Here is a 60,948-nt window from a genome sequence, read left to right on the forward strand (position 1 = left end):
CAGCAACTTTCAAACCACATGGGACTCTTTTGTTCTTGAAAAGTTATGTATAATGGCACCGATCAGGGATAGACATATGAGGGTTACATATTCCGAATGTCCACCGAGAGATCTATAACTCACTGAAATCGCTAGGATCTAAACCCAATGAAATGCAACAAACTGATTTCTCCATAAGCCTGGTCATATATCTGCGCCATGTTTATACTTAAAAGAACCCCCATGACGTGGTGAGCATCATGATCATTGTGTCGTTCTTCTACGAGTTTCATACAGCGAGTTATGTATAGAAATGGCTTGTCATAACTCTAAGAAAGGAGAGTATTCAGCCTCTGAGTGAGGTCACCACAGGAGGAGTGCCTTGGTTTTGGGCATGGAGATAAGTGAGACATCAGCCTTCACTAGTCTTTTGTCCTGGGTCTAGCTGCGAGACAGATCTGTAATGCATCTGGATGTAAATGTTATAAAATTACATAACGAACTGTGTTTTTCAACTTTAATCCCATTTTATTTGTAATTGTATTGTACATATGATATTTGTCTTCTTTAAAATATTTTTGTATACTTCTGTAAACACTGCCTACCTTTTTGGAGTAAAATATAAAATTACTAGCTTTGTTTCTCCTTGCTCTATAATGTACTGTCATGTCCTCTGATGTGAATTAATTACGCTACTAATCTGGGTTGCCTCCGGACCTGTTATTAATTAAGAAATCGGAGCTGGTGGCAGCGAATTTGTCCTATACATTTGGGAGACTTTGTAGCGATGGACGGCATTGATAATTATTTTTCCTGCCTGAGTGGGAGTAGTTATATCACCCTTGCTGCAGCATGCCCAATAGCCAGTACAAAGTAAGGCAGCCTTTCTGGCGACTAATTATCCTAGGTGCAGTACCCTGTCTGACCTGAGGGGGGGGGGGGGCGCCAGAGAGCTGCAGGTTCCAAACTGGGACAGGGAAGTGGGCTATAGATAAATCCTCTTCAGAAAGAACCAGGGGCAACCAAACAACCCGGGTCATGACATATTGGTGAGAGTGGTGGGGAAGATAAGGGTATCCTCCCCGTGAACCGTGACATATTGGTGGCAGCGCGGTGGGGTACACAGGTATCACACAGGGTGGGATTAGATACAGCAGGCAGTGGGGTATACAGTTATCACACAGGGTGGGATTAGATACAGCAGGCAGTGGGGTACACAGGTATCACACATGGTAGGATTAGATACAGCAGGCAGAGGGGTACACAGGTATCACACAGGGTGGGATTAGATACAGCAGGCAGAGGGGTACACAGGTATCACACAGGGTAGGATTATATAGAGCAGGCAGAGGGGTACACAGGTATCACACAGGGTAGGATTAGATACAGCAGGCAGTGGGGTACACAGGTATCACACAGGGTAGGATTAGATACAGCAGGCAGAGGGGTACACAGGTATCACACAGGGTGGGATTAGATACAGCAGGCAGAGGGGTACACAGGTATCACACAGGGTAGGATTATATAGAGCAGGCAGAGGGGTACACAGGTATCACACAGGGTAGGATTAGATACAGCAGGCAGTGGGGTACACAGGTATCACACAGGGTAGGATTAGATACAGCAGGCAGAGGGGTACACAGGTATCACACAGATAAGATTAGATACAGCAGGCAGAGGGGTACACAGGTATCACACATGGTGGGATTAGATACAGCAGGCAGTGGGGTACACAGGTATCACACAGGGTAGGATTAGATACAGCAGGCAGAGGGGTACACAGGTATCACACAGGGTAGGATTAGATACAGCAGGCAGTGCGGTACACAGGTATCACACAGGGTAGGATTAGATACAGCAGGCAGAGGGGTACACAGGTATCACACAGGGTAGGATTAGATACAGCAGGCAGTGGGGTACACAGCTATCACACAGGGTGGGATTAGATACAGCAGGCAGTGGGGTACACAGGTATCACACAGATAGGATTAGATACAGCAGGCAGAGGGGTACACAGGTATCACACATGGTGGGATTAGATACAGCAGGCAGTGGGGTACACAGGTATCACACATGGTGGGATTAGATACAGCAGGCAGTGGGGTACACAGGTATCACACATGGTGGGATTAGATACAGCAGGCAGTGGGGTACACAGGTATCACACAGATAGGATTAGATACAGCAGGCAGTGGGGTACACAGGTATCACACGGTGGGATTAGATACAGCAGGCAGAGGGGTACACAGGTATCACACAGATAGGATTAGATACAGCAGGCAGTGGGGTACACAGGTATCACACATGGTGGGATTAGATACAGCAGGCAGAGGGGTACACAGGTATCACACAGATAGGATTAGATACAGCAGGCAGTGGGGTACACAGGTATCACACATGGTGGGATTAGATACAGCAGGCAGTGGGGTACATAGGTATCACACAGGATGGGATTAGATACAGCAGGCAGAGGGGTACACAGGTATCACACAGGGTGGGATTAGATAGAGCAGGCAGTGGGGTACACAGGTATCACACAGGGTAGGATTAGATACAGCAGGCAGAGGGGTACACAGGTATCACACAGGGTGGGATTAGATAGAGCAGGCAGTGGGGTACACAGGTATCACACATGGTGGGATTAGATACAGCAGGCAGAGGGGTACACAGGTATCACACAGGGTAGGATTAGATACAGCAGGCAGAGGGGTACACAGGTATCACACAGGGTAGGATTAGATAGAGCAGGCAGTGGGGTACACAGCTATCACACAGGGTAGGATTAGATACAGCAGGCAGAGGGGTACACAGCTATCACACAGGGTAGGATTAGATAGAGCAGGCAGTGGGGTACACAGCTATCACACAGGGTAGGATTAGATACAGCAGGCAGTGGGGTACACAGGTATCACACAGATAGGATTAGATACAGCAGGCAGTGGGGTACACAGCTATCACACAGGGTGGGATTATATACAGCAGGCAGTGGGGTACACAGGTATCACACAGATAGGATTAGATACAGCAGGCAGAGGGGTACACAGGTATCACACAGGGTAGGATTAGATAGAGCAGGCAGTGGGGTACACAGGTATCACACAGATAGGATTAGATACAGCAGGCAGAGGGGTACACAGGTATCACACAGGGTAGGATTAGATACAGCAGGCAGAGGGGTACACAGGTATCACACAGATAGGATTAGATACAGCAGGCAGAGGGGTACACAGGTATCACACAGGGTAGGATTAGATACAGCAGGCAGAGGGGTACACAGCTATCACACAGGGTGGGATTAGATACAGCAGGCAGTGGGGTACACAGGTATCACACAGATAGGATTAGATACAGCAGGCAGAGGGGTACACAGGTATCACACAGGGTAGGATTAGATACAGCAGGCAGAGGGGTACACAGGTATCACACAGGGTGGGATTAGATACAGCAGGCAGTGGGGTACACAGGTATCACAGGGTAGGATTAGATACAGCAGGCAGTGGGGTACACAGGTATCACACAGGGTAGGATTAGATACAGCAGGCAGAGGGGTACACAGCTATCACACAAGGTGGGATTAGATACAGCAGGCAGTGGGGTACACAGGTATCACACAGATAGGATTAGATACAGCAGGCAGTGGGGTACACAGGTATCACACAGGGTGGGATTAGATACAGCAGGCAGTGGGGTACACAGGTATCACAGGGTAGGATTAGATACAGCAGGCAGAGGGGTACACAGCTATCACACAGGGTGGGATTAGATACAGCAGGCAGTGCGGTACACAGGTATCACACAGGGTAGGATTAGATACAGCAGGCAGTGGGGTACACAGGTATCACACAGGGTAGGATTAGATACAGCAGGCAGAGGGGTACACAGGTATCACACAGGGTAGGATTAGATACAGCAGGCAGTGCGGTACACAGGTATCACACAGGGTAGGATTAGATACAGCAGGCAGAGGGGTACACAGGTATCACACAGGGTAGGATTAGATACAGCAGGCAGTGGGGTACACAGCTATCACACAGGGTGGGATTAGATACAGCAGGCAGTGGGGTACACAGGTATCACACAGATAGGATTAGATACAGCAGGCAGTGGGGTACACAGGTATCACACAGGGTGGGATTAGATACAGCAGGCAGAGGGGTACACAGGTATCACACAGATAGGATTAGATACAGCAGGCAGTGGGGTACACAGGTATCACACATGGTGGGATTAGATACAGCAGGCAGAGGGGTACACAGGTATCACACAGATAGGATTAGATACAGCAGGCAGTGGGGTACACAGGTATCACACATGGTGGGATTAGATACAGCAGGCAGTGGGGTACATAGGTATCACACAGGATGGGATTAGATACAGCAGGCAGAGGGGTACACAGGTATCACACAGGGTGGGATTAGATAGAGCAGGCAGTGGGGTACACAGGTATCACACAGGGTAGGATTAGATACAGCAGGCAGAGGGGTACACAGGTATCACACAGGGTGGGATTAGATAGAGCAGGCAGTGGGGTACACAGGTATCACACAGGGTAGGATTAGATACAGCAGGCAGAGGGGTACACAGGTATCACAGGGTAGGATTAGATAGAGCAGGCAGTGGGGTACACAGGTATCACACAGATAGGATTAGATACAGCAGGCAGAGGGGTACACAGGTATCACACAGGGTAGGATTAGATAGAGCAGGCAGTGGGGTACACAGGTATCACACAGATAGGATTAGATACAGCAGGCAGAGGGGTACACAGGTATCACACAGGGTAGGATTAGATACAGCAGGCAGAGGGGTACACAGGTATCACACAGATAGGATTAGATACAGCAGGCAGAGGGGTACACAGGTATCACACAGGGTAGGATTAGATAGAGCAGGCAGTGGGGTACACAGCTATCACACAGGGTAGGATTAGATACAGCAGGCAGTGGGGTACACAGGTATCACACAGATAGGATTAGATACAGCAGGCAGTGGGGTACACAGCTATCACACAGGGTGGGATTATATACAGCAGGCAGTGGGGTACACAGGTATCACACAGATAGGATTAGATACAGCAGGCAGAGGGGTACACAGGTATCACACAGGGTAGGATTAGATAGAGCAGGCAGTGGGGTACACAGGTATCACACAGATAGGATTAGATACAGCAGGCAGAGGGGTACACAGGTATCACACAGGGTAGGATTAGATACAGCAGGCAGAGGGGTACACAGGTATCACACAGATAGGATTAGATACAGCAGGCAGAGGGGTACACAGGTATCACACAGGGTAGGATTAGATACAGCAGGCAGAGGGGTACACAGCTATCACACAGGGTGGGATTAGATACAGCAGGCAGTGGGGTACACAGGTATCACACAGATAGGATTAGATACAGCAGGCAGAGGGGTACACAGGTATCACACAGGGTAGGATTAGATACAGCAGGCAGAGGGGTACACAGCTATCACACAGGGTAGGATTAGATACAGCAGGCAGTGGGGTACACAGGTATCACACAGGGTGGGATTAGATACAGCAGGCAGTGGGGTACACAGGTATCACACAGGGTGGGATTAGATACAGCAGGCAGAGGGGTACACAGCTATCACACAGGGTAGGATTAGATACAGCAGGCAGTGGGGTACACAGGTATCACACAGGGTGGGATTAGATACAGCAGGCAGTGGGGTACACAGGTATCACAGGGTAGGATTAGATACAGCAGGCAGTGGGGTACACAGGTATCACACAGGGTAGGATTAGATACAGCAGGCAGAGGGGTACACAGCTATCACACAAGGTGGGATTAGATACAGCAGGCAGTGGGGTACACAGGTATCACACAGATAGGATTAGATACAGCAGGCAGTGGGGTACACAGGTATCACACAGGGTGGGATTAGATACAGCAGGCAGTGGGGTACACAGGTATCACAGGGTAGGATTAGATACAGCAGGCAGAGGGGTACACAGCTATCACACAGGGTGGGATTAGATACAGCAGGCAGTGGGGTACACAGGTATCACACAGGGTAGGATTAGATACAGCAGGCAGTGGGGTACACAGGTATCACACAGGGTAGGATTAGATACAGCAGGCAGAGGGGTACACAGGTATCACACAGGGTAGGATTAGATACAGCAGGCAGTGCGGTACACAGGTATCACACAGGGTAGGATTAGATACAGCAGGCAGAGGGGTACACAGGTATCACACAGGGTAGGATTAGATACAGCAGGCAGTGGGGTACACAGGTATCACACAGGGTGGGATTAGATACAGCAGGCAGTGGGGTACACAGGTATCACACAGATAGGATTAGATACAGCAGGCAGAGGGGTACACAGGTATCACACATGGTGGGATTAGATACAGCAGGCAGTGGGGTACACAGGTATCACACATGGTGGGATTAGATACAGCAGGCAGTGGGGTACACAGGTATCACACATGGTGGGATTAGATACAGCAGGCAGTGGGGTACACAGGTATCACACAGATAGGATTAGATACAGCAGGCAGTGGGGTACACAGGTATCACACAGGGTGGGATTAGATACAGCAGGCAGAGGGGTACACAGGTATCACACAGATAGGATTAGATACAGCAGGCAGTGGGGTACACAGGTATCACACATGGTGGGATTAGATACAGCAGGCAGAGGGGTACACAGGTATCACACAGATAGGATTAGATACAGCAGGCAGTGGGGTACACAGGTATCACACATGGTGGGATTAGATACAGCAGGCAGTGGGGTACATAGGTATCACACAGGATGGGATTAGATACAGCAGGCAGAGGGGTACACAGGTATCACACAGGGTGGGATTAGATAGAGCAGGCAGTGGGGTACACAGGTATCACACAGGGTAGGATTAGATACAGCAGGCAGAGGGGTACACAGGTATCACACAGGGTGGGATTAGATAGAGCAGGCAGTGGGGTACACAGGTATCACACAGGGTAGGATTAGATACAGCAGGCAGAGGGGTACACAGGTATCACAGGGTAGGATTAGATAGAGCAGGCAGTGGGGTACACAGGTATCACACAGATAGGATTAGATACAGCAGGCAGAGGGGTACACAGGTATCACACAGGGTAGGATTAGATAGAGCAGGCAGTGGGGTACACAGGTATCACACAGATAGGATTAGATACAGCAGGCAGAGGGGTACACAGGTATCACACAGGGTAGGATTAGATACAGCAGGCAGAGGGGTACACAGGTATCACACAGATAGGATTAGATACAGCAGGCAGAGGGGTACACAGGTATCACACAGGGTAGGATTAGATAGAGCAGGCAGTGGGGTACACAGGTATCACACAGGGTAGGATTAGATACAGCAGGCAGAGGGGTACACAGCTATCACACAGGGTAGGATTAGATAGAGCAGGCAGTGGGGTACACAGCTATCACACAGGGTAGGATTAGATACAGCAGGCAGTGGGGTACACAGGTATCACACAGATAGGATTAGATACAGCAGGCAGTGGGGTACACAGCTATCACACAGGGTGGGATTATATACAGCAGGCAGTGGGGTACACAGGTATCACACAGATAGGATTAGATACAGCAGGCAGAGGGGTACACAGGTATCACACAGGGTAGGATTAGATAGAGCAGGCAGTGGGGTACACAGGTATCACACAGATAGGATTAGATACAGCAGGCAGAGGGGTACACAGGTATCACACAGGGTAGGATTAGATACAGCAGGCAGAGGGGTACACAGGTATCACACAGATAGGATTAGATACAGCAGGCAGAGGGGTACACAGGTATCACACAGGGTAGGATTAGATACAGCAGGCAGAGGGGTACACAGCTATCACACAGGGTGGGATTAGATACAGCAGGCAGTGGGGTACACAGGTATCACACAGATAGGATTAGATACAGCAGGCAGAGGGGTACACAGGTATCACACAGGGTAGGATTAGATACAGCAGGCAGAGGGGTACACAGCTATCACACAGGGTAGGATTAGATACAGCAGGCAGTGGGGTACACAGGTATCACACAGGGTGGGATTAGATACAGCAGGCAGTGGGGTACACAGGTATCACACAGGGTGGGATTAGATACAGCAGGCAGAGGGGTACACAGCTATCACACAGGGTAGGATTAGATACAGCAGGCAGTGGGGTACACAGGTATCACACAGGGTGGGATTAGATACAGCAGGCAGTGGGGTACACAGGTATCACACAGGGTGGGATTAGATACAGCAGGCAGAGGGGTACACAGCTATCACACAGGGTAGGATTAGATACAGCAGGCAGAGGGGTACACAGGTATCACACAGGGTGGGATTAGATACAGCAGGCAGTGGGGTACACAGGTATCACACAGGGTAGGATTAGATACAGCAGGCAGAGGGGTACACAGGTATCACACAGATAGGATTAGATACAGCAGGCAGTGGGGTACACAGGTATCACACAGGGTAGGATTAGATACAGCAGGCAGAGGGGTACACAGGTATCACACAGGGTGGGATTAGATACAGCAGGCAGAGGGGTACACAGGTATCACACAGATAGGATTAGATACAGCAGGCAGAGGGGTACACAGGTATCACACAGGGTGGGATTAGATACAGCAGGTTGCAGCTCAGCTTTTGGGGAGTGGTATAATAAATGCATAGCAGAGAAGAAAGTCACGTGAGCAGTCACATGACTCCCAGGTGGGCGGGGCGCTGACCACGTGACCTGTCACACGACTGTAGCAGCAGCCGCAGGAGGCAGCGGGGAGATAGAGAGAAGCGCTCACCGGCACCTGTGTATGTATGTGTGCGGGGGACTACAACTCCCAGCACCGCCTGGCAGCCGCAGGCGGAGCACAAAGCTACTGCCCTGCTGGGGGTCTCGTCCTCCCCTATGTCGGCCCTGAGGGTCTCTTCCTTATGTATTTCTGCGGTCGGGGTCTCATACATGTACTGGTCTCTGTTCTCCCTGTAGGGGGCGCTGTCACTGATCGCCCCTATGTATGGGGTGCGGGGGTCTCATACATGTACTGGTCTCTGTTCTCCCTGTAGGGGGCGCTGTCACTGATCGCTCCTATGTATGGGGGGCGGGGGTCTCATACATGTACTGGTCTCTGTTCTCCCTGTAGGGGGCGCTGTCACTGATCGCCCCTATGTATGGGGGCGGGGGTCTCATACATGTACTGGTCTCTGTTCTCCCTGTAGGGCGCTGTCACTGATCGCTCCTATGTATGGGGGGCGGGGGTCTCATACATGTACTGGTCTCTCTTCTCCCTGTAGGGGGCGCGGTCACTGATCGCTCCTATGTATGGGGGGCGGGGGTCTCATACATGTTCTGGTCTCTGTTCTTCCTGTAGGGGGCGCTGTCACTGATCGCCCCTATGTATGGGGTGCGGGGGTCTCATACATGTACTGGTCTCTGTTCTCCCTGTAGGGGGCGCTGTCACTGATCGCTCCTATGTATGGGGGGCGGGGGTCTCATACATGTACTGGTCTCTGTTCTCCCTGTAGGGGGCGCTGTCACTGATCGCCCCTATGTATGGGGGGCGGGGGTCTCATACATGTTCTGGTCTCTGTTCTCCCTGTAGGGGGCGCTGTCACTGATCGCTCCTATGTATGGGGGGCGGGGGTCTCATACATGTACTGGTCTCTCTTCTCCCTGTAGGGGGCGCTGTCACTGATCGCTCCTATGTATGGGGGGCGGGGGTCTCATACATGTACTGGTCTCTGTTCTCCCTGTAGGGGGCGCTGTCACTGATCGCCTCTATGTATGGGGGGCGGGGGTCTCATACACGTTCTGGTCTCTGTTCTCCCTGTAGGGGGCGCTGTCACTGATCGCCCCCATGTATGGGGGGCGGGGGTCTCATACATGTACTGGTCTCTGTTCTCCCTGTAGGGGGGCTGTCACTGATCGCCCCTATGTATGGAGGGCGGGGGTCTCATACACGTTCTGGTCTCTGTTCTCCCTGTAGGGGGCGCTGTCACTGATCGCCCCTATGTATGGGGGGCGGGGGTCTCATACATGTACTGGTCTCTGTTCTCCCTGTAGGGGGCGCTGTCACTGATCGCCCCTATGTATGGGGGGCGGGGGTCTCATACATGTACTGGTCTCTGTTCTCCCTGTAGGGGGCGCTGTCACGATGCCTCAGAGGATGTCCCTGGAGCGTCAGGCGTATTCGGTGCCGCTCATCCAGCCCGATCTCCGCAGGGAAGAGACCATCCAGCAGATCACCGTCACCCTGCAGCACCTGCAGTGTGTGTCCGACGACATCTTCAGCAGGTAACGCGTGCAGGGGTGCTGTGTACCGAAAACGGGCACATTGTAATCACGTAGTCTGTGAGCCGAGGAATCTCCAGTTTCCATTTGGACAATCTAATAGCGACTTTTGGATGTACCTGGAGTATCTCATGTAGTGTCACTCGGGGTTAACCCTTGCTTTTCTGCTCTGGTCAGGATCCTGCAGCGAGTGGAGACCAACAGGTCACAGCTGAAGAACATCAATGAGCGGGTCCGGCTGGCGCAGGCGAAGATCGAGAAGGTGAAGGGCAGCAAGAAGGCCATAAAGGTGAGCGCTTGTTAAATGTTTCCCCTCCCTGCGCTGCTTTCCGCCGCCGTTTCACCCTCCTTCGGTCCCTCCATCGGTTCCCGCCGCCGATCTCCCTCTCTGCGCTGCTTCCCGCCGCCGGTCCCCCCTCCCTCTGTTGCTTCCTGCCGCCGGTCTCTCCTCCCTGCGCTGCTTGCCGCCGCCAGTCTCCCACCCAGCGCTGCTTTCCGCCACCGGTCTCCCCTCCCTGCGCTGCTTTCCGCCGCCCGTCTCCCCTCCCTGCGCTGCTTTCCGCCGCCCGTCTCCCCTCCCTGCGCTGCTTTCCGCCGCCCGTCTCCCCTCCCTGCGCTGCTTTCCGCCACCGGTCTCCCCTCCCTGCGCTGCTTTCCGCCACCAGTCTCCCCTCCCTGCGCTGCTTTCCGCCGCCAGTATCCCCTCCCTGCGCTGCTTTCCGCCGCCGGTCTCCTACCCAGCGCTGCTTTCTGCTGCCGGTCTCCCCTCCCTGCGCTGCTTTCCGCCGCCCGTCTCCCCTCCCTGCGCTGCTTTCCGCCGCCCGTCTCCCCTCCCTGCGCTGCTTTCCGCCACCGGTCTCCCCTCCCTGCGCTGCTTTCCGCCGCCGGTCTCCCCTCCCTGCGCTGCTTTCCGCCGCCGGTCTCCCCCTCCTTGTGTGTCACCCACAGGTCGTCTCCTTTTTCTGCAGGTTTTCTCCAGCGCCAAGTACCCGGCTCCGGACCGTCTGCAGGAATACACGTCCGTCTTCTCCGGGGCGGATGATACGTGGTCTGAGAAGCGAGCGAGACACAAGGTCCAAAGCAAGCACCGTCCGCTGGACGAGCAGGCGCTGCAGGTATTCCCACCGCTGCCATTTCTAGGCCGTTCTTGCTTTGGGATGTAGCAGAGCTGATCGCATCATTTATTTTTGTGCATTGTCCGTTCATGTCGATGACTCGTCCAGGTGATGCGCAGCTCGGCTTTATTGGTTTTTGCCAAGATTGTGATAATTGTCATCGATCTATTCTGTACAGGAGAAACTCAAGTACTACCCCGTATACGTGGGCCCGAAAGGGCAAGAAGAAGAGGCGGCGGAGGAGGGGCTGGGCAGTCTCCCCCGAAACATCAACTCCGTCAGTTCTCTGCTTCTCTTCAATACAACGGAGAACCTGTGAGTGAGCGAAGCAGCAGGAACCGCGCAGAATGTCGCACGCAGCTCCGGCAGTGACTGCAGTATAAGGCTGCACTTGTGCTTGCAGGTACAAGAAGTACGTGTTCCTGGATCCTCTGGCCGGAGTGGTGTCCCGCACTAACCAAGCTCTAGAGGGCGACGATGAGGACCGGCTGTTCGATGCCCCTCTGTCCATCTCTAAGAGGGAGCAGCTGGAGCGGCAGGTGAGCAGAGCGCCACCCCGTGTGATTACGCCTCTCCGTCCGAGTACGCCTCTCCGTCCGAGTACGCCTCTCCGTCCGATTACGCCACCCCGTCCGAGTACGCCTTATTATCTCACTTCTTGCTAGACGGCGGAGAATTACTTCTATGTTCCGGATCTTGGCGAAGTCCCGGAGATCGATGTTCCTTATTATCTGCCCGACCTTCCCGGGGTGGCGGACGACCTCATGTACAGCGCTGACCTGGGTCCTGGCATTGCCCCTTCTGCTCCTGGGGGGCCGATCCCGGAGCTGCCCACCTTCAGCACGGAGGAGGTCCCCGAGCCCTTGAGGACAGGTACAGAATCTTCTAGGAGGAATGTCGGTATAATCAAGTCTTTTTATTTTTAATGCATTTATTAAACCCTTTAATATTTCAGATATGCAAGATGGCCGCCTTATGCCACCACCACCACCGCCGCCTCCTCCCCCACCTCCGCCCCCTGCAATGCCAGCCATTGTTCCACCAGCTCCACCACAGCTGCCTCCTCCACAGCCCACCCTAACTGTGCCCAGCGGAGGGGACGATAATGGGGACCCTGGTAAGGAGAGACCCTCTCCCCTGAGGGCATCTGGTCGGGTACTGGTCCCCTGTAGCCTCATCTATTTACTTCTATTCCAGCCGCCGTCCAAGGAGCCCCCAAAGAGGTGGTGAAGCCTTCCGACGGCCGCGCGTCCCTCCTGGAATCCATCCGCCAAGCGGGCGGCATCGGAAAAGCCAATCTGCGGAATGTGAAGGAGAAAAAGCTGGAGAAGAAGAAGATGAAGGAGCAGGAGCAAGGTGACCCCCGGGGGCCGCACCGGCCGAGAGGTTTAGTTATTGACAGGAGATTAGCGGTGCCAGCGCCAAGGTGCTGCCAGGCAGGAGCCACCTGGTGCGCAGCGGATGGGACTTGGCAGCGGTCCTGGCTCTGACGTCTGCCAGCCGCCGATAACGAGCCGAGTGCACATGCTGTGTCCCGACACTCAGCAATGGGGGGCTCCGCTGCGCCCCGATACCGAGCACGGTGGGGGGGGTTGTGCTCCGCTGCGCCCCGACACATAGCACGGGGGGGAATCTCCGCTGCGTCTCTACCATGGCGCTTCATTAACTCTTTGGAGTCTATTTGAATGCTTCTGTTGTCACTTACAGTGGCATGTAAAGGTTTGTGCATCCCCGGTCAATATTACTGCTACTGTGAACAATTAAGCAAGTTGAAGATGAAATGATCTAAAAGGCACATTGATGATGACACATTCCCTTTGTATTTTAGGTAAAAAAAATAAAAATTTTCTTTTACATTTCAAAAAGGAAAATGGGCAGATGCAAAAGTTTGGGCACCCTGCATGGTTAGTACCCAGTAGTGCCCCCTTTTTCTAGTATCACGGCTTGTAAACACATTTTGTATCCAGACAAGAGTCTTTCAATTCTTGTTTGAAGGATTTTCCTCCATTCTTCCTTGGAGAATTCCTCCAGTTCTGTGAGATTCCTGGTCCGTCTTGCTTCCTCTGCTTTTTTGAGGTTTAGTCAATGATGCTCAGATCAGGGGACTGTGAGGGCCATTTTAAAACCTTCATCTTGCACCTTTTGAGGTCGTCTATTGTGGATTGTGACATGTGGTTAGGATCATTCTCCATTTGTAGAAGCCATCTTCTTCCTCTTCCCATCTTCAGCCTTTCACATATGTTTTATGTTTGCATCAAGAATTTGTCGAATTCTCTTTGAATTCATTCTTCCCTCTACCCGTGAAATGTTCCCCGTACCATTGGCTGCAACACAACCCCAAAGCATGATTTATCCCCACCATGCTTAAAGGGACTCGGTCACCTGAATTTGGCGGGACTGGTTTTGGGTCATATGGGCGGAGTTTTCGGGTGTTTGATTCACTCTTTCCTTACCCGCTGGCTGCAATATTGGATTGAAGTTCATTCTCTGTCCTCCGTAGTACATGCCTGCACAAGGTGCAATCTTGCCTTGTGCAGGCGTGTACTATGGAGGACAGAGAATGAACTTCAATCCAATATTGCACCCAGCATGCAGCCAGCGGGTAAGGAAAGGGTGAATCAAACACCCCAAAACTCCGCCCATATGACCCAAAACCAGTCCCGCCAAATTCAGGTGACAGGTTCCCTTTAATGGTGGGCGAGATGTTCTTTTCCTGAAATTGTGCCCTTTTTTTCCTCCACACATACTTTTTGATAATTGTGGCCAAAGAGTTTTATTTTATGCTCATCAACAGGGCTGGAGTCACCGCCTGGGGCCCTGAGCATGGGGCGGGGGCACTCGCCATCGGGAACACTGGCATGCTATGGGGCCCGTAAGTCGGGGGCGCTGCCATGGCCCCCTCCGTCGTGCTGTAAACTATTTGAAATACCTCTCCTGGTTTCCGCATCTCCTGACGTCTCAGGGCAGAGGGTACAATGACCTCACTATTGCCCTCTGCGATGAGCAGTGCAGAGGGTCCGAAGACGCTGAGGAGACTGGAGCCTCGGGAGATTATTTATTTTAACGTACAGAGCATTATATGGGGCCCGTTATTCCGTGTGGAGCATTATATGGGGCCCGTTATTCCGTGTGGAGCATTTTATGGGGCCCGTTATTCCGTGTGGAGCTTTATCTGGGGCCCATTATTCCGTGGGGAGCATGATTTGAGGTCCCTTATTCTGTGTGGGGCCTGTTCTACTGTATGGAGGACTATACTGTCCGGTCTAAAATGAAAGGTTTGCAGTCACTGACTGCAGACTTTTGAGTCCCCCCAGGACACGCATTGTGCGCTGCGAGAATTTGCCGGTTTATGACCTATGGTAGAATTTACAATAGATTTTGCTTCTTACATTACATGAGTGATATATTTGGCATTGTACTATACCTTTATTTCTCTGCTGTATCAGTGCATTATGAATCGTGGCATGTGTTAAAGGGGCCCACTGAGACTCTTTTGCCCCGGGCCCAACAAAAACCTACAGCTGGCCCTGCATATTCCCAAAATGCATCAGGCTTGCTTAGATGTTCTTTTGCAGACTTCTGACACTAAATTTTATGAGGACACAGGAGAGGTTTTCATCTCATGACTCTTCCATGAAAATCATACAGTGCCTACAAGTAGTATTCAACCCCCTGCAGATTTAGCAGGTTTGATAAGATGCAAATAAGTTAGAGCCTTCAAACTTCAAACAAGAGCAGGATTTATTAACAGATGCATAAATCTTACAAACCAAAAAGTTTTGTTGCTCAGTTAAATTTTTATAAATTTTAAACATAAAAGTGTGGGTCAATTATTATTCAACCCCTAGGTTTAATATTTTGTGGAATAACCTTTGTTTGCAATTACAGCTAATAATCGTCTTTTATAAGACCTGATCAGGCCGGCACAGGTCTCTGGAGTTATCTTGGCCCTCTCCTCCATGCAAATCTTCTCCAAGTTATCTAGGTTCTTTGGGTGTCTCATGTGGACTTTAATCTTGAGCTCCTTCCACAAGTTTTCAATTGGGTTAAGTTCAGGAGACTGACTAGGCCACTCCAACACCTTGATTTTTTGCCTCTTGAACCAGGCCTTGGTTTTCTTGGCTGTGTGCTTTGGGTCGTTGTCTTGTTGGAAGATGAAATGACGACCCATCTTAAGATCCTTGATGGAGGAGCGGAGGTTCTTGGCCAAAATCTCCAGGTAGGCCGTGCTATCCATCTTCCCATGGATGCGGACCAGATGGCCAGGCCCCTTGGCTGAGAAACAGCCCCACAGCATGATGCTGCCACCACCATGCTTGACTGTAGGGATGGTATTCTTGGGGTCGTATGCAGTGCCATCCAGTCTCCAAACGTCACGTGTGTGGTTGGCACCAAAGATCTCGATCTTGGTCTCATCAGACCAGAGAACCTTGAACCAGTCAGTCTCAGAGTTCTCCAAGTGATCATGAGCAAACTGTAGATGAGCCTTGACATGACGCTTTGAAAGTAAAGGTACCTTACGGGCTCGTCTGGAACGGAGATCATTGCGGTGGAGTACGTTACTTATGGTATTGACTGAAACCAATGTCCCCACTGCCATGAGATCTTCCCGGAGCTCCTTCCTTGTTGTCCTTGGGTTAGCCTTGACTCTTCGGACAAGCCTGGCCTCGGCACGGGAGGAAACTTTCAAAGGCTGTCCAGGCCGTGGAAGGCCAACAGTAGTTCCATAAGCCTTACACTTCTGGATGATGCTCCCAACAGTGGAGACAGGTAGGCCCAAGTCCTTGGAAAGGGTTTTGTACCCCTTGCCAGCCTTGTGACCCTCCACGATCTTGACTCTGATGGCCTTGGAATGCTCCTTTGTCTTTCCCATGTTCACCATGTATGAGTGCTGTTCACAAGTTTGGGGAGGGTCTTAAATAGTCAGAAAAGGCTGGAAAAAGAGATAATTAATCCAAACACGTGAAGCTCATTGTTCTTTGTGCCTGAACTACTTCTTAATACTTTACGGGAACCAAACAGAATTCTGGTGGGTTGAGGGGTTGAATAATAAATGATCCTCTGAAAAGACTTTTCACAATTTAAAAAAAACATAAACAAAGAAATAACATTCTTTTTTGCTGCAGTGCATTTCACACTTCCAGGCTGATCTACAGTCCAAATGTCACAATGCCAAGTTAATTCCAAATGTGTAAACCTGCTAAATCTGCAGGGGGTTGAATACTACTTGTAGGCACTGTATTTGTGCAGATGTCTTTGAACAGTAGAACAATGTACAACACCAGAGTCTGCTAAATCTTTCTGAAAGGCTTTTGCATTCAAGTGAGGGTTCTAATTTGCCTCTCCAGCAATGCTACGATCAGCTCAGTGAAATGTTGCTTGGTCTTCCAGACCTTATATTGACCTCCACTGTTCCTGTTAACTGCCATTTCTTAATTACATTTAGAACTGAGGAAAGGACAACTTGAAAACGCTTTGCTATCTTCTTATAGACTTCTCCTGCGTTGTGGGCCTCCACCATTTTCAGAGTGTTAGGCAGCTGCTTAGAAGACCTCCATGGCTGCTGATTTTGGATAAAGGTTAGAGAAGGCTGGGTTCTTATAAAGCTGGGAAATTTGCATCACCGGGCCTTTCCTAACGATGATAGTGAACAAGTCATAACCCAACAGGCAAATTAAGGGCTGAAGCCTTGGTCACAGTTATCTGACCACATAAATCTCCCCATTGGCCCATTTTCCTTTTTTTGTAATTTTTAAATCTTAAATGACAATTTTATTTTTTTTTGGCTTAAAATACAAAGGAAATGTCGTCCTTAACTTGAGACCTTTTAGAGATCGTCTCATCTTCATATTGCTTTAACTGTTCACAATAGCAGTAATTTTGAGCAGGGGCGTCCAAACTTTTACATGCCACCGTATCTCCAGAGGATAGGATGATGGGAATGTTAGTTTTTGTTGATGTCCTATGTCTGACCTTGCAGTGAGAGCCACTAGTGGTGGAGGAGACCTGATGTCCGATCTGTTTAACAAGCTGGCGATGAGACGGAAAGGTAAGAGACCGGGTAATTGGGGGGGTATGGTGGCAGTAAGATCACTGATCGGCCCGCGATGGCACCTGCCGATAGTGATTATTATCCCATGTTTTATGGGGGGTGGTCGGGAGCCTCTTTTAGGGCATATTCACACCTGCCTGTTATTGACTTATTTCCTAGGTATCTCCGGCAAGGGCCCGGCTGCCGGCAGCGGAGATTCTCCCGCTGGAGCATTTGCCAGGATTTCCGACACTATTCCACCCCTTCCCCCGCCACAAATGACGCCAGGAGAAGCTGATGAGGATGAATGGGAGTCCTAGGGGGGGTCAGCAGCCGGTGGAGAGGATGGATGGGAGTCCTGGAGGGTCACCGGCCGGTGGAGAGGATGGATGGGAGTCCTGGGGGGTCACCGGCCGGTGGAGAGGATGAATGGGGGTCCTAGGGGGGTCACTGGCCAGTGGAGTGGATGAATGGGAGTCCTGGGTCGGGGGGGGGGGGTTACCGGCCAGTGGAAAGGATGAATGGGAGTCCTAAGGGGTCTCACCAGATGGTGGAGAGGATGAATGGGAGTCCTAGGGGGTCACCGGCTGGTGGAGAGGATGAATGGGAGTCCTAGGGGGTCACCGGCTGGTGGAGAGGATGAATGGGAGTCCTAGGGGGTCACTGGCCGGTGGAGAGGATGAATGGGAGTCCTAGGGGGTCTCACCTGATGGTGGGCACAGCCGGAGCTAGGATGACGCCAGCGAGTCACAGGAGGCAAATGGAGCGATTCAATAAGACGACGCAGGAGATTTCATAGAAGTTTAATCTTACAAAATATCAGGTTCTTATAATAAATAGTGAAGAAGGCAGCGGCAGGCGGTGACCGGGTCAAGATGACGTCTTCTTCATCTGGAAAAACTGCAGAAGCAAAACCGGTTACAGGCGCCGCTGTCATGGCGACATTTAAAGGGACACTCCAGGTCCCGCTGATATATAACCGTATGACCCTCCATTACCATATGCTTACAGGAACCTCTTTATGTAAATAAAGCTCAATTCTTCTTGCAAAACGGCTCTAATTCACTAAAACACTGTGATCGCTCTTCTGTAAGTCCTAACATCACTGCCTATAGCTAAAGGGCTCATCTGGCCCCATCCGAAGCCACACGTTGCAGGTCGTCAGTACCGGACACCTAAAGGGGCCACCCCAGCCTCACATTGTGGGGCTGTAAGCCGTCAGCTTCTTGGCGTCACCTGGATGACAGTCCCTAAATGTCCCCGTTCTGGATCACTTGTCGCCCCCCATCTGAGGCCAGGATACGTTGCAGCAGTGTAATAAAGCGGCTGTGGGTACAAACCTTTCTAATGGAGGCAAAAGCGGGAGCGAAGGACTGTCTGACCTCTGTGCTGCCGCGGATCCACTGCGGCAGTTTACCGAGGATCGTGGGTCTGGAGTACCTGTGGTCTAAGAGGACAATGCTGGCAAAGTCACCGCGGTGCCGAATGGCTCGTCCTGCCAAGATAATACAAATTGAGCGCCACGTCATGCCCCAGTAACCCGCCGGCCTCACATCAGGGCAAGATTGCGGATCGACAAAAGGTAAGAGCTCCGCAAAGAGTAGATAGAGGCAGATGAAGCAGGAGGGCTTCTACCACACAGGGACCCGATCTTCAGCATAGGCAGATCGAAACCAGTCAAAGCTAGCTCCACAGGTGGTCCCAGTACACTACTGAAAGGCAGCTGGCCGGGTGTAGGCTGGGTGGCAGGAAGGAGAACTGAGTGTAGGCTGGGCTGGATTTCTGCTGGTAGATGTGAGCTTGACTGGATGTCGGTTGGCTAGGTGTCAGCAGAGCCGGGTGTAGGCTGGGCCGGATGTCGGGCTGAGCCGGGTGTAGGCTAGGCCGGATGTCGGGCTGAGCCGGGTGTAGGCTAGGCCGGATGTCGGGCTGAGCCGGGTGTAGGCTGGACCGGATGTCGGGCTGGTCAAATGTCAGCTGAGCCAGGTGTCGGGATGTCGGGCTGAGCCGGGTGAAGGCTGAGCGGGATGTTGGCTGAGTCGGGTGTAGGCTGGGCCGGATGTCGGGCTGAGCCGGGTGTAGGCTGGGCCGGATGTCGGGCTGAGCCGGGTGTAGGCTGGGCCGGATGTCGGGCTGAGCCGGGTGTAGGCTGGACGGGATGTCGGCTGAGCCGGGTGTAGGCTGGGCAGGATGTAGGCTGAGCCAGATGTCGGGATGAGCCAGGTGTAGGCTGGGCGGGATGTCGGGCTGAGCTGGGTGTAGGCTGGTCAGGATGTCGGCTGAGCCGGGTGTAGGTTGCTGGAGAGGAGCTGATGTTCTGAAGAGAACGCCTACATACAGTTGTTTGGGTTTATATACTTTCCAGGAAAATGTACACCATCATTTCACTAGGAATAGTGTGATAATCTCTTGCACGAGCCTTGGCTTAGTATTTTGCTGAGATTATTAATCAACCAATGGGGACCAGGTCCATTTTTCTACATGATCTATTTATCAGCATGAAGGTGAACGGTAGAAGAATCGGTGATTTCTAGCAGAGCGGGGGAGAAGGCAGCGCAGTATGTGAGCGCGGGGGAGAGGGAAGCGCAGTATGTGAGCGCGGGGGAGAGGGCAGCGCAGTATGTGAGCATGGGGGAGAGGGCAGCGCAGTATGTGAGCGCAGGGGGAGATAACACATGCCGTAGGCGGCAAGAATGAAAAACTGATGACAAACTTCCAAAGCCCCCATCAATGGCTCCTACAATCCCCATCCCCTACTGTGCAATTACTTTGAGAAAACTAATATTTATTTGGTCCTGCCAATAAAGCTTATTTGAATTTCAGAAATATAGACAGTCATAACCAAAACTGTTGGCACCCTTGGAATTGTTCCAGAACACGAAGTATTTCACCCAGAACATTATTACATTCCCCGTGTTTTGTTATACACGTTTATTTCTTTTGTGTTTATTGGAACTCAATAAAAACAGAGAAAAAAAGGCAAATTGGACAAGATTTCACACACAACCCCAAAAAAGCTCCAGACACAATTGTTGGCACCTTTCCAAAATTTTGGGTAAACAACTTTGTTTCCAGCAGATGATGCTCGTTCAGACTCACCTGTGGCAAGTAACAGGTGTGAGAAAATATAAAAATCACACCTGAAAGCAGAAAAAAGGGAGAAGTAGACTCAATTTTTGCAATGTGTGCCACACTAAGCATAGAGAACAGAGAGAGGACTTGTGAACCAAAATGATTGAAAAATATTAACAATCTCAAAGTTACAAGTCTATTTTCTCCAGGGATCGTAATGTTCCTTTGTCCACGATATGCAACATGATTACGAAGTTTACAACCCATGGCCCTGTAGCTAATCTCCCTGGACGTGGATGGCAGAGAATAATTGATGAAAGGTTGTAACGCTGAATAGTCCGGATAGTGGATAAGCCTCAATCAAGGTCCAAAGAATTCCAAGCTGTAATGCAGGCTCAGGGTGCATCAGTGTCAGCGCGAAGTATCTGTTCACATGTGAATGAAATGAAACGCTATGGCAGGAGACCCAGGAGGACCCCACTGTTGACACAGAGGCAGAAAAAGCTACATTGCAGTTTGCCAAAATCTGTCGACTAGTGGATAGATGAGACCAAGACAGAGCTTTTTGATAAAGCACATCATTCTACTGTTTACCAAAAACAGAATGAGGCCTACAAAGAAAAGAACACAATACCTACAGTCAGATATGGTGGAGGGTCACAGACGTTTCGGGGTAGTTTTGCTGCCTCTGGCACTCGGTGCCTTGACTGTGTGCGAAGCATCATGAAATCTGAAGATTACCAAAGGATTTCGAGTGGCAATGTAGTGCCCAGTGTCAGAAAGTTGGTTTTGCGTTCAGGTCATGGGTAGGACAATGACCCCAAACATATTTCAAGAAGGCCCCAGACATGAATGGAAACAAAGTGCTGGAGAGTCTGAAGTGGCAGCAATGAGTCCTGATCTAAATCTTATTGATCACCTGTGGAGAAATCTTACAATCACTGTGGGGAGGTGAAATACGAGACCTGGAGCAGATTGTAAGAAGAGTCCAAGATCCCGGCTGAGAGAAGGAAGAAGCTTGTGGATGGTTATAGGGAGCGACTGATCGCAGGGATTTATTCCAAAGGGGGCAAACAAATATTAAGCTGAGGGAGCCAACAATTGTGTCTAGAACATTTCTGGAGTTTTGTGGGAATTTATGTTCAATTTGCCTCTGTTTTTTTTTTGTGTTGTTCCAATACAAAAGGAAATAAACATGTTGTGAGGGGTTCACTCACTCGGCTGCTTGCACAGGTAAACTCAGGAACGCCTCAAGGTAAATCACCTGCTGGTTTATTAAATCACAGCATAAATCATAGCAGGGCTGAATAAAGTAAACAAGGCCTAATGGCAAAACAAAGAAAGTCCAAAAGAGTCCTTTTCCTGCAGGATTCACCCGCAGGTAACACACAGAGTCCTCAGCTCCTCCTGGAGCCACGTGGGAGTTCCTCCTCTCCCAAGACACAACACCCACTGAGTCTCGTGTCCAGCTATTTAACCTACAACTTGTGATGATCACATGACGGTGACATCATCACAGGTCCTGTCAGGACTCTACAGGTGGAAATGGGGTGGACATCCTCCCATCCGCTCTATGAATGTCCACCAAAAACCAGCCCATGTAACTTTAACTTAACCCTCTCAACAGATACAAGCCATAATCATTAACCGAAATAAACACGAGAAATGGATCACTCTGTGTGTAATGACTGTATAGAATATAGGAGATTCACGTTTGGTAGAATTGAAATAAATTCACTTTCTGAAGATATTCTTATTGTATGAGCTGGAGGCAAATATCCTGGTTTCACAGGACTGACGCCATTATGCGCAGTGACACATCTCTCCCCTCATACACTGCTCCAACAAAACACGGGGAAAGGAGTAATGTTCGGGGTGAAACACGTCATTTTCTGACCCTATTTCAGGGGTGCCAACACTTTCGCATGTGACAGTATACACATACGTTACTCTTACCAATGGACTGATTGACGGCTTTCATGCACAGATTCTCGATGAGCGTTTTCCCGGCGGACCCCCCGTCAGTCCTGGGCTGGGGATAAGCGCAAAGTTACAGGAGCCCCTTTACCATCCCCCCGTGGCTTATTCCTCGTTACTGGCACAGGGGGACCGTCATTACCAGCGTGTGATCCAGATACGACATCTTCTCCTGCAGCTCGGGGGAGCGGATATTGGGGTACGGCATTCCCACCATCACAACGCACCTGCACAGAACATGGACAGAACCAGCGCCAGAGATAAGCCGGGAAATATTGGGGGGAAAGAACAACACGTCCATCTAAAGGAAAGTGCAGAAAACACCGACCGGCCCAAGTCGTCAGAAAAGTTGATTCCTTCGCTCATTTTTCCTCCGACCACAGAAAAGAGGAGCGCTCCGGTCAGGGGCCCCGCGGATCGTCCCGAGAGCTGCGGGCACAAGGAACACAACCTGAATCCCAGAAGATCCGGCTCCGGAATTAATGAGGCGCAATTTACACTAATAAACAAATGAAGATCAGAGCGGAAGACGGTGATTGCTGCGTCTGTGCGGGAGACCACTGTAATCACTGCTCGTTATTAAGGAGCTGTCATTAATGTAAGAGGCTGCGGCAAAGACGAGAAGGTAACGAGAAGTCATAATCAGCGCTCCCAGGACGGCACTCAGCTCCTCTCACCTTGATGCACCGCGAGTACTCGGACAGGACCTGATCCACACGACTCGCCTGCTTAGGCTCCTGAAATATCTGTACGACACAAGGAAACGGAAAGTCAGACATACCATCACTAAGCCTGTAATATCCTCCAGAGCTGCACTCACTATTCTGCTGGTGCAATCACTGGGTACATACATTACATTACTGATCCTGAGTTACATCCTGTATTATACTCCAGAGCTGCACTCACTATTCTGCTGGTGCAGTCACTGCGTGCGTACATACATTACATTACTGATCCTGAGTTACATCCTGTATTATCCTCCAGAGCTGCACTCACTATTCTGCTGGTGCAGTCACTGTGTACATACATTACTGATCCTGAGTTACCTCCTGTATTATACTCCAGAGCTGCACTCACTATTCTGCTGGTGCAGTCACTGTGTACATACAATACATTACTGATCCTGAGTTACATCCTGTATTATACCCCAGAGCTGCACTCACTATTCTGCTGGTGCAGTCACTATGTACATACATTACATTACTGATCCTGAGTTACCTCCTGTATTATACTCCAGAGCTGCACTCACTATTCTGCTGGTGCAGTCACTGTGTACATACATTACATTACTGATCCTGAGTTACATCCTGTATTATACCCCAGAGCTGCACTCACTATTCTGCTGGTGCAGTCACTGTGTACATACATTACATTACTGATCCTGAGTTACATCCTGTATTATACCCCAGAGCTGCACTCACTATTCTGCTGGTGCAGTCACTGTGTACATACATTACATTACTGATCCTGAGTTACATCCTGTATTATACCCCAGAGCTGCACTCACTATTCTGCTGGTGCAATCACTGTGTACATACATTCCTGATCCTGAGTTACATCCTGTATTATACTCCAGAGCTGCACTCACTATTCTGCTGGTGCAGTCACTGCGTACATACTGTACATTACTGATCCTGAGTTACATCCTGTATTATACCCCAGAGCTGCACTCACTATTCTGCTGGTGCAGTCACTGTGTACATACATTACATTACTGATCCTCAGTTACATCCTGTATTATACTCCAGAGCTGCACTCACTATTCTGCTGGTGCAGTCACTGTGTACATACATTACATTACTGATCCTGAGTTATAGTCTATATTATACTCCAGAGCTGCGCTCACTACATGTAACCTTTATCTGGTTCCCGCACTCGTTGCTCGCAGGCTGTCACTGTCGATCACACACAGACCTTTTTCTTTCCCGCCAGTCTCTTCATTGTTCCCGTCTTCTCCCAGTGATCCAGGATCAGCTTCTCGTACTCGTAAGAAGGGAAGAAGCAGACGAGACCCCCCGGGACCACGTTACACAGGTTGGCCAGAATCCGTCCGGTCTCGTCCATCTGTGATAAGCGTCAAACATGGGATGTTATGTAGAGAAGCGAATATGTGACGGACACCGAGCCGCGTGCGTGTGACGGACACCGAGCCGCGTGCGTGTGACGGACACCGAGCCGCGTGCGTGTGACGGACACCGAGCCGCGTGCGTGTGACGGACACCGAGCCGCGTGCGTGTGACGGACACCGAGCCGCGTGCGTGTGACGGACACCGAGCCGCGTGCGTGTGACGGACACCGAGCCGCGTGCGTGTGACGGACACCGAGCCGCGTGCGTGTGACGGACACCGAGCCGCGTGCGTGTGACGGACACCGAGCCGCGTGCGTGTGACGGACACCGAGCCGCGTGCGTGTGACGGACACCGAGCCGCGTGCGTGTGACGGACACCGAGCAGCGTGCGTGTGACGGACACCGAGCAGCGTGCGTGTGACGGACACCGAGCAGCGTGCGTGTGACGGACACCGAGCAGCGTGCGTGTGACGGACACTGAGCAGCGTGTATGTGACGCAGCACACAGCTCTCAGCCCATTGGACCAGAGGGATCACATGATAATTACTGGTGCCCTATACGGGCACAACTTGGGTTGTTCGATCGGTTGAGCTCTGACGCATAAAAAGTGAAAACTCTTGCACCGTTTTATGCATGCAGCTCGCATGCATAGCTATGCGATAAGTGGGAATTTCTGGGCATGGCGATCAGAATGTCGCGGGTTTACAGATGTATCACTGCCTGAATGTTACGGCACAGAGGCAGTGACTGGCGAGTTACCATATCCGGCCGACCCCTCTTCTCATAGGTGAATTCCAGCTGCTGATTGGTCGGCCCGCTGCACAGCACTATGGGTAGGATATTTTCGGGTGGAATCACGTGACCTGCAGGACAATGACGTACTGACGTGAGCACGATCAAGGGGCGCAGAGCAGGACAGACGGACGGCGTCACTCACCGCACGAGAACTCGACGATCCTCTCCGGCTGCAGCCCGGCCGCCATCAGCAACTGCTGCTTAAAGTCAGAAACCTGCGGATGACCAGAAGTAAAGATGGTGGGGGTGACAGACGGCGACCGCCCCCTTATCTGTGCGGACCCCCAGCCTGACCATCATGAGCATGAAGGGGTTAACAAGGACTGTGCAGGAATGCCAGCCTGCTGCATGTGGAGCTGTTCTCTCCGCGTTGTGCCGACCTCCAGAAGTGACATGAAAACTAGGTCAGAGCTGCGCTCACCGGCTGCATCGTCCCTCCGGCGATGATCACGGCGCGACACTCCCGCAAGACCTCCGCGAAATGCACCGCCGGGTTCAGCATCAGGAACTTCAGCCGGCTCCGCGCCACCGAACCTGCGGGGACAGAGCGCGGATCATCCCTGCGCTGCACAGATCTATACAGAAGCGCAGCGGAGCAGCACCGCACAGATCTATACAGGAGCCCAGCAGAGCAGCACCGCACAGATCTATACAGGAGCCCGGCAGAGCAGCACCGCACAGATCTATACAGGAGCCCGGCAGAGCAGCGCTGCACAGATCTATACAGGAGAGCAGCGCCGTACAGATCTATACAGGAGCCCTGCAGAGCAGCGCCGTACAGATCTATACAGGAGCCCTGCAGAGCAGCGCTGCACAGATCTATACAGGAGCGCAGCTCCGTACAGATCTATACAGGAGCCCGGCAGAGAAGCGACGTACAGATCTATACAGGAGCCCAGAAGAGAAGCGCTGCACAGATCTATACAGGAGCCCCGCAGAGCAGCGCGGTACAGATCTATACAGGAGTCCCGCAGAGCAGCTCTGCACAGATCTATACAGGAGCAGCAAAGTAGCGCCGCACAGATCTATACAGGAGCCCGGCAGAGCAGCACCGTACAGATCTATGCAGGAGCCCGGCAGAGCAGCGCCGCACAGATCTATACAGGAGCGCAGCAGAGCAGCGCCGCACAGATCTATACAGGAGCGCAGCAGAGCAGCACCGTACAGATCTATACAGGAGCCCGGCAGAGCAGCGCTGCACAGATCTATACAGGAGCACAGCAGAGCAGCGCTACACAGATCTATACAGGAGCGCAGCAGAGCAGCGCCGCACAGATCTATACAGGAGCACAGCAGAGCAGCGCCGTACAGATCTATACAGGAGCCCGGAAGAGCAGCGCCGCACAGATCTATACAGGAGCCCCGCACAGCAGAACTGCACAGATCTATACAGGAGCCCGGCAGAGCACCGCCGCACAGATCTATACAGGAGCCCGGCAGAGCAGCGCCGCACAGATCTATACAGGAGCCCGGCAGAGCAGCGCTGCACCCGGAGGGAGCAGCACACGTCACATACATGTCAGACCCCCACCGATCATTACCGGACCAGATCACATCACATACACATCACAGCGACTAAAGAATCAGGGATGGAGACCTTGCATCTGCACCAGGACACGTCCATCTTGGTTGGCATTGGTCAATGCGGAGAGGAAGCTTTCAATCTGCATTAACGGCGATGCAGAACGAACCGGGTCGTTCTCACTGATCTCCTGTACAACATCAGCCGCCCCTGGAATAGGTAAAGGGCAAAAAATAGCATTTCCCATCTCATAATCCCAGGCAGTAGCCACTAGGGGGAGGAGCTCCTTGTATACAAAGATACATAAGCTCCTGTCTGCAGCCACCACTAGGGGGAGCTCCCTGTATACAGAGATACATGATAAGATCCTGTCTGCAGTCACCACTAGGGGGAGCTCCCTGTATACAGATACATGATAAGATCCTGTCTGCAGCCACCACTAGGGGGAGCTCCCTGTATACAGAGATACATGATAAGATCCTGTCTGCAGCCACCACTAGGGGGAGCTCCTTGTATACAGAGATACATGATAAGATCCTGTCTGCAGCCACCACTAGGGGGAGCTCCCTGTATACAGAGATACATGATAAGAGCCTGCCTGCAGCCACCACTAGGGGGAGCTCCCTGTATACAGAGATACACGATAAGATCCTGTCTGCAGCCACCACTAGGGGGAGCTCCCTGTATACAGAGATACATGATAAGATCCTGTCTGCAGCCACCACTAGGGGGAACTCCCTGTATACAGATACATGATAAGATCCTGTCTGCAGTCACCACTAGGGGGAGCTCTCTGTATACAGAGATACATGATAAGATCCTGTCTGCAGCCACCACTAGGGGGAGCTCCCTGTATACAGATACATGATAAGATCCTGTCTGCAGTCACCACTAGGGGGAGCTCTCTGTATACAGAGATACATGATAAGATCCTGTCTGCAGCCACCACTAGGGGGAGCTCCCTGTATACAGAGATACATGATAAGATCCTGTCTGCAGCCACCACTAGGGGGAGCTCCCTGTATACAGAGATACATGATAAGATCCTGTCTGCAGCCACCACTAAGGGGAGCTCCCTGTATACAGAGATACATGATAAGATCCTGTCTGCAGCCACCACTAGGGGGAGCTCCCTGTATACAGAGATACATGATAAGATCCTGTCTGCAGCCACCACTAGGGGGAGCTCCCTGTATACAGAGATACATGATAAGATCCTGTCTGCAGTCACCACTAGGGGGAGCTCCCTGTATACAGAAATACATGATAAGATCCTGTCTGCAGCCACCACTAGGGGGAGCTCCCTGTATACAGAGATATATGATAAGATCCTGTCTGCAGTCACCACTAGGGGGAGCTCCCTGTATACAGAAATACATGATAAGATCCTGTCTGCAGCCACCACTAGGGGGAGCTCCCTGTATACAGAGATATATGATAAGATCCTGTCTGCAGCCACCACTAGGGGGAGCTCCCTGTATACAGAGATACATGATAAGATCCTGTCTGCAGTCACCACTAGGGGGAGCTCCCTGTATACAGAAATACATGATAAGATCCTGTCTGCAGCCACCACTAGGGGGAGCTCCCTGTATACAGAGATACATGATAAGATCCTGTCTGCAGCCACCACTAGGAGGAGCTCCCTGTATACAGAGATACATGATAAGATCCTGTCTGCAGCCACCACTAGGGGGAGCTCCCTGTATACAGAGATACATGATAAGATCCTGTCTGCAGCCACCACTAGGGGGAGCTCCCTGTACATAGATTCATATAAGCTTAGAGCTCCTCCTATTGGTGGCTGCAGGTATTATTATTTAGCAGTATAACTGATTAATGCCGGCTCACCTCGGTACCATTTAGTTCAGAACACGGAAATTGATCCTGACTTGACGAGAAATGCTCAGTGAGAAGAAGCGTTGGTTTCCAGCTCCAAATAAAAACAAGTCCTTTTTATTGCATCTGTTGATCAATCTATTGTTTGTGCCTCTTTCTCTTCATTCGTTGAGTTGCTATTTTAATGTTTCAATAAAAGGACTTTTTTGGAGCTGGAAACTACGGCTTCTTCTCATTGACCATTATTTATCTCTAGAACATCTGCTGGGAGACCTGTTTGGGGTATTCGGTGCCCCCGTTGTGCCCTCTGTCCCCCGTACTGGTCGGGATCTCACCTTCTCCCTGGTTTTTCGGATTCAGGTTCTGTAGGAATTGCTGGAATCCTCCGGTTTTGGCTCCGGCCTTCACAGGGTTAACAATGGACGTTCCTCTGAATTTCTCGGTGAAGCCGAACAACTAATGCAGAGAAATGACCGGACGGTCACGCGTCACCCCAAGAAAGGCGGCCCCCCAATCACTGTCAATGAGGGTCTTTACAGTGGCCATTAACTGCTTAAGGAAGCTGTGTATACCCCCATATAGTGTGTATACCCCCCATACAGTGTGTATACCCTCCCCCCGTATAGTGTATACCACCCGTATAGTGTATAGCCCCATAGTGTATATACCCCCATATAGTGTGTATACCCTTCCCCCCATAAAGTGTATACCACCCTTATAGTGTGTACCCCCCGTATAGCGTATACCTCCGTATAGTGTATACCCCCTGTATAGTGTATACCTCTGTATAGTGTATACCTCTGTATAGCGTATACCTCCATATAGTGTATCCCCTCGTATAGTGTATACCTCTGTATAGTGTATACCCCCCGTATAGTGTATATCCCCCGTAGAGCGTATCAACCAAATACCCTGTTTTTTACATCTTTTACTAGCACTTGCGGATTACTGCAACATTTTTTCAAACTGAGTGTTTTTGGTTTTACTATTCTCTTTTGTGTCTTCAGGTTTCTTGGTGGTGTGTGAACATGATCATACAGACTTGTTCACTGTGCAAGTAGCCCATGTGTTCCTGTTTCCACCTCTGTATAGTGTATACCCCCTTACAGTGTGTACGTCCCCCTGTATAGTGAATATAGTGGGGAAATTAAGTATTTGTTCCGCTGCCGATTTTGCACATTTCCCCCCAACACAGAATGGAGGGTCTGTAATTATTATCGCAGGTACACTTCACCTGTGAGACAGAATCTAACAATAAAATCCAGAGAAATCACATTATAGGATTTTTACATAATTAATTTGCATTTTATTACATGTAATAAGTATTCTATCACCGACCGACCAGTGAGAATTCTGCTCTCACAGACCGGTTAGTTTTCTGTAAGAAGCCTCCTACTCTGCACTCATTACCTGGATTAATTGCTCCTGTTTGACCTCATTACCTGTATATAAGACACCTGTCCACACACTCAATCACTCTCCACCCTCTCCACCATGGCCAAGACCAAAGAGCTGTCTGAGGACACCAGGGACACAATTGTAGACCTGCACAAGGCTGGGGATGTTCTACAGGACAATAGGCAAGCAGCTTGGTGAGAAGACAACTGATGGCACAATTATCAGAAAATGGAAGAAACACAAGATGTCGGTCAATCTTCCTCGGTCTGGGGCTCTGTGCAGAATCTCGCCTCATGAGGCAAGGATGATTGTGAGAAAGGTCAGGAATCAGCCCAGAACTACACTGGAGGACCTGGTCAGTGACCTAAAGAGAGCTGGGACCACAGTCTCACACATTACCGTTAGTAACACACTACGCCGTCATGGATTACAACCCTGCAGGGCACACAAGGTCCCTGCTCACACCAGCTCATGTCCAGGCCTGTTTCATATTCGCCAATGACCATCTGGATGATCCGGAGGAGGCACAGCAGAAGGTCATGTGGTCAGATGAGACCAAATAGAACTTTCTGGTATCAACTCTACTCGCCGCATTTGGAGGAAGAAGGATGAGTACAACCCCAAGAACACCATCCCAACCATGAAGCATGGTGGAGGAAAGCATCATACTTTGGGGGGTGCTTTTCTGCAAAGGGGATAGGTTAACTGCACTGCATTGAAGGGAGGATGGATGGGGTCATGTATCGGGAGATTTTGGTCAACAACCTCCTTCCCTCAATAACAGCATTGAAGATGGGTCGTGGCCGGGGCTTCGAGCATAACAATGACCCAAAACACACAGCTGGGGCAGCTAAGGAGCGGCTCCGTAAGAAGCATTTCAAGGTCCCGGCGTGGCCTAGCCAGTCACCAGACCTGAACCGAATAGGAAATCTTTAGAGGAGCTGAAACTCAATGTTACCCAATGACAGCCCCGAAACCTGAAGGATCTGGAGAAGATCTGAATGGAGGAGGGGGCCAATATCCCTGCTGTATGCAAACCTGGTCAAGAACTACAGGAAACGTCCGACCTCTCTAACTGCAAGCAAAGGTTTCTGGACCAAATATTAAGTTCTGTTTTTCTATTTTATCAAATACTTATTTCCTGCAATAAAATGCAAGTTAATTACGTAAAAATCATACAATGTGATTTTCTGTTATTTATTGTCAGATTGTGTCTCTCACGGGTGAAGTACCTACGATAATAATTACAGACCCTCCATTCATTGTAGGGGAAATGTGCAAAATCGGCAGCGGATCAAATCCTTATTGTCCCCACTGTGTGTACCCCCATATATTATTATTATTGTGCATATTCCCCCCCGTATATGTATCCCCCTACATACTGTATATACCCCATATAGTGTATCTCCTATATGCTGTATATACCCCCATAGTACATGTATCCTCCATATACTGTATATACCCCCCGTATAGTGTATATATCCCCCATATACTGTATGTATCTCCCATATAGTGTATACCCCTGTATACTGTATATACCCCCGTATAGTGTATATATCCCCCATATACTGTATATACCTCCCGTATAGTGTATGTATCTCCCATATAGTGTATACCCCTACATACTGTATATCCCCCTGTATAGTGTATATAACCCTCCATATACTGTATATACCCCCCGTATAGTGTATATATCCCCCCATATACTGTATATACCCCCGTATAGTGTATATATCCCCCCATATACTGTATATTCCCCGTATAGTGTATATACCCCCCGTATACTGTATATCCGCCTCTCACCTTCCTGCTGATCATGCTTTTCACACAATATCTCTGGACCTGTGGGGGAGAGAGGACGTAACAACCATCATCAGATAGTACAGACATTACTGGGGGCAGCGCCGGAGACCCCCGGGGACAGACCCTCGCAGGATCATTACATGTACAGACATTACTGGGGGCAGCGCTGGAGACCCCCGGTGTTGTGAATTCTGTGGCTGAATTCACTCCTGTGGTCACAAGTGGTACTGCAGCTTCTGAACTTCCTCTCTCAGGTGTTCTGGTGAGCTCGTTGGCTGCTTTGTTATTTAACTCCACCTGATTCTGTCTTCCTTGCTCCTTGTCTATGTTCCAGTGTTGGATCTGAGCTTCTGGATCTTTCCTGTGGCCTGCTGCTCTGCTTAGATAAGTGCTTTTTGCTTTTGTTGCTACTTTTTCTGTCCAGCTTGTCATTTCGTTTTGCTGGAAGCTCTGAGACGCAAAGGGTGTACCGCCGTGCCGTTAGTTCGGCACGGTGGGTCTTTTTGCCCCCTTTGCGTGGTTTTTTGCTTTAGGGTTTTTTGTAGACTGCAAAGTTCTCTTTGCTATCCTCGCTCTATCTAGAATATCGGGCCTCACTTTGCTGAATCTATTTCATCCCTACGTTTGTCTTTTCATCTTGCTAACAGTCATTATATGTGGGGGGCTGCCTTTTCCTTTGGGGTATTTCTCTGAGGCAAGTCAGGCTTGTTTTTCTATCTTCAGGCTAGTCAGCTCCTCAGGCTGTGCCGAGTTGCATAGGTAGTGTCAGGCGCAATCCACAGCTGCCTTTAGTTGTGTTTAGGTTAGGTTCAGGTATTGCGGTCTACAGAGATTCCACGTCTCAGAGCTCGTTCTATTGTTTTTGGGTTATTGTCAGATCACTGTATGTGCTCTGATTGCTGGCACACTGTGTCACTGGATTGCCTTCATAACAGTACAAGGAGCCAAGCTAATGATTCTCAATAGAGGCAAAAAAGAAGTTCTGACATCATTTTTTTTTCTCAGCTCTGTGTTCAGTCTTTTTTTTCCCCTAGACATTTGGGTGTTTCAGGACACAGGTGTGGACATGGATATTCAGGGTCTGTGCTCTTCAATGGATAATCTCGTTACACATGTACAAAGGATTCAAGATACTATTGATCAGAAATCTATGTTAGAACCAAGAATTCCTATTCCTGATTTGTTTTTTGGTGATAGAACTAAGTTTCTTAATTTCAAAAATAATTGTAAGCTATTTCTGGCCTTGAAACCTCATTCTTCTGGTAATCCTATTCAACAGGTTTTGATTATTATTTCTTTTTTGCGCGGCGACCCTCAGGACTGGGCATTTTCTCTTGCGCCAGGAGACCCTGCGTTGAGTAATGTCAATGCGTTTTTCCTGGCGTTCGGATTACTTTACGATGAGCCTAATTCAGTGGATCAGGCTGAGAAAAATTTGCTGGCTTTGTGCCAGGGTCAGGATGATATAGAAGTATATTGTCAGAAATTTAGGAAGTGGTCAGTACTCACTCTGTGGAATGAATCTGCGCTGGCAGCTTTGTTCAGAAAGGGTCTCTCTGAGGCTCTTAAGGATGTCATGGTGGGTTTTCCTATGCCTGCTGGTTTGAATGAGTCTATGTCTTTGGCCATTCAGATCGGTCGACGCTTGCGCGAGCGTAAATCTGTGCACCATTTGGCGGTATTGTCTAAGATTAAACCTGAGCCTATGCAGTGCGATAGGACTATGACCAGAGTTGAACGGCAAGAACACAGACGTCTGAATGGTCTGTGTTTCTACTGTGGTGATTCCACTCATGCTATTTCTGATTGTCCTAAGCGCACTAAGCGGTTCGATAGGTCTGCCGTCATTGGTACTGTACAATCCAAATTCCTTCTGTCCATTACCTTGATATGCTCTTTGTCATCGTATTCTGTCATGGCGTTTGTGGATTCAGGCGCTGCCCTGAATCTGATGGATTTGGATTATGCTAAACGTTGTGGGTTTTTCTTGGAGCCTTTGCGGTGTCCTATTCCGTTGAGAGGAATTGATGCTACACCTTTGGCCAAGAATAAACCTCAGTACTGGACCCAGCTGACCATGTGCATGGCTCCTGCACATCAGGAAGTTATTCGCTTTCTGGTGCTACCTAATCTGCATGATGTGGTCGTGTTGGGGTTGCCATGGCTGCAAACCCATAATCCAGTATTGGATTGGAATTCCATGTCGGTATCCAGCTGGGGTTGTCAGGGAGTACATGGTGATGTTCCATTTTTGTCTATTTCGTCATCCACTCCTTCTGAGGTCCCAGAGTTCTTGTCTGATTATCAGGATGTATTTGAAGAGCCCAAGTCCGATGCCCTACCTCCGCATAGGGATTGTGATTGTGCTATCAATTTGATTCCTGGTAGTAAATTCCCTAAAGGTCGATTATTTAATTTATCCGTGCCTGAACACGCCGCTATGCGCAGTTATGTGAAGGAATCCCTGGAGAAGGGACATATTCGCCCATCGTCATCACCACTGGGAGCAGGGTTCTTTTTTGTAGCCAAGAAGGATGGTTCGCTGAGACCGTGTATTGATTACCGCCTTCTTAATAAGATCACTGTTAAGTTTCAGTATCCCTTGCCATTGTTATCTGACTTGTTTGCTCGGATTAAGGGGGCTAGTTGGTTCACTAAGATAGATCTTCGTGGTGCGTATAATCTGGTGAGAATCAGGCAAGGAGATGAATGGAAAACTGCATTTAATACGCCCGAGGGCCATTTTGAGTATCTAGTGATGCCGTTCGGACTTGCCAATGCTCCATCTGTGTTTCAGTGTTTTATGCATGACATCTTCCGTGAGTATCTGGATAAATTCCTGATTGTTTACTTGGATGACATTTTGATCTTCTCAGATGATTGGGAGTCTCATGTGAAGCAGGTCAGAATGGTTTTCCAGGTACTGCGTGCTAATTCTTTGTTTGTGAAGGGATCAAAGTGTCTCTTCGGTGTGCAGAAAGTTTCATTTTTGGGGTTCATCTTTTCCCCTTCTACTATCGAGATGGATCCGGTTAAGGTCCAAGCCATCCAGGATTGGACTCAGCCGACATCTCTGAAAAGTCTGCAAAAATTCCTGGGCTTTGCTAATTTTTATCGTCGCTTCATCTGTAATTTTTCTAGCATTGCCAAACCATTGACCGATTTGACCAACAAGGGTGCTGATTTGGTCAATTGGTCTTCTGCTGCCGTGGAAGCTTTTCAGGAGTTGAAGCGTCGTTTTTCTTCTGCCCCTGTGTTGTGTCAACCAGATGTTTCTCTTCCGTTCCAGGTCGAGGTTGATGCTTCTGAGATTGGAGCAGGGGCGGTTTTGTCACAGAGAAGTTCTGATTGCTCAGTGTTAAAACCATGTGCTTTCTTTTCCAGGAAGTTTTCGCCTGCTGAGCGCAATTATGATGTGGGCAACCGAGAGTTGCTGGCCATGAAGTGGGCATTCGAGGAATGGCGTCATTGGCTTGAAGGAGCTAAGCATCGCGTGGTGGTATTGACTGATCATAAGAACCTTACTTATCTCGAGTCTGCCAAGCGCTTGAATCCTAGACAAGCTCGTTGGTCGTTATTTTTTGCCCGCTTCGATTTTGTGATTTCGTACCTTCCGGGCTCTAAAAATGTGAAGGCGGATGCTCTGTCTAGGAGTTTTGTGCCCGACTCTCCGGGTTCATCTGAGCCGGCGAGTATCCTCAAGGAAGGAGTCATTGTGTCTGCCATCTCCCCTGATTTGCGGCGAGTGTTGCAAAAATTTCAGGCGAATAAACCTGATCGTTGTCCGGCGGAGAAACTGTTCGTCCCTGATAGGTGGACTAGTAACGTTATCTCTGAACTTCATTGTTCGGTGTTGGCTGGTCATCCTGGAATCTTTGGTACCAGAGAGTTAGTGGCTAGATCCTTCTGGTGGCCATCTCTGTCACGGGATGTACGTACTTTTGTGCAGTCCTGTGGGATTTGTGCTAGGGCTAAGCCCTGCTGTTCTCGTGCCAGTGGGTTGCTTTTGCCCTTGCCAGCCCCAAAGAGGCCTTGGACACATATTTCGATGGATTTCATTTCTGACCTTCCCGTTTCTCAAAAGATGTCAGTCATTTGGGTGGTCTGTGATCGCTTTTCTAAAATGGTCCATCTGGTGCCCTTGGCTAAATTGCCTTCCTCCTCTGATTTGGTGCCATTGTTCTTCCAGCATGTGGTTCGTTTACATGGCATTCCTGAGAATATTGTTTCTCACAGAGGTTCCCAGTTTGTTTCAAGGTTTTGGCGAGCCTTTTGTGGTAGGATGGGCATTGACCTATCTTTTTCCTCGGCTTTCCATCCTCAGACTAATGGCCAGACCGAACGAACCAATCAGACCTTGGAAACATATCTGAGATGTTTTGTTTCTGCAGACCAGGATGATTGGGTGTCCTTTTTGCCGTTGGCTGAGTTCGCCCTTAATAATCGGGCCAGCTCGGCTACCTTGGTCTCTCCATTTTTCTGCAATTCTGGGTTCCATCCTCGTTTCTCTTCAGGACAGGTTGAGTCTTCGGACTGTCCTGGTGTGGATTCTGTGGTGGACAGGTTGCAGCAGATCTGGACTCAGGTAGTGGACAATTTGACCTTGTCCCAGGAGAAGGCTCAACTTTTCGCTAATCGCAGACGCCGTGTGGGTCCCCGACTTCGTGTTGGGGATCTGGTTTGGTTATCTTCTCGTCATATTCCTATGAAGGTTTCCTCTCCTAAATTTAAACCTCGTTTTATTGGTCCGTATAGGATTTCTGAGATTCTCAATCCTGTGTCTTTTCGTCTGACCCTCCCAGACTCCTTTTCCATACATAATGTATTCCATAGGTCGTTGTTGCGGAGATACGTGGCACCTATGGTTCCATCTGTTGAGCCTCCTGCCCCGGTTTTGGTGGAGGGGGAATTGGAGTATATTGTGGAGAAAATTTTGGATTCTCGTGTTTCTAGACGGAAACTCCAGTATCTGGTTAAATGGAAGGGTTATGCTCAGGAAGATAATTCCTGGGTTTTTGCCTCTGATGTCCATGCTCCAGATCTTGTTCGTGCCTTTCATGTGGCTCATCCTGGTCGGCCTGGGGGCTCTGGTGAGGGTTCGGTGACCCCTCCTCAAGGGGGGGGTACTGTTGTGAATTCTGTGGCTGAATTCACTCCTGTGGTCACAAGTGGTACTGCAGCTTCTGAGCTTCCTCTCTCAGGTGTTCTGGTGAGCTCGTTGGCTGCTTTGTTATTTAACTCCACCTGATTCTGTCTTCCTTGCTCCTTGTCTATGTTCCAGTGTTGGATCTGAGCTTCTGGATCTTTCCTGTGGCCTGCTGCTCTGCTTAGATAAGTGCTTTTTGCTTTTGTTGCTACTTTTTCTGTCCAGCTTGTCATTTCGTTTTGCTGGAAGCTCTGAGACGCAAAGGGTGTACCGCCGTGCCGTTAGTTCGGCACGGTGGGTCTTTTTGCCCCCTTTGCGTGGTTTTTTGCTTTAGGGTTTTTTGTAGACTGCAAAGTTCTCTTTGCTATCCTCGCTCTATCTAGAATATCGGGCCTCACTTTGCTGAATCTATTTCATCCCTACGTTTGTCTTTTCATCTTGCTAACAGTCATTATATGTGGGGGGCTGCCTTTTCCTTTGGGGTATTTCTCTGAGGCAAGTCAGGCTTGTTTTTCTATCTTCAGGCTAGTCAGCTCCTCAGGCTGTGCCGAGTTGCATAGGTAGTGTCAGGCGCAATCCACAGCTGCCTTTAGTTGTGTTTAGGTTAGGTTCAGGTATTGCGGTCTACAGAGATTCCACGTCTCAGAGCTCGTTCTATTGTTTTTGGGGTATTGTCAGATCACTGTATGTGCTCTGATTGCTGGCACACTGTGTCACTGGATTGCCTACATAACACCCCGGGGACAGACCCTTGCAGGATCATTACCTGTACACATTACTGGAGGAGCGCTGGAGAACCCCGGGGACAGACCTTCGCAGGATCATTACCTGTACACACATTACAGGGGGCAGTGCTGGAGACCCCCAGGGACAGACTCTCGCAGGATCATTACATGTACAGTCATGGACAAAAATTTGAGAATGAGACAAATATTAATTTTTCCAAAGTCTACTGCTTCATTTTTTCTAATGGCAATTTGCATATACTCCTGAATGTCAGAGTGATCAGCTTAACAGCAATTACTGTACTTGCAAAGTCAATATTTGCCCAGAAAATGAACTTTAACCCCCAAAACACATTTCAACATCATTGCAGTCCTGCCTTAAAAGGAGCAGCTAACATGGTTTTAGTGATTGATCCATTAACACAGGTGTGGGTGTTGATGAGGACAGGGCTGGCGATCAATCAGTCATGATTAAGTAAGAATGACATCACTGGACACTTTAAAAGGAGGCTGGTGCTTGGTATCATTGTTTCTCTTCAATTAACCATGGTAATCTCTAAAGAAACAGGTGCAGCCATCATTGCACTGCACAGAAATGGCCTAACAGAGAAGAGTATCGCAGCTACAAAGATTGCACCTCAGTCAACAATCTATCGCATCATCAAGAACTTCAAGGAGAGAGCTTCCATTGTTGTCAAAAAGGCTCCAGGGCGCCCAAAAAAGACCAGCAAGCGCCAGGACCGGATCTTCAAACTGTTTCAGCTGCGGGATCGGACTACTAGCAGTGCCGAGCTTGCTCAGGAATGGCAGCCGGCTGGTGTGAGCGCTTCTGCACGCACTTTGAGGCCGAGACTCTGAGCAAGGCCTGGTTTCAAGGAGGGCATCAAAGAAGATGAAAAAACAGAAAAAACATCAGGGACCGACTGATATTCTGCAAAAGGTACAGGGAGTGGACTGCTGAGGACTGGGGCAAAGTCATTTTCTCTGATGAATCCCCTTTTCGATTGTTTGGGACATCTGGAAAACAGCTTATTCTGAGAAGAAGAGGTGAGCAATACCACCAGTCTTGTCTCATGCCAACTGTAAAGCATCCTGAAACCATTCATGTGTGGGGTTGCTTCTCAACTAAGGGAATCGGCCTAAAAACACAGCCATGAATAAAGAATGGTACCAGAATGTCCTCCAAGAGCAACTTCTCCCAACCGTCCAAGAGCAGTTTGGCGCCCAACAATGCCTTTTCCAGCATGATGGAGCACCTTGCCATAAAGCAAAGGTGATAACTAAATGGCTCATGGAACAAAACAGAGATTTTGGGTCCATGGCCTGGAAACTCCCCAGATCTTAATCCCATTGAGAACTTGTGGTCAATCATCAAGAGACGGGTGGACAAACAAAAACCAACAAATTCTGGCAAAATGCAAGCATTGATTATGCAAGAATGGACTGCTATCAGTCAGGATTTGGTCCAGAAGTTGATTGAGAGCATGCCAGGGAGAATTGCAGAGGTCTTGAAGAAGAAGGGTCAACACTGCAAATATTGACTTGCTGCATTAACTCATTCTAACTGTCAATATAACCTATTGGTACTCATAATATGATTGCAATTATATTTCTGTATGTGATATAAACATCAGACAAACACTAATAAAAATCAGAGGGCAGCAGATCATGTGAAAATAGAATTTTGGTGTCATTCTCAAAAATTTTGGCCATGACTGTACACACATTAATGGGGGCAGCGCTGGAGACCCCCGGGGATAGACCCTCGCAGCGTCGTTACCTTGAACAGGTTGATGTTGTCCACGTGACTGTAGAAGAGGAAATCATTGATGGATTTGAGCTCGATGCCTGCGAGAAACACAAAGCGAGAGACCTCCTGACATCTCCGCCCGGGACCCCCACATCAGAGCGGAGATCGCCTCTCAGGATCTGTTCACACCACGGTGAATTTACGAGTCAGCGGTCCGACCCCAATATTGTGTGAACAGCACCCGGCACGTCCGTCTGTCCCGCCCGAAATGTTCTGCCCATCACTCACCCGCCTGCGACACGCTCTGGAAGTTTGGGTTCTGCCTGATGTTCCCTGTAAGACAAGAGGTGGCGGTTATATCATGTGAGGGGCGCTCTACTCCGGACCCCCATAGATTCCTCACCTCCGAGGGCCCCCACAAACTTCTCCAACAGGAAGAGAATCTGCTTTATGTACATCAGGTTTTTTGCCTTCAGACGACTCCTGAAATGTAAGAAAGTCTGAACGTGAGCGAGAAGCAAAGTGTCCACTAGTCACATCCAGAGCTGCACTCACTATTCTGCTGGTGGCACCGCTCTCTGGTGTATTGTGGAGACCCGTCGTATACCGGGAACACTCCACAAGACCCGCCGTATACCGGAGACACCCACAAGACCCGCCGTATACCGGGACCACCCCACAAGACCTGCCGTATACCGGGAACACCCCACAAGACCCGCCGTATACCGGGAACACCCACAAGACCCGCCGTATACCGGAGACACCCACAAGACCCGCCGTATACCGGGAACACCCCACAAGACCCGCCGTATACCGGGAACACCCACAAGACCCGCCGTATACCGGAGACACCCACAAGACCCGCCGTATACCAGGGACACTCCACAAGACCTGCCGTACACCGGGGACACCTCACAAGACCTGCCGTATACCGGGATGTAACTCAGAATCAGTAATGTAATGTATATACACAGTGACTACACCAGCAGAATAGTGAGTGCAGCTCTGGAGTATAATACAGGAGGTAACTCAGGATCAGTAATGTAATGTATGTACACAGTGACTGCACCAGCAGAATAGTGAGTGCAGCTCTGGAGTATAATACAGGATGTAACTCAGGATCAGTAATGTAATGTATGTACACAGTGACTGCACCAGCAGAATAGTGAGCACAGCTCTGGGGTATAATACAAGATGTAACTCAGGATCAGTAATGTAATGTATGTACACAGTGACCGCACCAGCAGAATAGTGAGTGCAGCTCTGGGGTATAATACAGGATTTAACTCAGGATCAGTAATGTAATGTATGTACACAGTGACTGCACCAGCAGAATAGTGAGTGCAGCTCTGGGGTATAATACAGGATGTAACTCAGGATCAGTAATGTAATGTATGTACACAGTGACTGCACCAGCAGAATAGTGAGTGCAGCTCTGGGGTATAATACAGGATGTAACTCAGGATCAGTAATGTAATGTATGTACACAGTGACTGCACCAGCAGAATAGTGAGTGCAGCTCTGGGGTATAATACAGGATGTAACTCAGGATCAGTAATGTAATGTATGTACACAGTGACTGCATCAGCAGAATAGTGAGTGCAGCTCTGGAGTATAATACAGGATGTAACTCAGGATCAGTAATGTAATGTGTGTACACAGTGACTGCACCAGCAGAATAGTGAGTGCAGCTCTGGGGTATAATACAGGACGTAACTCAGGATCAGTAATGTAATGTATGTACACAGTGACCGCACCAGCAGAATAGTGAGTGCAGCTCTGGAGTATAATACAGGAGGTAACTCAGGATCAGTAATGTAATGTGTGTACACAGTGACTGCACCAGCAGAACAGTGAGTGCAGCTCTGGGGTATAATACAGGACGTAACTCAGGATCAGTAATGTAATGTATGTACACAGTGACCGCACCAGCAGAATAGTAGGTGCAGCTCTGGAGTATAATACAGGATGTACAGTGTGCAGCGCTTTCCCAGCAGTGATTCTTGGCTGCAGGATATCAGGAGAGGAGCGAACATCAAACACGTTTTCTAGAACAGCTCTTGTGCAAAACAAAAAAAAACCTTAAATCAATACAAACAGGAGGCTTCTGTGCGGTGTCGGTGGGAGACGACTGTCATCCTCAGTAATGGAAGAAAATTAGGAGGGAAATGAGCGAGTAACAGACAGCAGATTACAGCACAATTATGGCGTGATTACGGCACATACCTGTATCGCTCCGAGTACTGCACCAGCTGGGAGTGTGCCTGGCACAACTGCAAGGAAACAGACAGAGAGTGAGGCACCGGGGGCTGCGGGGTCCGGCCAGAAAGACCCCTTAATTACTCTGTGCTTTGTGGCAGAACCTGAAATCACCGAGCTGAGATTATGGGAGAAGGAAAAGCCGGGATCCCCGGCCGCAGCGGCAGAACACGAGGCCGAGCAGCGAGAACAGAGCGCAGTAATTAGCTGCAATCCCAAGCGCCCTGAAGAGTAAGAGAATAACGAGCGCGACACAATTATGTGCCAGGGTCTTAATTGCATCCCTGGACCTTACATTGTTTAATTATGCGAGATGCGGAGCACTGTAACAAACCCACAGCTGTGCGGACTGGGGGCGTCTTTATCGTTTAGGGTCTTTGCTTCTATTCACTGTCAGGAAGCAGAGATCTTCAGAAGAGTTAGGAATTTATAAAGTTGTAAAACTTTTCTCATATTTGACAGCTTTGGGGTAAGTGAGAAAAAGCCTGAGAGCGACGGGAAGGTGAAAAGAGGAAACGACGCGGCCGGGTGCAAAAACAAAAGCCATGAATAAAAGATCTCACCCGGTGGGGAAGAAAAAACGCGGCCTTCGTCACTTTCCCATTCGCGGGCACGTCAGCACATGTATAAAACATGAAGCGTATCGCGCTCTATCACAGTTATCTCTATCTGGAGCTGACTCCATTCACTTCAGCCGGCAGAGGAGGCGATATAAAGTAATCACGTCCTAAAAGGGGTGCCCCCACCTTATAAGTGATGGTGTATGCTATTAATTTAGGATCAGACACTCGCTGCTCAGAGTAAAGGGGACGCAATACTAAAACAGCACTGTGGCCCTTCAGCAGTATTTATCACGGCACCCCTGGCGAATTTAAAAGATTGGACCTTCACAGATCTAAACTCTCAGTTCTAAAACAATTTTATTTTACAATTTATTTATTTATTTTTTTTTAAATCCCACAAGGGACCGCGATGGGGTCCTTAAACAGGCCCTTGGAATCTCAGAAGAGCAGAGATCGGATAGAACAAACCCCTCTCCAAAAAACTATGCACTTAACCCCTTTGTGACCGTATAACGTATATGTTATATAGAGCTGGTGTAGAAGCTGTGTTGTACAGCCAGCACCAGCCTTTAACAGCTGTGAACAGAACTACCTCTGATTGCTGCTGTTTAACCACTGACAGTAACATTTAAATGGCTGTGCTTCGGTCCCCATTGCCATACTCCTAACTGTGATGTGATTGCAGGACAGAAAACCTCCCATCGCTGCTATGTCGGTCCTTCTGTGACTAAGCTTCATAGGGGAACGTTAATTACTCTATATGCTACAACACTACTACGTGGCTGGGCAATATACTACGTGGCCGGGCAATATACTATGTGGCTGGGCAATATACTACGTGGCTGGGCAATATACTACGTGGACATGCATATTCTAGAATACCCGATGCGTTAGAATTGGGCCACCATCTAGTTACTCTATATGCTACAACACTGACGAACTTTGGTCTAAAGAACAAGCGATCAAATGTTCGGCAAGTTCATGTACTTGGCACATGCCAGGAAGGGGTTAAAATTGCAGCATCCTGGATCCATCACAATTATAGGAGAGACGCTGACCTCTAGTTACCCCTCAGTACAGAGCACGGCGGCATCTGGTGGCAAACCCCCTGCGGTACACACTGGGCCAGCCGGAGCACGCAACCCTATTATCAGGCTTCTCGGAGATCCAGATGTGCGGGATTATATAAATGGAGACGTGACACCAGGAGCTCGGCGGTGGCACCACATGAGTTCACTCGTCCGGAAAACCAATTACGGCTTCATCAATCCTAGATTGCTTTTCTATTTTGCAGCCACGACAAACGGGAAACGAGCGGCCGATCTGACCCGTGAAAGCAAAAATTAAACTTTACCAATCTATATGGAGACGTTGGCAGGCGCCGGGGCCTGACCTTGGCCTCGCTCCGATGCTTCTCCAAGTCCTCCGATTTCTGACATCTCAGACCGCGCTGCCGTGTTAGGTTGGCGATAAATGGGCAGAGGTCAGATTCGGACCTTGAGCCGTGCCGCCAGAAAATTATCAATTTCCGCCACGGCCGACATTTTTTGCTTTTTTCCTTCCCTTCTCGAGTCAAAACTTTTTCCATCTTTCTCTCCCCGTCGCTTGAGCCAACACCAGACGTGTCATATATGTCCCCCGCCCGCCTCCGGTGGTGCAGAATTCCTCCAGACCTCGCGGGTGACTAATCGCTCGCTCCGTGCGGCCGTGTCTGTGACACTGTCGCCTCCTCTCGAGGCCTGGAATCTGACATTAGCGATAACCACAATCGCCAGAGTGACGATAATAATTCTATTACCCGGCCGGGCCGCGTCAATCAGACGGAATTCACACCATGTTTTGTTTTTTCTTTGAGGACCCGGCCCCAAGGGGCAATTCCTACAACTGATTACACGGAGCAGAAGTTTTCATTTTCTATTTTAATTAATATTTTCCTTTAATCTGAGGGATAAAAAAAAAATATTCGCTTTTAATTGACCAATTATCACGGTCTATGCCACGAAAAAAGGGAACGGCGCGGCACAGAGGCAGCAAAAGGGCAATGCAAAGTCTCAGGTTGTATTGTCCTATGGCATGGGTTACCTTAAAGGGGCGCTCCGGCCTAAACTGGATGGGGGATTGCTGCGAGATCGGTGTCATTTACGCACCATAAATGCGTCCAACTGCAACCATGATGGTGGGGGTCCGACACACAGGTGCGTGACTCACCTGAGCCCCGGTCACCTGGCAGCTGTACATGCCGGTAATGGTGTCTATCAGGTTGTGAGCTTCGTCGATGATCACCACCTGCTGCTTCAGCTTGATGCCGGACGCCCGGCGGGTGCAGTCATGGAGCAGCGTCTGGTAAGGGAGGACCACCAGCTGGAAAACAGACATTAAAAGGGGCGGTGAGAAGCGGCCGCCGGCCGTGTCTGGTATTACGATTAGTCAGGACACAGCACCACTCCTTTCGTAGGCCATGTCTGGTATTACACCTGAACCCATCTTTCTGCATCTCTGGTTCCACTGCCAGCGCTGTCGTGTCCGCTCACCTGTGCGGCAGGGACGGCGTAGCGGCTGGCATAGTAGGGGCACGCCATCACCTCCCGGGCCTGAGTCACCAGCTGCTCAATGTCCTTCACCTCCAGGAGAATCTCATCCCGCAAAAACTGCATTTGATCGTAGGAATAGAAGGGACAAGTCGCCTGCCCTCCGCGCTTCCTCTTCCCCTCCGGCTCCTCGTTCTTCTTATCTGGAAAGTAAGAGGGAAAAATCATAAATGATGACCGTGCCCCCCGCTGCATCTTTTGGTCACTGCACTTTTCTAAAAAAAAGTAATAAAAAATGATGAAAACAAAAAAAGCCCCCGTATGGCGGGACGTTTCTCCCCCTCACCGTGCTTGGTCTTCTGCATCTCCATGCAGCGGTCGTTGATGAGCTGGACGGAGCTCAGACGCCGCACGTCCTCGTTCACACACATGTTCTGCAGAGAAACACAGAGAGAAGCAGCACTAGGACAAATGGATATAACTTTTCTGACTGTTACATATATATACACATACATAAAATAAGAATATTGATGTGAATACCTGCCGAGACCCCAGGGACACCAGACGAGTCTCTTTCCCAAATGGACTTTTCTGTAGTTCATGGACAAACTGGGAAAGCTGAGAGTGAGTGCGGCTGCAATAATAAATCTGTGCAGAGGGAGGAAAGTAAGGGTTAATAGAGATAATAATGGCGGACCACGGTCCTGATCCCATCTGTCATCAGATTATACTCTTGCCGAGAAACGGAGAAGATATTCACACCGATCCTGCAGCCACCACTAGGGGGAGCTCCCTGTATACAGATACATGATAAGATCCTGTCTGCAGCCACCACTAGGGGGAGCTCCCTGTATACAGATACATGATAAGATCCTGTCTGCAGCCACCACTAGGGGGAGCTCCCTGTATACAGAGATACATGATAAGATCCTGTCTGCAGCCACCACTAGGGGGAGCTCCGTGTATACAGAGATATATAAGATCCTGTCTGCAGCCACCACTAGGGGGAGCTCCCTGTATACAGAGATACATGATAAGATCCTGTCTGCAGCCACCACTAGGGGGAGCTCCGTGTATACAGAGATATATAAGATCCTGTCTGCAGCCACCACTAGGGGGAGCTCCCTGTATACAGATACATGATAAGATCCTGTCTGCAGCCACCACTAGGGGGAGCTCCCTGTATACAGAGATACATGATAAGAACCTGTCTGCAGCCACCACTAGGGGGAGCTCCCTGTATACAGAGATACATGATAAGATCCTGTCTGCAGCCACCACTAGGGGGAGCTCCCTGTATACAGATACATGATAAGATCCTGTCTGCAGCCACCACTAGAGGGAGCTCCCTGTATACAGATATACATGATAAGATTCTGTCTGCAGCCACCACTAGGGGGAGCTCCCTGTACACAGAGATACATGATAAGATCCTGTCTGCAGCCACCACTAGGGGGAGCTCCCTGTATACAGATACATGATAAGATCCTGTCTGCAGCCACCACTAGGGGGAGCTCCCTGTATACAGAGATACATGATAAGATCCTGTCTGCAGCCACCACTAGGGGGAGCCCCCTGTATACAGAGATACATGATAAGATCCTGTCTGCAGCTACCACTAGGGGGAGCTCCGTGTATACAGAGATATATAAGATCCTGTCTGCAGCCACCACTAGGGGGAGCTCCCTGTATACAGATACATGATAAGATCCTGTCTGCAGCCACCACTAGGGGGAGCTCCCTGTATACAGAGATACATGATAAGAACCTGTCTGCAGCCACCACTAGGGGGAGCTCCCTGTATACAGAGATACATGATAAGATCCTGTCTGCAGCCACCACTAGGGGGAGCTCCGTGTATAGAGATATATGATAAGATCCTGTCTGCAGCCACCACTAGGGGGAGCTCCCTGTATACAGAGATACATGATAAGATCCTGTCTGCAGCCACCACTAGGGGGAGCTCCCTGTATACAGAGATACATGATAAGATCCTGTCTGCAGCCACCACTAGGGGGAGCTCCCTGTATACAGAGATACATGATAAGAACCTGTCTGCAGCCACCACTAGGAGGAGCTCCCTGTATACAGAGATACATGATAAGATCCTGTCTGTAGTCACCACTAGGAGGAGCTCCCTGTATACAGAGATATATGATAAGATCCTGTCTGCAGTCACCACTAGGGGGAGCTCCCTGTATACAGAGATACATGATAAGATCCTGTCTGCAGCCACCACTAGGGGGAGCTCCCTGTATACAGAGATACATGATAAGATCCTGTCTGTAGTCACCACTAGGAGGAGCTCCCTGTATACAGAGATATATGATAAGATCCTGTCTGCAGTCACCACTAGGAGGAGCTCCCTGTATAAAGAGATACATGATGAGATCCTGTCTGCAGCCACCACTAGGGGGAGCTCCCTGTATACAGAGATACATGATAAGATCCTGTCTGCAGTCACCACTAGGAGGAGCTCCCTGTATACAGAGATATATGATAAGATCCTGTCTGCAGCCACCACTAGGGGGAGCTCCCTGTATACAGAGATACATGATAAGATTCTGTCTGCAGCCACCACTAGGGGGAGCTCCCTGTATACAGAGATACATGATAAGATTCTGTCTGCAGCCACCACTAGGGGGAGCTCCCTGTATACAGAGATACATGATAACATCCTGTCTGCAGACACCACTAGGGGGAGCTCCCTGTATACAGAGATACATGATAAGATCCTGTCTGCAGTCACCACTAGGAGGAGCTCCCTGAATACAGATACATGATAAGATCCTGTCTGCAGACACCACTAGGGGGAGCTCCCTGTATACAGAGATACATGATAACATCCTGTCTGCAGACACCACTAGGGGGAGCTCCCTGTACATAGAGATACATGATAAGATCCTGTCTGCAGCCACCACTAGGGGGAGCTCCCTGTATACAGAGATATATGCCAGGAGCAAGCGACACTACTCTGTCCTCCTTCTCCTGGACTTGTCTTCTGCCTTTGACACTGTAGACCACTCCCTTTTGCTACAAATCCTCTCATCCCTTGGCATCACAGACTTGGCCCTTTCCTGGATCTCGTCATATCTGACAGACCGAACATTCAGTGTCTCCCTCCCCCACACCACCTCCTCACTTCGCCCCTTGTCAGTCGGTGTTCCTCAAGGCTCTGTTCTAGGACCCCTACTCTTCTCCATCTACACTTTCGGCCTGGGACAGCTCATAGAATCCCACGGTATGCAGTACCATCTCTACGCCGATGACACGCAGATCTACCTGTCCGGACCTGACCTCACCTCCTTACTTACCAAAATCCCACACTGTCTGTCTGCCATTTCAGCCTTCTTTTCTGCTCGCTTTCTACAACTGAACATGGACAAAACAGAATTCATCATCTTTCCCCCATCTCACTCTACCCCTCCACCAGACCTATCCATCAATGTCAATGGCTGCTCACTATCCCCAGTCCCACACGCCCGGTGCCTCGGGGTGATCCTCGACTCTGCCCTCTCTTTCAAGCCACATATCCAAGCCCTTGCCTCCTCCTGTCGTCTCAAACTCAAAAATATTTCCCGGATCCGTGCTTTCCTTGACCGCAACACTGCAAAAACGCTAGTGCATGCCCTTATCATCTCCCGCCTCGACTACTGCAACCTCCTACTCTCTGGACTCCCCTCTAGCACTCTGGCACCACTCCAATCCATCCTACACTCTGCTGCCCGACTAATCCACCTGTCCCCCCGCTATTCCCCAGCCTCTCCCCTGTGTCAAGCCCTTCACTGGCTTCCTATCGCCCAGAGACTCCAGTTCAAAACCCTCACACTGACATACAAAGCCATCCACAACCTGTCTCCTCCATACATCTGTGACATGGTCTCCCGGTACCTACCTACACGCGACCTCCGATCCTCCCAAGACCTCCTTCTCTACTCCCCTCTCATCTCTTCTTCCCATAACCGCATCCAAGACTTCTCCCGTGCTTCCCCCATACTCTGGAACTCTCTACCCCAACACATCAGACTTGCGCCTACCATAGAAACCTTCAAAAAGAACCTGAAGACTCATCTCTTCCGACAAGCCTACAGCCTGCAGTGATCCTCAACCTACTGAACAGCCGCACAGCCAGCTCTTCCCTCTCCTAGTGTATCCTCACCCACCCCCTGCAGACTGTGAGCCCTCGCGGGCAGGGTCCTCCCTCCTTATGTACTCGTGTGCCTTGTTATCTGCTCATGTTTAATGTATTTGTCTATATTTGCCCCGTATTCACATGTAAAGCGCCATGGAATAAATGGCGCTATAAAAATGTATAATAATAATAATATAAGATCCTGTCTACAGCCACCACTAAGGGGAGCTCCCTGTATACAGAGATACATAAGATTCTTTCTGCAGTCACCACTAGGGGGAGCTCCCTGTATACAGAGATACATGATAAGAACCTGTCTGCAGTCACCACTAGGGGCTCTGTATACAGGAAGCTCCCCCTAGTGGTGACTGCAGACAGGATCTTATCATGTATCTCTGTATACAGGGAGCTCCCCCTACTGGTGGCTGAAGACAGGATCTTATGTATCTCTGTACACAGGGAACTCCCCCTAGTGGTGGCTGCAGACAGGATCTTATCACGTATCTTTGTATACAGGGAGCTCCCCCTAGTGGTGGCTGCAGACAGGATCTTATCATGTATCTCTGTATACAGGGAGCTCCCCCTAGTGGTGACTGCAGACAGGATCTTATCACGTATCTTTGTATACAGGGAGCTCCCCCTAGTGGTGGCTGCAGACAGGATCTTATCATGTATCTCTGTATACAGGGAGCTCCCCCTAGTGGTGGCTGCAGACGGGATCTTATCATGTATCTCTGTATACAGGGAGCTCCCCCTACTGGTGGCTGAAGACAGGATCTTATGTATCTCTGTACACAGGGAACTCCCCCTAGTGGTGGCTGCAGACAGGATCTTATCACGTATCTTTGTATACAGGGAGCTCCCCCTAGTGGTGGCTGCAGACAGGATCTTATCATGTATCTCTGTATACAGGGAGCTCCCCCTAGTGGTGGCTGCAGACAGGATCTTATCATGTATCTCTGTATACAGGGAGCTCCCCCTAGTGGTGGCTGCAGACAGGATCTTATCATGTATCTCTGTATACAGTGAGCTCCCCCTAGTGGTGACTGCAGACAGGATCTTATCATGTATCTCTGTATACAGGGAGCACCCCCTAGTGGTGACTGCAGACAGGATCTTATCATGTATCTCTGTATACAGGGAGCTCCCCCTAGTGGTGAATGCAGACAGGATCTTATCATGTATCTCTGTATACAGGGAGCTCCCCCTAGTGGTGGCTGCAGACAGGATCTTATGTATCTCTGTATACAGGGAGCTCCCCCTAGTGGTGGCTGCAGACAGGATCTTATCATGTATCTCTGTATACAGGGAGCTCCCCCTAGTGGTGACTGCAGACAGGAACTTATCATGTATCTCTGTATACAGGGAGCTCCCCCTAGTGGTGGCTGCAGACAGGATCTTATCATGTATCTCTGTATACAGGGAGCACCCCCTAGTGGTGACTGCAGACAGGATCTTATCATGTATCTCTGTATACAGGGAGCTCCCCCTAGTGGTGAATGCAGACAGGATCTTATCATGTATCTCTGTATACAGGGAGCTCCCCCTAGTGGTGGCTGCAGACAGGATCTTATGTATCTCTGTATACAGGGAGCTCCCCCTAGTGGTGGCTGCAGACAGGATCTTATCATGTATCTCTGTATACAGGGAGCTCCCCCTAGTGGTGGCTGCAGACAGGATCTCATGTATCTCTGTATACAGGGAGCTCCCCCTAGTGGTGGCTGCAGACAGGATCTTATCATGTATCTCTGTATACAGGGAGCACCCCCTAGTGGTGACTGCAGACAGGATCTTATCATGTATCTCTGTATACAGGGAGCTCCCCCTAGTGGTGAATGCAGACAGGATCTTATCATGTATCTCTGTATACAGGGAGCTCCCCCTAGTGGTGGCTGCAGACAGGATCTTATGTATCTCTGTATACAGGGAGCTCCCCCTAGTGGTGGCTGCAGACAGGATCTTATCATGTATCTCTGTATACAGGGAGCTCCCCCTAGTGGTGGCTGCAGACAGGATCTTATCATGTATCTCTGTATATAGGGAGCTCCCCCTAGTGGTGACTGCAGACAGGATCTTATCATGTATCCCTGTATACGCGGAGCTCCCCCTAGTGGTGACTGCAGAAAATTATGGATGGAGAAAATTAGAATATCATCATTTACCTCTATGTCCACACAGAGGATTTGGAGCTTTATCCCGCCACTCCCCCGCTATGAGAAGCCCAGAACGCTGCTCTTTCTAGATGCTGGTGCAGGGTTATCTCCATCTTTTCGCTGAGGCAGTACATTATTATCTTTATACGTTTGGACGGATGCTGCAGATCTGAATTATCGGCGTTGGGAATATTAATGATTAATGCTGGAGCTGAGATCTATACATTGCTCTTTTTGCCGCGCTCAGGACAATGTTAGGCGCCGTCACTTCTGACGTTTTGCAGCCACAGACCCTATATCCATCAGAGGGGCCGGTAATTCTGCAGTAATGGGATTACGGCCCGGAAAGGCTAATCTCCTGATTGTCAGATGTTGCATTATCCGAGGTCTCCGGACGCTGCCGAGGTGGTTGGCGGCTGGAGAGGTCAACAGGGCATGAAATCAATGGTGGCTTTTCTTTCTGCTTACCTTCGTCACATGCTCTTCTTCACAATCATCCTCATCATCCGATCTGGCAGCAGACGAGAAAGAGAGAAGAAAAAGTAAAAATGTACAGAAGGATGCGGCCGCCCCTCCGTATAACCTGTCCGTCTGTGACTCAGTATGGCGGACCCCGGGGCTGCAGACGTGTCGCCCACAGGGAAGGTAAATCTCAGCCGCTTCCATAAAGAGGGGCCGGGCGATACTTTTGACAACAGCATTTAAATGGTTAAACAGCAGTGATCGAAGATCAGTTCTGCTGTTAGTGGCAGGTGCCGGCGGTGCACCGCCACCACAGCCGCTCCGTGCAGCGCCACCACAGCCGCTCCGTGCACCACCACCACAGCCGCTCCGTGCACCGCCACCACAGCCGCTCCGTGCACCGCCACCACAGCCGCTCCGTGCACCGCCACCACAGCCGCTCCGTGCACCGCCACCACAGCCGCTCCGTGCACCGTCACCACAGCCGCTCCGTGCACCGCCACCACAGCCGCTCCGCGCACAGAAGTGTCTTAAAGAAACTGCTAAGTTTAAAGGGGAAGACACAAATGTAAAGTCATATACACTACGTGTGGTCGAGAACTACAAGTGCCATACTTTCTGCCTTCTTTCTTCGTCTCCTCGTCACTTTGATATTCAGCGAGGAGCAGCTCTTCCTCTCCTTCCTCCAGGCTCGGGCCTTCCCCTCCGGGGGACAGTATCTGCTGACTGAGCCGGAGAAGACGAATCGTCTCATCATCCTCTTCCCTCTGGAGAAGAAATAGAAAGAAAAAAAAGAGAGAGAAACTTATGAGGCCGAGATGTTCAATCCTGCGAGGAGGATCCACACGTCCCGGATACGAGGGAGAGAAATGATAAAGTGTGAAAAGATCTTGTAGGAGACGTGAGGATGTAACGGGGGAAGAGTTCAGCTCCGGAGGCGGACAACATTCATTTATCTTTATGATACGGTCAATGGCGTAAAAGAAAAAAAAAAAAGAAAGGATGAACGTCGGCCTCACACAGACGGTCAAGTAAAGGGATTGTCTAGAAAACCGGCCATCGCTGATAAGACTACAGAGGTGGCCGGCGAACTAGGTCGACCTGTAAGAAAGGTCACGAGCCTCCGCACACGGCCTGGCCATGTGGGCCCCTTTATGTTGCCGTCCTCGCTGACCTCACCTTTCTCTTGGAGGCGAACTTCAGCTGGACGTTACGTCGCATCTGCTCCAGTTTCTCTTCTCGTTTTTTCCTTCGCAGCTGATCCTCCTGCAGGAAGAAAAAGAAAAAAAGCAAGTAACTGAGCGGTCAGTCTCACAAGGACGGTTTCCATTCACTGACTGCAAGCCGAGGGGCGGCAAATCCATGAGCGGCACCAGGGGGTTCTGCTCACAGCAACCAAAACAATAGCATTAAACCAAATAAATCGGCCTCCGTAAAAAGGTGGAAGTCATTGATTCTAATAAGAGCAGGAAAGAGTTAAAACTTTAAAAAAAAACCTCCATGCTTTCATTTTTCATGGAGTTGGTGAATCTGTTCGAGGCGCATAAAAATATCACATAAGTGCGCGAGGTATTAAAAATAGATTGGGGGGGAGGAAGCGGTGGTTTTTAGACAGCGCCATTTATTATTTAACATCGCGGGATCGTGTTATTACGACGGAGACCCCTCCGGCTGACAGGATGGGAGATAATGCAGGGAAATGGCAAGGAGAGCAAATATGTCGCCTGCAGGCGCCGCGGCGTATAAACACAGCCATTAACAGAAGCCTCTGCATCTATGAATAAATGCTGCCACCTGCAGTCGAGCAGCGGGTACTGCGGCCACGCACAAGATTCCACGTGGCCAATTTTCATTCCCTTCTAAGAGCCCGAACCTTTTAGTTTCCATCCCCGCAGCCGTTCGAGGGCTCGATCCGTCGTAGAGCCACATTTACTGTCCCGCACCTTTATCTTGTTCTTCACGTCCATCTCTTCTTTCTTCTGTAAGAACTGGGTCACCCAGTCGGGCTCGGCCGTGGATCCGGTGACTGTGGAGCCGACTTTCGGTTCTGCCGCCAGCGCTTCGGCCTCCTCCTTCCGCTTCTTCTCTTCAAAGTCCCGCAACCAAGTCAGGGAGCCGCAGATCAGACTCAAGGACTTGCCCTGCGGAGATACCAGGACTGGTGAGGATATTACATGGGAGACGTCCCTGCAGCCAGATCCCATCAGGTCGCAACAGCCGCAGTCATCTGACGGAGACCAAACATTTCTGCCCTCGTCCCCCCGGGGCGTCTCGAATCCTCACCGTGCCTGTAGGACTCTCAAATATCCCGACTTTCCCAGCCTCGAGCACCCGATAAAGCTCCGTCATGAACTGCTCCTGGATGGGGTACGGCGGGAAGGGGAAAGGGAACGTCACAGGGTCCGCGGGGCGGGACGTCACAGGGTCCGCGGGGCGGGACGGCACATCCATGTCCTGGTAATAAAAGGGAGAACATGAAGGAGGACGAGGAATATTCTGCAAAAGAAGGAAATTCTTCTAACCAGACATAAATAATAACATTTATGCCTATAACCACCACTAGGGGGTGCACGGTTGGTCTTCATATATTTAGGAGGTCTGGTCTGGGGTCTACACACGTGGTTAAAATTGTCGGTCCCCCTCGTTTAATGACAGGAAAACCCCACAATGGTCACAGAAATAACGTGAATCTGACAAAAGTAATAATAAATAAAAGATCTATGAAAATGAACAAGTGAAAGTCAGACATTGCTTTTCCACCATGCTTCCACAGAATTTATAAAAACAAAAATAAAACTCATGAAACAGGCCTGGACAGAAATGATGGCACCCCTGAAAATAATGTGAACAGATTAAAGGTGAACTTCAATCTCAAGGAACTTCACTGTCGGATTACACCGTCCGTCGTTGTATGAGCCAAAGTGGACTTCATGGGAGACGACCAAGGAGGACACAATTGTTGAAAAAAGAAAAAAAAAATCATAAAGCCAAACTGGAATTTGCCAAACCACAAAGCTTCTAGGAGAATGTCCTATGGACAGATGAGACAAAAATGGAACTTTTTGGCAAGGCACATCAGCTCTATGTTCACAGACGGAAAAATGAAGCATATCAAGAAAAGAACACTGTCCCTACAGTGAAGCATGGAGGAGGCTCTGTTATGTTCTGGGGCTGCTTTGCTGCATCTGGCACAGGGTGTCTATTATCTGGGCAGGGTACAATGAAGTCTCAAGACTATCAAGCGATTCTAGAGAGAAATGTGCTGCCCAGTATCAGAAAGCTTGGTCTCAGTCGCAGCAGGATAATGACCCAAAACACACAGCTAAAAACACCAAAGAATGGCTGAGAGGAAAACATTGGACTATTGTGAAGCGGCTTCTATGAGCCCTGACCAAAATCCTGTTGAGCATCATTGGAAAGAGCTGAAACAAAACTTTCACTTTTTCATTTTCATAGATTTTTTATTTATTATTACTTTTGTCAGATTCAAGTTATTTCTGTGACCATTGTGGGTTTTCCTGTCATTGAACGAGGGGGACCAACAATTTTGACCACGTGTGTAGATATTTCAGGGGTGTGGTCTGTATATACAGCTGTGGCCAAAAGTGTTGCCACCCTTGAAATTGTGACAGAAAAGGACACATTTATGCCAGAACATTTTTTTTAATATACACATGATGTTTATTTCCTTTGTGTTTATCGGAACAACACAAAAAAAGGCGAAAAAAAAGGCAAATTGGACACAAACCCAGCTTTCTGATACTCGGCACTACATTGCCACCTAAAATCATGTGGCAATCGTCAGATTTCACGACTCCTTGCACACAGTCGACGCCCCAGAAACAGAAAAAAAAAATCTGTGACCCTCCACCATATCTGACTGTAGGTACTGTGTTCTTTTCTTTCTAGACCTCATTCTGTTTTCAGTAAACAGTAGAATGATGTGCTTTACAAAAAAAGCTCTATCTTGGTCTCATCTGTCCACAAGACGCTTTCCCAGAAGGATTTTGGCTTACTCAGTAGATTATGGCAAACTGCAGTCTAGCTTTGTGTCAGCAGTGGGGTCCTCCGGGGTCTCCTGCCATAGCTTCTCATTTCATTCCAAGATTGAGGCAACTTCTCCCCTTTTTATCTGGTTTCAGGTGTGATTTCCATATTGCCCACACCTGTTACTTGCCACAGGTGAGTGTGAATGAGCATCACATGCCGGAAACAAAGTTGTTTACCCACAATTTTGCAAAGGTGCAGACAAATTTCTCTAGTCCATTTCTGGGGTTGTGTGTGAAATTCTGTCCAATTTGCCTTTTTCTGTGTTTTTTTTTCTGTACAAAGGAGATAAACATGTGGAAGTGTAATAATTAATACTTCATCTTCTGTAACAATTTCAAGAGTGCCAAAACTTTTGGCCATGACTATTTAGGGGGTCTGTATATATTTAGGAGTCTTGTCTGGGATCTATATTTGGTGGTCTGGTCAGTGGTCTGTATATATTTGCGGGTCTGGTCAGGGGTCTGTATATATTAGCAGGTCTGGTCTGAGGTCTGTATATATTTGGGGTTCGGGTCCGAGGTCAGTATATATTTGGGGTTCGGGTCCGAGGTCTGTATATATTTGGGGTTCGGGTCCGAGGTCTGTATATATTTGGGGTTCGGGTCCGAGGTCTGTATATATTTGGGGTTCGGGTCTGAGGTCTGTATATATTTGGGGGTCCGGTCTGAGGTCTGTATATATTTGGGGTTCGGGTCTGAGGTCTGTATATATTTGGGGTTCGGGTCTGTATATATTTGGGGTTCCGTTCTGAGGTCTGTATATATTTGAGGATCCGGTCTGTATATATTTGGGGTTCCGGTCTGAGGTCTGTATGTATTTGGGGTTCGGGTCTGAGGTCTGTATGTATTTGGGGTTCGGGTCTGAGGTCTGTATGTATTTGAGGTTCCGGTCTGAGGTCTGTATATATTTGGGGTTCGGGTCTGAGGTCTGTATATATTTGGGGTTCCGGTCTGAGGTCTGTATATATTTGGGGTTCGGGTCTGAGGTCTGTATATATTTGGGGTTCGGGTCTGAGGTCTGTATATATTTGGGGTTCGGGTCTGAGGTCTGTATATATTTGGGGTTCGGGTCTGAGGTCTGTATATATTTGGGATTCGGGTCTGAGGTCTGTATATATTTGGGGTTCGGGTCTGAGGTCTGTATATACTTGGGGTTCGGGTCTGAGGTCTGTATATATTTGGGGTTCCGGTCTGAGGTCTGTATATATTTGGGGTTCGGGTCTGAGGTCTGTATGTATTTGGGGTTCGGGTCTGAGGTCTGTATGTATTTGAGGTTCCGGTCTGAGGTCTGTATATATTTGGGGTTTGGGTCTGAGGTCTGTATATATTTGGGGTTCGGGTCTGAGTCTGTATATATTTGGGGTTCGGGTCTGAGGTCTGTATATATTTGGGGTTCCGGTCTGAGGTCTGTATATATTTGGGGTTCGGGTCTGAGGTCTGTATATATTTGGGGTTCCATTCTCAGGTCTGTATATATTTGAGGATCTGGTCTGTATATATTTGGGGGTCTGGTCTGTATATATTTGGGGGTCTAGTCTGTGGTCTGTATATATTTGGAGGGTCCGATCTGAGGTCTGTATATATTTGGAGGGTCCGGTCTGAGGTCTGTATATATTTGGGGCTCCGCTCTGGGGTCTGTATATATCTGGGGGTCCGGTCTGAGGTCTGTATATATTTGGGGTTCCGGTCTGAGGTCTGTATATATCTGGGGGTCCGGTCTGAGGTCTGTATATATTTGGGGTTCCGGTCTGAGGTCTGTATATATCTGGGGGTCCGGTCTGAGGTCTGTATATATTTGGGGTTCCGGTCTGAGGTCTGTATATATCTGGGGGTCCGGTCTGAGGTCTGTATATATCTGGGGGTCCGGTCTGGGGTCTGTATATATCTGGGGGTCCGGTCTGAGGTCTGTATATATTTGGGGTTCCGGTCTGAGGTCTGTATATATCTGGGGGTCCGGTCTGAGGTCTGTATATATTTGGGGTTCCGGTCTGAGGTCTGTATATATCTGGGGGTCCGGTCTGGGGTCTGTATATATTTGGGGTTCCGGTCTGAGGTCTGTATATATCTGGGGGTCCGGTCTGGGGTCTGTATATATCTGGGGGTCCGGTCTGAGGTCTGTATATATTTGGGGTTCCGGTCTGAGGTCTGTATATATCTGGGGGTCCGGTCTGGGGTCTGCATATATCTGGGGGTCCGGTCTGGGGTCTGCATATATCTGGGGTTCCGGTCTGAGGTCTGTATATATTTGGGGGTCCGGTCTGGGGTCTGCATATATCTGGGGGTCCAGTCTGGGGTCTGCATATATCTGGGGTCTGTATATATCTGGGGTTCCGGTCTGAGGTCTGTATATATTTGGGGGTCCGGTCTGGGGTCTGCATATATCTGGGGGTCCGGTCTGGGGTCTGTATATATCTGGGGGTCCGGTCTGGGGTCTGTATATATCTGGGGTTCCGGTCTGAGGTCTGCATATATCTGGGGGTCCGGTCTGAGGTCTGTATATATCTGGGGGTCCGGTCTGGGGTCTGTATATATCTGGGGTTCCGGTCTGGGGTCTGTATATATCTGGGGTTCCGGTCTGAGGTCTGTATATATTTGGGGGTCCGGTCTGGGGTCTGCATATATCTGGGGGTCCGGTCTGGGGTCTGCATATATCTGGGGGTCCGGTCTGGGGTCTGTATATATTTGGGGTTCCGGTCTGAGGTCTGTATATATCTGGGGGTCCGGTCTGGGGTCTGTATATATCTGGGGTTCCGGTCTGAGGTCTGTATATATCTGGGGGTCCGGTCTGGGGTCTGTATATATCTGGGGTTCCGGTCTGAGGTCTGTATATATTTGGGGTTCCGGTCTGAGGTCTGTATATATTTGGGGGTCCGGTCTGGGGTCTGTATATATTTGGGGTTCCGGTCTGAGGTCTGTATATATCTGGGGGTCCGGTCTGGGGTCTGCATATATCTGGGGTTCCGGTCTGAGGTCTGTATATATTTGGGGGTCCGGTCTGGGGTCTGCATATATCTGGGGGTCCGGTCTGAGGTCTGTATATATCTGGGGGTCCGGTCTGAGGTCTGTATATATTTGGGGTTCCGGTCTGAGGTCTGTATATATCTGGGGGTCCGGTCTGGGGTCTGCATATATCTGGGGGTCCGGTCTGGGGTCTGTATATATCTGGGGTTCCGGTCTGAGGTCTGTATATATCTGGGGTCTGTATATATCTGGGAATCCGGTCTGGGGTCTGTATATATCTGGGGGTCCGGTCTGGGGTCTGTATATATCTGGGGTTCCGGTCTGAGGTCTGTATATATCTGGGGTTCCGGTCTGAGGTCTGTATATATTTGGGGGTCCGGTCTGGGGTCTGCATATATCTGGGGGTCCAGTCTGGGGTCTGCATATATCTGGGGGTTCCGGTCTGGGGTCTGTATATATCTGGGGTTCCGGTCTGAGGTCTGTATATATCTGGGGGTCCGGTCTGGGGTCTGTATATATCTGGGGGTCCGGTCTGGGGTCTGCATATATCTGGGGGTCCAGTCTGGGGTCTGCATATATCTGGGGGTTCCGGTCTGGGGTCTGTATATATCTGGGGTTCCGGTCTGAGGTCTGTATATATCTGGGGGTCCGGTCTGGGGTCTGTATATATCTGGGGTTCCGGTCTGAGGTCTGTATATATCTGGGGGTCCGGTCTGGGGTCTGTATATATCTGGGGTTCCGGTCTGAGGTCTGTATATATTTGGGGTTCCGGTCTGGGGTCTGTATATATCTGGGGTTCCGGTCTGAGGTCTGTATATATTTGGGGTTCCGGTCTGAGGTCTGTATATATCTGGGGGTCCGGTCTGGGGTCTGTATATATCTGGGGGTCCGGTCTGGGGTCTGTATATATCTGGGGGTCCGGTCTGGGGTCTGTATATATCTGGGGTTCCGGTCTGAGGTCTGTATATATCTGGGGGTCCGGTCTGGGGTCTGTATATATCTGGGGGTCCGGTCTGGGGTCTGTATATATCTGGGGTTCCGGTCTGAGGTCTGTATATATCTGGGGTTCCGGTCTGAGGTCTGTATATATCTGGGGGTCCGGTCTGGGGTCTGTATATATCTGGGGTTCCGGTCTGGGGTCTGTATATATCTGGGGTTCCGGTCTGAGGTCTGTATATATTTGGGGGTCCGGTCTGGGGTCTGCATATATCTGGGGGTCCAGTCTGGGGTCTGTATATATCTGGGGGTCCGGTCTGGGGTATGTATATATTTGGGGTTCCGGTCTGAGGTCTGTATATATCTGGGGGTCCGGTCTGGGGTCTGTATATATCTGGGGGTCCGGTCTGGGGTCTGTATATATTTGGTGGGTCCGGTTTGAGGTCTGTATTTATTTGGGGGTCCAGTGTGCATATATTTAGGGGGTCCAATCTGGGGTCTGTATTATATGGGCGGGGCATACAAACATTTGCATACACTGACAACTCTGAGATCCGGTGCAATAAGCCCATTGCCTTTGTGGTTGCTATGGGTTACAGCCCCTTCCCCCTGTTATCCCGATGTCACTGACCTCTCACTAATGCTCGGCTGTTATTATCCCGATATTGACGATAGTCACTCACGGTCACCGCCGATAATACCCAGCAGGCTCCACGACATAAGCACAATCTCCCGCGCTCCCGATTAGCCAATCACAGGACACCAAGGAGCGACGTCACCCGCCCAACACTACAGGCTCAGCCAATGCGCGAGAGGAGTCCGTCACGAGCGCTAGTATCCAATCATACGCGACAGAATGACGGTAGCCAATGAATGAGCAGCGCGCAGCTTCGTGACGTCATTGTTGCTATGTCAGTGAAATCCTTATGTATATAGTGGCTGCCGGGTTGCGTGAGTGTTGCCAATAGCGACCAATCATAGCGCAGCTTTCATATCATATTGTGCTCTTGATAAGTGAAAGCTGCGCTGTGATTGGCTGTTATACAGTTTTCATATCTTTTTAACCCCTTCCCTCCGGAGATGATTTTTATTTCTCAGGTGCCTCATTGAGGCACACTGGATACCACAGGTGTACGCTGCTGCCACCAGGAGGCTGACATTAAGAATTACACTTCAATAAATTTGTTTAGTGTCATGTAGGAGGCAGACACAGCCCCGAGGCCCAGACCGCTCTCTGCCTGTGGTGTTTTGTGTTGTTTACTATGTTTTTTTCCTTTAGATGAGGGTAATGACATCTCTCTGGCAGTGACATAAGGCGGCGAGCACAGTCCGGCCATATCCTCTTTCTACTGGATAGCGGTCAGCATTCAGATACTGGTGCGGACAGTTCTTGCCCCTTGT

General features: G+C 49.6%; 2 protein-coding genes across 4 annotated transcripts; one reads left to right on the top strand and one right to left on the bottom strand.

Annotated features, from left to right (window-relative positions):
• Positions 1-8,720: 8,720 nt before the first annotated feature.
• WASHC1 (WASH complex subunit 1) lies at positions 8,721-18,460 on the top strand. Its single transcript, XM_069762985.1, has 11 exons — positions 8,721-8,782; positions 10,112-10,265; positions 10,440-10,551; positions 11,231-11,377; positions 11,556-11,692; positions 11,781-11,916; positions 12,043-12,250; positions 12,333-12,494; positions 12,575-12,733; positions 17,358-17,426; positions 17,589-18,460. The coding sequence occupies exons 2-11, from the start codon at positions 10,126-10,128 to the stop codon at positions 17,726-17,728; spliced, it is 1,410 nt and encodes a 469-aa protein (XP_069619086.1). The 5' UTR covers positions 8,721-8,782; positions 10,112-10,125; the 3' UTR covers positions 17,729-18,460.
• On the bottom strand, positions 18,196-60,305 carry DDX11 (DEAD/H-box helicase 11). Of its 3 annotated transcripts, none has more exons than XM_069762982.1 (27): positions 60,179-60,305; positions 53,885-54,055; positions 53,545-53,742; positions 52,781-52,867; positions 52,217-52,368; positions 51,608-51,650; positions 45,395-45,502; positions 45,201-45,288; positions 44,858-45,057; positions 44,535-44,687; positions 41,731-41,777; positions 39,908-39,987; positions 39,793-39,837; positions 39,535-39,602; positions 31,884-31,922; positions 29,018-29,138; positions 26,919-27,053; positions 25,743-25,855; positions 25,464-25,536; positions 25,286-25,389; positions 24,372-24,521; positions 23,135-23,203; positions 22,786-22,886; positions 22,600-22,684; positions 22,437-22,512; positions 18,749-18,903; positions 18,196-18,308 (listed from the first exon to the last, which is right to left on the bottom strand). In XM_069762982.1, exons 2-27 carry the CDS (start codon positions 54,050-54,052, stop codon positions 18,279-18,281), a joined length of 2,688 nt encoding a protein of 895 aa, XP_069619083.1. In that variant the 5' UTR covers positions 54,053-54,055; positions 60,179-60,305; the 3' UTR covers positions 18,196-18,278. The 3 variants fall into 3 exon arrangements, with proteins under 3 accessions (XP_069619083.1, XP_069619085.1, XP_069619084.1); XM_069762984.1 differs by having other exon boundaries at positions 60,231-60,260; XM_069762983.1 differs by lacking the exon at positions 18,749-18,903.
• Positions 60,306-60,948: the final 643 nt, after the last annotated feature.

Source organism: Ranitomeya imitator, chromosome 4 (assembly GCF_032444005.1).
Source record: "Ranitomeya imitator isolate aRanImi1 chromosome 4, aRanImi1.pri, whole genome shotgun sequence".
NCBI lineage: Eukaryota > Metazoa > Chordata > Amphibia > Anura > Dendrobatidae > Ranitomeya > Ranitomeya imitator.

What these genes read in the sequence shown, in the direction of transcription:
- WASHC1 (XM_069762985.1), top strand. Translation starts at nt 10,126, where the DNA reads ATGCCTCAGAGGATGTCCCTGGAGCGTCAGGCGTATTCGGTGCCGCTC. An exon ending in CCCCGAGCCCTTGAGGACAG is followed by an intron (nt 12,251 to 12,332) that starts GTACAGAATCTT and finishes TTAATATTTCAG; the next exon opens with ATATGCAAGATGGCCGCCTT. An exon ending in GATGAAGGAGCAGGAGCAAG is followed by an intron (nt 12,734 to 17,357) that starts GTGACCCCCGGG and finishes CTGACCTTGCAG; the next exon opens with TGAGAGCCACTAGTGGTGGA.
- DDX11 (XM_069762982.1), bottom strand. Translation starts at nt 54,052, where the DNA reads ATGGATGTGCCGTCCCGCCCCGCGGACCCTGTGACGTCCCGCCCCGCG. An exon ending in TGTCCTGGTGCAGATGCAAG is followed by an intron (nt 25,856 to 26,918) that starts GTCTCCATCCCT and finishes CTGTCCCCGCAG; the next exon opens with GTTCGGTGGCGCGGAGCCGG. An exon ending in GACTGGCGGGAAAGAAAAAG is followed by an intron (nt 23,204 to 24,371) that starts GTCTGTGTGTGA and finishes TGTGTCGTACAG; the next exon opens with ATATTTCAGGAGCCTAAGCA.